Source organism: Notechis scutatus, chromosome 3 (assembly GCF_049901735.1).
Source record: "Notechis scutatus isolate UNSWTSFEM ecotype Mainland chromosome 3, rNotScu1.2, whole genome shotgun sequence".
Classification (NCBI taxonomy): Eukaryota; Metazoa; Chordata; class Lepidosauria; order Squamata; family Elapidae; genus Notechis; species Notechis scutatus.
In genome coordinates, this window is record NC_142011.1 from 185,044,609 (window position 1) to 185,105,556 (window position 60,948).

At 38.3% G+C, this 60,948-nt stretch overlaps 1 protein-coding gene and 1 long non-coding RNA gene across 6 annotated transcripts; one reads left to right on the forward strand and one right to left on the reverse strand.

The window, feature by feature from the left end:
• Positions 1 to 3,468: 3,468 nt before the first annotated feature.
• NIPAL2 (NIPA like domain containing 2) lies at positions 3,469 to 45,527 on the reverse strand. 5 transcript variants are annotated; one of them, XR_015748986.1, is made up of 12 exons: positions 45,299 to 45,526; positions 34,151 to 34,219; positions 32,624 to 32,795; positions 28,320 to 28,379; positions 24,556 to 24,677; positions 18,917 to 19,049; positions 17,541 to 17,637; positions 14,107 to 14,242; positions 10,376 to 10,464; positions 5,731 to 5,794; positions 3,942 to 4,036; positions 3,469 to 3,595 (listed from the first exon to the last, which is right to left on the reverse strand). XR_015748986.1 is itself a non-coding variant. In XM_026690488.2 (11 exons), exons 1-11 carry the CDS (start codon positions 45,392 to 45,394, stop codon positions 3,495 to 3,497), a joined length of 1,101 nt encoding a protein of 366 aa, XP_026546273.2. In that variant the 5' UTR covers positions 45,395 to 45,504; the 3' UTR covers positions 3,469 to 3,494. The 5 variants fall into 5 exon arrangements, 3 of the variants coding, with proteins under 3 accessions (XP_026546273.2, XP_087818160.1, XP_087818159.1); XR_015748987.1 differs by lacking the exon at positions 5,731 to 5,794 and having other exon boundaries at positions 3,942 to 3,996; positions 45,299 to 45,527; XM_026690488.2 differs by lacking the exon at positions 18,917 to 19,049 and having other exon boundaries at positions 45,299 to 45,504.
• Positions 45,528 to 45,569: 42 nt separating this feature from the next.
• Positions 45,570 to 54,965, forward strand: LOC113427944 (uncharacterized). Its single transcript, XR_015748988.1, has 2 exons — positions 45,570 to 45,699; positions 54,740 to 54,965. It is a non-coding gene; the product is annotated as an uncharacterized LOC113427944 (long non-coding RNA).
• The last annotated feature ends 5,983 nt before the right edge of the window (positions 54,966 to 60,948 follow it).

Below are 60,948 nucleotides of genomic sequence, written 5' to 3' on the forward strand. Positions count from 1 at the left end.
GTTCTGTAACACAGGCACTGGAAAAACACATGCTCTGTGGTTTCAGGAGCCTTGTCTCTCCAGGTAGGGAACCTTCCAGAGGTGGTATTCAGCCAGTTCTGGAGAAGCGGTAGCGGAAAATACCGGAAAATACCACCTTTGGTTGGCCCTGCCCCCATCTATTCGCTGCCTCCTGAATCCCAGCTGATCGGCTAGGTCTTCTTTCGTTGCCCTGCATAGGAGAATGGAGCTGGAAAGCAGTGGGGTGGGGAGGAAATGGGGATTTTACAATATCCTTCCCCTGGCACACCCACCATGCCACACCCACCAAGCCACACCACACCACACCACGCCCACAGAACCGGTAGTAAAAAAAAATTGAATACCACCACTGGAACCTTCCTATATCAGCCTTCAAGGACAGCTAAGGAGAAGAGCATGTCATTAGGTCCTCTGGTATCTAGATACTTTGAGATTACTTAAGTACACTATGGGGAGGTGGTGGAATATTATTGGATTCACTGGCAATTAAGGCTGGGAATCTGGCTAGATCTGATGGGCACTCTGTGTCTGCTACACCTTGTTGATGAATACTTTGGTCTGATCATATCCCATTCTGAGTAGAAGACTGGAGAAAAGTCCAAGGACAAGATTCTAGTTGCCATTGCCTGTTTGCATATGGACAAAAAAAAAATCATCACTCATAGTTAGTGCACCTAATGTGGCATGGCTAAAGGGGCAAAAAGGATAATCTGAGCCAATAATTGAGTATGGTTACCCACATTCTAGCTTTCACTTTTATGAGGCCTATCCCTAGTCTCAGGGTGGCATTAGAGACACATTTTGGGTCTTAACCAGCTGGTCTTAGATATTTGGATTGTACAAGTTCTAATTATGCAATTGGAGAAGAGCTCCAGCTGAACACCTTAAAGAAGAGCTATTGGGTTGGCCTTGAAGAATTTGAAAACTGCAGGTATATGGTGGCCACCTCTTGTCTAAAGGAATTTAAGGAGGGTTGATGAGCTTCTCTGTGCATTTTCAGCAATGCAGTCCCCATAGGCCAGGGGTCTTCAAACTTGACAGCTTTAAGACTTGTGGACTTCAACTCCCAGAATTCCTCCTCTAGTCATGTTAGCTCGGGAATTCTGGGAGTTGAAGTCCACAAGTCTTAAAGTTGTCAAGTTTGAAGACCCTTGCTGTAGGCTTTCCTACTGCCAGCAGAATGAAGGATGACTCCCAAATATTTAAAACAGGAGATCTGTTCAATCTTGTGCCCATCTAGGCTGCTTGAGCCGCTTAAAGCAACATCTGTCATCTGCCTGTATGCTGCACCTCAACTGATAAATCTAATTGAAACAATCTGTATCCATAAATACAATCAATTATGCATGAATTAGGTAGAAAAAATGTTCACAGGAAAAAAGCAGGAAACACAAAGAAAAACTTAGGGATGCTTATTTGTCAAAATTAGTCAAGGTACTAGGTTATCCTTTAACTGTTTTTGAACAAAGGTAATTTGGATCAAAAATGATAGCATCAAAACTGTAGCTGTACATTAACATAGGAAAGAGTGTTACATATTTGAATAATCTAACATGTTGTAACTTTCTCCTTTGGGAGAGGTTTAGCCATGAAAAAGATAAGAGGAATAATCAGCCACAGGTAAATTATGCCTGTAAATTAATGATTGTCAATTCTTCTGTTCCTTGTGAAAATAATTTCAGCAAGCAGGCTATTATCAGACAATAATCAACTTCTAATTTTTGCAGAGCAAGCTGCTTGACATAGCCATGGCCTCCCTCATTATCTGAGAGATTTATTGTATGGCATCAGTGCAAAGAGGTGAGTCAGTAACATTGAGTTGGCGATGCAACAGAGCACAGCTGAAGCCAATTTGGTGCCCTTCAGATGTGCTTGGATTCTGGACCAATTCCCAGCCCAAATTCTAGTTACTGAAACCCAACACATCTGAAGGCACCACTTTGGCCAAAGCACACAAAGCATAATTAGAGCAAATATCCAGACTTGGAGGATAACTTATTCAGACCTTTGAGCCATACTCCCAATTTATTGTGTGTGTGTGTGTACATGTCCATGCATTTATATACACAATTGGTCAGTTTTGTAAATGACAATCTATTGGTGCTAAAAGATTGCAGTATATTTGCAAACTGGGAAATAATTGAGAAAATGACTGAATAGTTGGCTTGACAGTGAATATGGTCTGCTGCAGTTTTAATGCTTGTGGGAAGTGGCACATGGCCTCTGCTTCGGTGATTAAGCCAAGCCCTAAATTCCTCTAAGTCCCATTAGGGGGGGGGAAAACTGAGTGTATTCGGCTTAGTTACCAACATCTGTATATTTACTTGCCAATTTTGAAGTTACAAAGTTCAGTTCCTGGAACAAGCATCAGCTGCTTGAGTTGAATCTACTTGCTGCTATAGTGTTTGTCCACCGCTGTTGATGAGCACATAATTGGAACAAAAATCACTACCAGGAAGAGCTGCAAATAGTTTTGCAAATTGCATGTTACACTTCAATAATGTAGGAGGCAAAAAAATGTTGTTGAAAGTCTTCCTTTTAAATACTAAATTCTAAATACTATAAGGCACGGATATCAAACTCATGTCCTAATGGTGTCATCATGTGATGTATTGTGACTTTCCGCCCCTTCGCTAAACCAGGCATGGGCGTGGCCAGTGTGTGATGCATCCGGCCTGTAGACCGGAAGTTTGTCAGCCTTGCTATAAGGCATTGTTCTTCAACCTTGGCCACTTGAAAATGTGTGGACTTCAACTCCCAGAATTCCCTAGCCAGTCATGCGGGCTGGAGAATTGTGGGAGTTAAAGTCCACACATCTTCAAGTGGCCAACTTTAGAGAACATTGTAAGGTAAACTAGAAAGCACTGAGGAGTAGGTCTGCTTTATTTCATTTGACATAACTTTTAAACTGTAATTAGCTGATGAATTGCACTGCAGCAGAAACATGTATTCTTGCCAACATAAGCTCGGACAAGATTTTGACTTACTCTTTTCCCATTACTTTCATGAAATGGCAGTCCACAAGACCTTTTGCACAACTCTAGCGATTGGAAACCCTGTGGCCAATTTGTCTAAGCCCAAGAATTGCAGACAATAAGGAGTATAATTAATGGCCTAAGGCAGGGCTGTCAAACTCCTGGCCCACAAGCTGGATGCGTCACGCGCTGGCCACACCCATGCTCGGGTTAACAAAGGGGGGGGAAAGTCCCGATATGTCACATGATGCCGCCGTGACAACGTGAGTTTGACAACCCTGATCTAAGGGATATACCCAATTCAAGTTTGACAGGCTGGTCTTGCAATCAGCATTGCTGGCTTGCACAGCAGTGTATGATAGTCAAGGGATTCTGGAAGATTATGAGAAAAACTCAGGAGCTGTGAGGATATAATCATCTGATACATAATTAGCAGAAGAGAGAAGTGTAGTGAATGCAAAACACATAAATGGAAGATTTAAAAAATATATTTTCTTTTTATTCTTTGGTTGGAGTCTTGAGAGAGATACTTTCTTTATATAAAGAACCATAAGATGGGTTATTTGAATCTGGCTGTATTGTGCTGCTTTTCTTCTTCCCTGTGGGATTAGAATAACAATAAAAATACTTGGAGCAAATATGATAAATCAAGTCTAACATGTTTAATTATAAATATATAACATGTTCCTTCTAAAAAGCTTCTCACTATAGGCTTCACTTTGTTTTGCTGTAATAGGGAATGGCAACGGGATGGAAATAATTCAAAATTTTGTTTTAAAAAATGCATTGGCAATACGAAAAGAAATTAAGTGAAAAGTAATTTTTATTAAAGATGATTTGAAGAGATATCTGATGTGGTTTTTCTCTTCAGCCCTCCTGCTAATGGTTGTTTTTCAGCTGTGCGAGTAGGAATGACAGACAAAATATTTCCAGACTCTGACTTACCAGGAATGTGTTCACAGTCTATATAAAATGTTGTCAAATGTTCCTTGCTTCTGTTCTGGGATATTATAGAAACGCCAATAAATGTCAGAGAACACCTGCAGAAGAGTGGTCAAACTTGTGACTTTCATGCAACAACAACCGGCTGTCTACCAGATGTTTTGGTCCACATCCCCCCACGAGTCTATTGGCCATGCTGGCTGGGAGTGATGGGACATGAAGCCCCAAATCAGTGGAGCTTATTATGGGCTTCTCTCTGTTGCTGAAAGATTTGGAAACCAAGTTTTTCTAGGCCACGTAGGGTAGAAACTAGGATAAGCTAACATTACCTCAAATAACAATGGAAGCCTTCAAACAACAATGGGCTGAATGCAGTTAATTTATGATACAACTCAAGTCATATCTGTTCTTCTCATACCACCAAAACAGGGCAAGACTGTTTTGTATAACTGAAGTACACTTGCTGTTGCTGGTAAGCTCAAAAAGCTCTTAAACCTTCTTTTCTCAGAGATGCACTTTTAAAAGGTGAACTACAAGTGGTCCTTTATTTATGACCAATAATTTAGTGACTGTTCAATTACAGCACGGGGGTCACACTTGCGGGATTACGTTGCCATCATGTGATATTTCGTGACGTTTTTCCCCTTCGTGGAGCTGGGGTGGCCATGGCCTGCCTGTGATGCATCTGGTCTGTGGGCGCCAGTTTGATAACCTGAGTTACAGCAAACCTCCTCAAAGCTACTTGTGATACTGTTTTAAAGTTCTGACAACTGTCCCTCTTATGGTCGTGTGATCACATTTTGGGTGCTTGGCAATCAGCCTGCATTTACAGCATCTGCAGTGACGTGACCACAATTTTTGGATTTTTTTTGGCCAGAAACTAGGGTTTGCCTCTGGTCTTCCCTGAAAAAAAGATTCCTCAGATATAATAGGTTTGCTTAAAGATATTAATGGCATTCAGTTGACCATCACAAAAAAGGTCACAACATTGGGTGCAGTTACATGGCAATCTACTTAACAACCATGAAGACTTAACAACCATAATTCAATTATGGTCATAAGCCGAGGACTACCTTCAACTGGTTAAGCTCATGGAGTTTCACCTCTGAGGAACACTGGATATGGTAAGAAGAGGCTCAAAGGTGGAAAAGTTGTTCTGAGTAGCTTTTATGTGATTTTTGGTTTTGTTTTACTATGATTTGTTTTGTGTTTTGGCTTTTTCTAAACCACAATTGCTGAATTGTTCTGGATTTGAGAAACATACTTTGCTGGATATTGTTCTGGAGCCCTTGCCCTTTGCTGTGAAATTCCAAGGGGCAAGTAGCCAGAGTCTCTTTTGAGAAGATCTTTTGGAATGAAACCTTCCTAGCTTCTACAGCAATATCTTTAGGAGGCTAAGATTTAAAAATGTGCATCTCCCTGGTAGTTCAGTAATTTGCTTTTTGCTTTATGTGTCATTATTAGTGATTTTAATATATTTTATTCACATTTATCTTTCCTGTTATTTATTAATGTATCCTAAATTGTTTATAATGCTTAGCTTGCCCAGTTTAATTGATGGATGAAAACTCCCATTCATACATGGTATTAAAACTGAACGAAATAAAACCCACATGTGATCCTTATTAAAGCTGTCCTCTAGCGTGAGAAGCTGTAATCAGAAAAGCCAAGCCCAGATTACCCTCTGTAACTATAGACTGACTTGAACCATTAAGTTGAATTTGTTGCATCTTTGTTCTTTCTCTTAACATAGTTAAGAACTTGAGTGTAATTTTGGAAGTAAATTACTTACCCAAACAGAGACATGAAACTACTCAGGAAGCCTGCACCTTGGAACTCGTGATAAAACATGGCTCCTTGGATTGAGACAAAACCCAAAACAGCATCACTTGAGTACAACCAGTTACATTTGAAAGCAATGACATTTCCTCTAGCTTTAATCAACAAAACAAATATATCTCTCTCTATTATCCATCATGATGGTGATGAAAAAATAACTTTGCAAACAATGCACACATTTGTATAACTTTTGCAGTGCCCTTGTCTGTCACATTTGCCATTTTACTCAGTTTCTCCATTAGCCGAATTCCAGAAACTTCCCTCTCAACCAACTGTTTGGTATTGTATCCGTTGGGTGTAAAACAAAACCTGAAGTAAAATCATAATCACACCTGTGGTCATGTGATTTTCATTTAACAACCACTTTGCTTAATTACTATTGCCAGTCCCAGTTGGGTTCACTAAATGTGATCACTTTGTATCTATTTCAGATCCCAAAAGGTACTTTCTGTCACTATTATACTTCTGTATTCATGCAGGAAATGTGTTATTTTTTCTTATTCCATCTAGAAATGAAAATTATGGGAATATCATCTGGAGAACGGTGTTTTCTACCGTAGAAGAGATGGTTGCAAGACTGTCCAGCTCAAAATTTTTCACAATATGTGAAGAATGCACATAATTTTCTATAATGGGGATTCAGAATAAGGAATAGAGAAAAGAACCAAAACAAGACAACAGTCAGATAAAAGAAAGTTGAGTCTGAGGAAGAAATATAATGTGAAAAAACATCTTAGACTTAATCCTCTCTAGTTCTCCATTTTGGCTAATGCAGGGCACAAATTGAACAGTGCAGATTAGGCCATAAAATCTATCTGTGTACTATCACAATTAGTAAAACTATCACACTATTGGTAAAAGTATCATTTTAAATATTAGTAAGCCAAAAACACAACCTTATTTCTACAGGTCTGTAACTGCTGATATAAGATAAATACAGTTTTAAAAAAACCTCTCCAAAATAACAAGGAATTTCAAATATGCCAGAAACTTCCAAACTCTCTTATTCATTAGAGCAGGGGTGTCCAACCTTGGCAACTTTAAGCCTGGAGGACTTCAACTCCCAGAATTCCCCAGCCAGCAAAGAATTCTGGGAGTTGAAGTCCTCCAGGCTTAAAGTTGCCAAGGTTGGACACCCCTGCATTAGAGCCTTACCTGGCAGTCACCTAGGTCCCTCCCCTCCACGCCACAAGATGGCAGCAAAGGAGTTAGGGGTTTCTACCTCTCTGGACCAAATCATTAAAAGACTTCCAGCTCATTCACACTTAGAATGCTGTACATTTAAAAAACAGTACAATAGCATTTTGAACTGATTTTAAAAACATGAAATAGACAATAAATTTAATAAACCGGTCTTTTTAAAAAAGAGATAATTAAAAGGAATATTCTCAGCTTGAGTAAGTGAGAATAAGGTTCTATCCTGACATTAAAAGTCCGATTGATTATATCTAATTCAATAAATTAAAAAATTTTTTAATTGCCGTGATACATTTTTGTACTGATTACACAAATCAGGAGCTTCCTAATGAGTTTATAATCATGCAATTTCTCTGCCTTGTTCACAGATTACTTGATACCCACTTAGAATCATTTGATGTTCTGCCTCAATTTGGTAGTGCAGTACCAATGCTAAATTTCAGATGACCAGTGTTATAGAATGCAGATGGAAGAATGCCCGAGCCAGAGCAATGACTATGGTTAAGTGAGAACATATGTTTGCTTTTGTGGCTTATGGGTGGGTGTTTTTTTTGTTATTTTTTTTGCTATTTATCAGTGGCACCCCTTAGGGAAGGTGTAAAAAAAAAAAAGAAGATATGGTCTCAACAGGATGAGTCTGCTCTTGTGGCCACAAGAGACATGTGGACTTTTCTCCCCCTGCCCCCCACACCTAATGCCACCATACTATTGCTATTTACAAGGCACAATGCAGCTAGCAAGGACACATGAAACAAATGAAGACTTTCCACGTGTTAGCTCTTCTGCAAAAAACCTCTTGTTATCAGCCATTCTTTGACAGTAATGATAACAATTTCCCAATAACAAATATGGCATGCATACACAATAGTTAAATTGCTTTAAAAAAATGATACTTTATGCAACTCAAATTCAGTGCGAATAAGAATATTTAGGAGTTGGCCCAGAAGCACAGAGAATCAAATTCTCCATTTGGTTACATCATTACAGCTGTTTGGGGGCAAATCTTTCCTCTGGATCAAGTAACAGAGAGCAATTTTAACCCAGCTGCTGAATCAATCTGGATTTTCAAACTTTTAAAGCTCCAAATAAGTAATCCATATAAAATAATGGAATTCCTGAATGGAAATCTCTTGAACAACCAATGACTGAACAAACCCCAGTGTGTGTTAAAAGGATAATAAAATTTAGTGTAAGAATAACTTTTTGGCTCACTGAAAACGTAGTATATTGGTCCCATTTTGCTCGCTTCTGTCTTTCCTCAGCACACAGTGCTTGGGAACTGGAGTCTCTTTTCAACATATCCACTTCACATCATCCAGGATAAATGTAAGTAACTTAAAATGACCTTGGATTCATTCTAATTTCTTCATCTTGGCCTTACAAGTATAGCATATTGAAATAGAATAGGGCTGCTTCAGTACATGGTTGGCTGGCAATTACTTTAGTGCTGAAATTACTTCAGCAGGTAAGAGAATGGGAAAACTACAATGTGTATTAGAAAAACATCCATTGTGTGTCAGTGCAAAATATTTGTAATAAACCAATAAAGCAAGACGGGGGAAACCATCAGTGCTGAGAAAATTATATTCAGATTTTTGTGGCCTATGAATCAATTGTCTTATCCAAAATGGATTTTCAGACATTAGACGTGTTCCAGAAACAAATAAGTCTTAAGGCACCAAAAATGGCAGAGATAAGTATAGTTTTTAATGGATGATGATGATTGTCATTTAAGAAATGCTTATGTTTAATTGCAATCACATCCTCCATGGGAATTGTTTATCATTAGGACAGGTGATAGAGAGAGAGATCCCAGGTCTTTGAGGGAACTCAGGCCATGAATACTGTGACAATGCACAAGGGGACATACTCAGGGGTGGGATGCTGGGGGTTTGCAGGGGCCCAGGAGAAACCCTAGCTAAGAGTCTGTGCAGTTCGGAGAATCCCCAAATCCCACTCCTAGCTGACTCCGCCCACCCCTCCCCTCCCCTCCCAGGAGTCCCCATGCGGCCCGTTTTGGATGCAGGTAAGTGTAGAGCACACGCGGAGGCTGGGGGAGGGTGAAAAAGAGGCTTCCCGGAAGTTCACAAAGGGAGCCTCCGGTGCCCAGGGAGGCTGTTTTTGCCCGAGGAAAGCCTCCTGAATCCGGATAGGGCAAAAATACCCCCCCACACCGTGGTGTAGGAAGCTGACTAGACCATGCCCACCATGGCCATGCCCACCCAGCAACTGGCAGAAAACCCTTTGCTAAAATTTTTGAAGCCCACCCCTGGACATACTGGAGCAAAACTCAATTTTACTTTTACCTTCCCAGGTTCTGTGTTGAAACAAGCCACCCTAGCGTAGAGATAGTGTTGAAGATAATTTTTATTTCTAGTGCAACAGTACCCCCAGTGTTCCAATCAGATTTCAGTCAATCATTTTGGGGGAAACTTTATGGTAAGAGCCCAACATCTTTTGAAACATGAGGTTTTCCATCTTCCCTTATTACTTTCTTTTTTAAATACTATTCATTAATTTGCTTTCATCAAAGTTAATGAGCAACCCTGGGAGCTGGGCCTGCTTTTATCAACCCTGTGCCTCTGCTTTCTCCTGATTGAATAAGCTTCTCCAACTTTTGCCCTTGATATTAATGAGGCGATAGCTCCCGCTCCCACTAAGCAATACATAGTATGATAGACTTGCGGGGCCGTCGCGTTGTGCAACAAGGTCACGTGGTGCAATAAGATTGGGACTGGGTTAGGGACTTCTGTCCTCACTGTGAGTTGTGTTGGGGGGTGGGGCACAAAGGGAGGCTCAGCCCATCTCATTGTACACATGTTGTACTCTGACAATAAAGGTAATAAAAAGTAATGCTTGGGAATTAAACGAGTTACAGTCCCAAAGTGCCTGGAGGACTTGAAATTGTGGGAAAGGATGCTATCTAAGAGTCCATGATTCCCAAAAACCCCAAGCACAAGGTCTCCCCTCTTAGTCTCACTGTCAACTAAAAAGATACTCCTTTGGTCTTTTTAGCTGCCAGAAAAAGGGAGTGAGGGAAAGCAAGGCATTCTTGAAATGCCTAGATAACCACCTCAGCAGCCCAAAATTGTCAGAGCATAAGAAGGTTATTGGAGAGCATGATGGATGACTCTTGGAGATGGATGTGTCCCATTGGAGAAGTCACATCCAGGGGGTGGGGGAAAGACCAGGGTCAAGGGGGAAATGTATGATGTAATTTAGTATCAGCTGCACCCAGCCACACGCCAACATGGCAATTTCTAATAAACCTATTTTCTTTTTCTGAGGTGTGGCTAGAGACTTTTGATTTGAATGAAGGTGGATTTGTTGGAGCCCTGACACTCACATTTGGTGGAAAAGGGGGAAACAAAGATTGATGCCTTTATCTGATCAACATTTACCTGCAAGGATAGAACTAAGAGTAGAGAGCACGTAGTTCAGTGGAATGACTTGTGCTGAACCGTAGATCTCCACTGCTTGATTCAAGAACCTGTAAGAAGAATGTCAATGTAACATAAATAAGAAATTAAAGCCCAAGATATAATTCCTACATTTTTAGGAATTTCAACACTTCTTCCCTAGCAAAAACATTGTATTTTGAAATAAACTCATCCTGTACTTCATATATTTAATTAAAAATAATAACAATGTGGCAGATGACAGCACCTAGCTGATCTTGCCTGATCTTGAAAAAGCCAATGCTTAGCATCTGGATAGAAGGCTACCTGGAAATGCCCCAAAATGTACATTAGATTGAGGAATGGGGGGGAAATGGATTACCAATAAATTTTTGTCTATGCAACCCTCAGATATAATTCAAGGGAGATTTTCATTTAGTAATGTTGATAAAAACCATCATAAGCTCTATTTCCCCCCACACCTATAGGGATATTTTATGTTATTAGGTATTGGGCATTGCCTGAATGTAAATGTTGAAACAGGTAGCCCTCTACTTACAACCACAATTGAATCTAACATTTCCATTGCTAAGCAAGAAGTTGTTAAGTGAGTTTTGCCACATTTTACAACCTTTCTTGCCATAGTTGTTAAGTAAATCACTGCAGTTGTTAAGTTAATAACACAATTGTTAAGTGAACCTGGCTTCCTCATTTACTTTGCTTGTCAGAAGTTGCAAAAAGATGACTCTGGGACGTTGCAACTGTTATAAATACATGCCATCATTTACAAATTTAAAATAAGAAAACTGAAAAGATCAAGTGCAGAGGTTGGACATCTTTTCAGCTGATTCTGTTCCACTATAAACAAAGTTATTAAGAAGGCCCAGCGAGATTGACTTGATAGACTTACAACTGATCCAGATCAGACAATTCCCTAGATCAACATTTATTTTGATGTTTCTGACCTCTTTGACTATGGTTTTTTTTTTTTTTTGTATCTATTCAAAAGTTACAGAATCTTCCAAGCAGCTGTTTGCATATTTGAAAATAAAGATAATTCACTCTTTCAAAGTATGGGAAGGCTATTAAAAAAAATCTCTAAATGCTTCCAGCTAGCAATTTCAACTGTGAGAAACAAAGTTACATAAAAGAGTTGATGTCAAAGCAAGATCTGGAAGAAAATATTTGCTACCACTGCCTGAAAATGTGTCAGGTCTGCAAAACAACTCACAGATCACTGCAAATAACTTGCTAAAAACTTTAGCTGATCCTAAAACAGCTGCTCACCACACAATATTGGTTTTAAAATTACGTGTATTGACTTGCAAAAGGAAACTGTTCCTCCAAACTCATCACAAAACTGTCTAAAATATGCAAAAGAAAAGTATAATAAGCATTACACATTTTAGAAGAAAGGCTTTGGGGTGATAAAACAAACACTGTTCAGCCACAACTATACAAGATAAATTTGGAGAAAAATCGGGAGATGAAATTAAAGGGGGAAAAAACCCTTTAACAACAGTTAAAGGGTTTTTGAATTGAGTGGCAGTCAGTGGCACAAGCAGTATTGTGCAGATGGAAGGAAAAAGGGATAAAACCAGAGGTAGTATTCAGCAGGTTCTGATCAGTTCTGGAGAACCAGTAGAGGAAATTTTGAATAGTTCAGAGAACTGGCAAATACCACCTCTGACTGGCCCCGCCCCCATCTATTCTCTGCCTCCCGAGTTCCAGCTGATCAGCTGGGTCTTCTTTGCTTTCCCTGCACAGGAGAACAGAGCTGGAAAGCAGGTTAGTGGGGTGTGGAGGGAATAGGATTTTGCAGTATCCTTCCCCTGGAGTGGGGTGGGAATGGAGATTTTGCAGTATCGTACCTCTGCCACGGCCACCAAGCCATGCCCACCAAGCCACGCAATGCCCACCAAGCCACACCCACAGAACTGGTAGTAAAAAAATTTGAATCCCACCACTGGATAAAACTAAATATTAACAGACCCTAGAAACTAACATATCCTCAGTGAAAAAATAGATCTGGAAAGAGATTGGACACTACAGTAAGCATATAGTTACAAGAAAGGATAACATTTTGGAATGGCCTTCATAGTCTTAGACCTGAATGTTACTGAACATCTGTGAAGAGACTTCAAAACATTTAGTACTTGCTGAAAAATATTTCTGAGATAGAAGAGCTCTGCAAGGAAGAATGAGAAAACATCTGAAAACTAGAATGGATTATATCTCTCTAATAACTAAAAAGCATTCTTATCAACCTACAGAAAACACATAGAAGCTGTTATTTCTGCCAGAGGTATTACAAAGCCCCAACCCCAAAGGTGTTCAATTCTCTGCATCATATTGTTTTGCTGTTTTTAATCTTTGTTCCCCTACACATTTATGCTATATATCACAATTTGCAGAAACCTTGTGTAACATGTAAATGTTGGGTCATCATTCCATTCCCACCCCACTCCAGGGGAAGGATACTGCAAAATCTCCATTCCCTCCCCACCCCACTAACCTGCTTTCCAGCTCCGTTCTCCTGTGTGGGGCAACCAAAGAAGACCCAGCCGATCAGCTGGGACTCGGGAGGCAGAGAATAGATGGGGGCGAGGCCAGTCAGAGTAAGGATTCATTGACCAATACAATTGATGTTGGATAAACCTTTGCATGCCATTGTACATTCTATTCTAATTTTACTAGAGTGAGTATTTATTAGATTTTTAAAGATAATGAAACACAGTATATTTCATTTTATAAGCGATGGCACCTCTTTCCTGACCACCAGGCATTTCAATTTTTAGGCTTCCAGATTGTTAAAATACTGTACAATAAAAGTGGTGGAAATCTACTACTGTATGTCTTAAGAAATATTCATCACAATTTGAATGCAAAAGTCCTCACCCTGCAGAAGACGATGTGCCATTGAATATACTAAAATATACTAAAATAGCCTTTTGATATCTTGTTAAAGTCCAGTTTCTAATCTGTTTTTTAACAGGAATTATTAGGAATTATTGTGAGGTTTTTTTTAGCAACAACTGAGCAGTCTGATGGATCCAAAATAATTTTTAAAAAACGTGCATGTTTATGGAATAGTCAAGATTTTCAAAGTTATTGCATTCCTCTGATTTTAGCTATTTTTCTAATGTCGCAAAAACAGAGGGTGCACCAAAATAAGTCTTGCATGAAGTTTGTCTACAAGGTGTTTTTCGTAATTTCCAGACTTGCAACCTTACAATAAAGTAGAGCTTACTTCTTCTGCATGTACTTCTTCTCTGGACTACTGCTCGAAGTTGATAGGAGGTCACTAGTTTGGGGAAGGCCTTTCTTCCTTGACCACATATAATTTCCTTCTAAAATAGTCTGAGCTAATTGACCCATACTTCTATATCTATATCTTAGGCCTAGGCCAATTAAAGAGCTACATCTTTATCTTAGCCCTAAATTTCTTTTCTGGCAATTTCATCAAATGTTCCTGAGTTCTAGAATTTATGAACAATAAAATCGTGATCTAAATTTTCTATGCTTACAGGAATTTATAATCTACATTCATATCTTCTCTTTGTTTGCCTTTCTGAAAGCCTCACAAATACAGGTTTCTCCCCAAACTCATAAATGCATCTGTGTCCACATTTGGCAGGACCTGACTGTTCTTTTACGTTACAATACCAAGTATTAAAAGAATATGGAAAAATGGAGAGAACAGTACATTAATTCTACGTTTTCTAAAAACTTACTTGACTTGAAATATACAAGTTGATGTCATTAGAATGAGCATAAGATAGAAAATAGGGTAAGTTAGCTGCATGTTTCCCTTCACAGAAAATGTCAGCATGGCTGCCACTGCTTTCACTGAAATGATGGTCAGAGATGCTGCAGAAAAATTAAGAGAAGCCGATTAAAACAGAACATTAATAAAAATAATTTTATCAATCAACCAATTGTGAAAAATTGGTAGGTTTGCTCATATAGTTCAAAACATAATAACTACCAATGGCCTTCTACTGAAAACATTTAAGAATTAATAACATGGAAATGGTAGTTTATTTATGAACAGTCTCTTTTATCTAAAGTAGATGAAAACTTACTATGGTGTTGCAGTAAGATGATTATCATACATCAATATATATAGCCAATTTTGAGCAATGGATCAATTGAACTTATTAAGAGTATTGTATTGGTACAGTATATAATGCCTGGATCAATAAATCTTTGGATTTTGAATCTATCGAATAAATAGGTTTTCTTTGTATGATCAGCATATAAGCACTAGTCTTTCTTTCCCATCTAATCACACCACTGAATTCATTTGAAAAACAAAATGATCTTTTGTCAGGACTTATAAAAGAAAACATAATCTCGTTCATTCCTAATTCTCTGCTTGTGGTGACAAACTTATCCAGCCTCCCCACAGCCATAAATTGCATCACTAATATATGCAATGTGTGCCTCTTCGTTAAGCCCACTTAGATACTAACTGAAAAATTGTACTTTTCCATAATACAGTACAACCGTTCTATGTGTGTATATAATTTGTGGTTGCACTTTTATTCACAAGGGCAATTTCAGATGTTTGGCACTGTTCTGAAACTCTTTTGTCCAACATGAGAACCAAGGTAAAATAACAGAGGGTAGACCTCAGCAAGTTAAAATGTTGGCATGTGGTTTGTGGAACGAGAGAGTCCACTGATGTAATTTTTTCCCAATAAAACTTGCCGCTTCCATTCTGCTTGCTGACAGATGTATTGCTAGAAGTGAAGATATTAAAACTGATGGTATTATCAGAGATGGTGAGACCATTTCCATTCCTATCAGGCCGAGGGAGCCCCTAAAAGCATCAAGTATTTAAATGCAGCAGTTATTTTTCTAGCTAATGTAGAACCAAAAGAGGATGGATTGGTTTGTGGACTCTGATAACAATTTCTACTTAGCTACAATGGCAGCAGCTGGAAAAAAGATGACATCACTTTGAAAGCAGAAAACTTTTCATTGTCCCTATTTTGCTTCTTGATTCTAACCATGTTATAAATCCCAGATTATGCATGAAACAAAGTGCTGTGCGATGAGTCATTTTGCAGAGCTGCATTACTCAAACCATCTACAGTTTTATCCAATCTCTTTTCTAATAAAAATATATTTAATCTTTTTTTTTTCTTCATGCCTATGAAGTACAGACCTTATTTAAGGCAAGTAGGTCAGATACAAAAGGCACTCTGATTTTCTCCCATCCTCCTTTACACAAGCAAATCAGTATACGTGGAGCGTGGAAGAGAACAGAAATAGAAAACCCTTTTTATAAGCTTTCCAAAACTATTTTTGTTACAAGCCGTTTTTGTTGCAAAATCATTTGCTGGTTCACTGTCATTGTGGATGGGATGGACGGATAGCTGATCAAAAGTTTATTATTTTTAAGATAATTAGATAAAGTTGTAAATATGAATTCATAGCAGTTTTAAGGCCAGATAAATAATGCCAGCTTTTTCCAGAGTGGTAACCTGTAGGAGGAGGGGCAGAACTGAACAATAGAGTTAAAAGAGAGATCAGCCTAGATTTCCTATGTAGCCACAAGGGGACTAAGTCCAATCACCTTGTCTAACTCCAAGCAATGCTAGCTATTAATTGAGAAGATTACCGTGCATAGGCTGCTTAGCAAAACATTTGTTGAACTGGATCTTTACATGTGGACCTGGTCTTTTGTGCCTGACATTATTCCTAGGACAGGACAGGACTGTAACTCTTATTATTGTCAGTCGGGATGGCCAGCAAAACCTCCTATTGCAAACGATGCAGTTGCAAGAGACTTAAATGTCTTCAGATACATCTGGAAATGCTTGTAAATAATGTAGCATCATACGGATTGTATGATACCTTAAAACCAAATTCAAAGAATCCAGATCCACCAGCATCACTAGCTTGTGATCTCTTACAAAACATACTGGAATGTTGTGTGAAACATAACCCATGGATTAAACTGAATGCAAGAGTATGACTGTAACATGCAGATATGTGAATGATGTAAAATTGTTGCCCAATATTGATCAAACTGAGCCAAAACAAGTACTCTCATGGGCTCTACAAGTGTTTCTTATCAGGGCAACCTGGTCTCCCCAAATATGGGGTGGAGCATACTGCTTCTGCTTCCTCCAAACTTGTGTTCTCCAAATGTATTAGAATAACAGAGCTGGAAGGGATCTTGAAGGTCTTCTAGTCCAACCCCTGCTTAGGCAGGAAACCCTACACCAGGGGTGTCAAACTCAAGGCCTGGGGGCTGGATCTGAAAACAGCACCCTGAAAACAGCAAAGGACCAGCCTGTGGTGTCTCTGCCTGTGAAAACGGAGCTCAGGAGAGCCATGTGCATACCTTTCAATAACTTCCCTAAGCAGTTTACAGAGCCAGGCTATTGCCCCCAACAATCTGGGTCCTCATTTTACCCACCTCGGAAGGATGGAAAGCTGAGTCAACCTTGAACCCGGTGGGACCTGAACTGCCAAACTGCTGGCAGCCGGTGATCCACAGAAGTAGCCTGCAGTACCACACTCCAACCATTGCGCCAACATGGCTCTACTTGTTGACTTATGACCACTAAAGGGTTAGTGATAGAGAATTCAGGATTAAGGACCAGAATTTCTGTAACTAAGCAAAGTGGTAGTTAAGTGAGCCATGCCTACTTTTATGATCAGTTTTAGGCATGGTTGTTAAGCAAATCACTGCAGTTTTTAAGCACATCAGGCCATCATTAAGTTTGACTTTGACTTAAATTTGACTTAAGTTTGACCCATTGACTTTGCTTATTGATATCTGGCTGGAACAGTAATCAGTGGTGACCCCAGGATGCTCCAACTGTCATAAATACATGCTGGTTGATCAGCGACCAAATTCTGATCCTATGACCTTCGGGGTGCTGCAAATACAAGGCTGGCTGTCAGATACTCTCTTCAGTGCCATTGTAACTTTGAACAATTGTTGTTAAGTTGAGGATAAGTGTATTTTTAAATGTTTTTAATATAAGAACCTCTATTCTAGCATGGAGGAGAAACAGCACAGGACCTTAGTTCTGGATCCATGCTAATTTATCACCAGCTACCAAAATGTGTGGAGTAAATACTGGTGTGAATATACTTAACAAACAAACAAACAAAAACAAACCACAAGCTTGAACCATGTTCTTACCTAGTAGTGCTACCATTGTTAACAAAACTACAATGTGCTTTGCTTCTTTTCTCTTGTAGAAATACAAAAGAATGCAGAAAGCTACTATTTCCACGATCTGAAAATAGAAAAAAAGATAACCAGCTTAAATCGTTAAAAAGGAAACGTTTTCAACAAAATCTTTAACACAATCTACTTTCCTCTTTTAAGATGAGTAAGAAGAGTAACATCCCCACATTTATCAAGCAATTATCTCCATAAACATTTCCAAAGGCAAAGATAAATTCCCATTTTTTCCTATGTTATCTTACCCTTTCACGTGCCTTGAAAGATTTAAACAAAGGAAGGAGAACTGGGGGAATGGGAGCTTTGCTGTAATAATCTGGCAAACAAAGGCATCCAACTTTAATAATACTGAGCCATAAATATACACAATCATCTTGGTTAGGAGAGGAAATAAAGAAAGCCAAATATAATCTAAGTGCAATGAGAGTACTCCTTTATAAGCAAGTTGTAGGCTCTGATTCTTAAACTATGGCCTATCTTATTCATCATTCATATTATTCAGCTACCTTCTTCTTAAGCTCTAAAAAACATAGAATAAACTTATAGTTCAGTTCAACACACCTGCAATGCATTTGTAACCATATGCTGGCTTTCAATCATTGCCTAGCCAACTACTTGTCAAAAGGTTGCATAAAAGAAAAATATACAGCAGGGTTTAATCGTATGCTAAGCAAAGGTTGCTTTGAAAGACATTTCACAGATGGGACTGCCTTAACACTACATATAACCTAGACCTGCAGTCTCACAGCTAACGGCAACACCCCAACTTGCATGACTTTCCTATTCAAAGTAGTTTTCATCTGGGCCATAGATTGCTCTGGAATTAGCTACTGAATTTCAGCCTTCACCAATTTGATCTCCTCCAGCTATATTGGTCTACAATTTCCACATGCATGACCATCCTGGCTGAAATGTAAGGTATTGGGTGACATATAAATCCAGAGGGCACCAGATTTGGGAAGATGGTTCTACAGAGTATCTTTATAGCATTAGTGTTGTAATTCTGGTGTAACACTTATAAGGCTATACACTTACAAAACTATTTTATGGAGTCCTTGATTAGAAAATTGGCTAATTCAGGCATGCACCATTTAGCATTAAGTCTGAACAGTTGGGTAAACAATTCTTTTAAGATCTCAGAAGCATATTTTCTTTCTGGCATGGCCTTGTGGGAGCGCCATCACTTGAGATTTTCAAGAAGAGATTGGACTGCCATTTGTCAGAAATGGTGTAGGGTCTCCCGCTTGGGTGGGAGGTTGGACTAGATGACCTACAAGGTCCCTTCCAACTCTGATTATCTGTTATCTGTTCTTGCCGCTTGATTCTTTTACCTGGAGATGCCTGGAAATGATTCTGGAAACACTTGTATCTAAAACAGGGCTCCAAGTTAAGATTCTTTTTCTTGGGCATTGTGCAAAGCAAGAAGAATACATAAGTGTTCATTAAATGTTTCCATGCTCTGACCTATGGCTCCAAACCATAGCCAATATTTATTTATTTATTTTGTCAAGCGATTATAAGATAACAGGTATAAGTATAAACATAGTTATGAATACATGAAATGGATACGAATAAGAAAAAAAAAGAAACAATAGGACAGGGACGGTAGACACATTTGTTAGCTTATACACACCCCCTACAGACCTCTTAGGAAAGAGGTGAGGTCAATAGTAGACAGTCTAAGGTTAAAGTTTTTGGGGTTTGGGGAAGAAAATCAATAAACTAATTGCCACTTCTTCTAATGGACAACTTGTTTACTTTTGATCCAGATGAGTTTCACATGTGTTCGGTCATAAATCTGTTCCGTTTCATTTTCCAGATTCAAAATATGGATGAAAATTTTGATTTAGATTTCCTGCTAAGGTATGTTTTTGGATATGTGTCTTTTGAGCCAAAAACTGCATTGAGAAAATCAGAGAAGTACATAATTCAAAGATAACTTAAGATGTGATAACTTAATGTGTGAAACACAAATCAAGCTGTGTGGGTAATGAAAACATCAACAGTGAACTGATGATATTACCTAGTTTGGTAATGAAATGTCTACAAGAAAACAGCCACACTCAGACAACACACAGTTCAATTCTGGGCTACCAATATTCTCCTCTGTCAGTAAATCATGTACTCTTCTCTTTAAAAGAAAGATTGATTAGGTTTATCAGCATCTTGAGATACTTCTTACTTTAGGGTTTTCAACATGTATTTTAATACTGGTGTTTAGAAAGGAGAAATCTGAATCAACTCAAGGGCTATAATCATTCACTATTCTACTTTTCATAAAAGAGCTGCTCCTTCTCTCTTCTTGTCCTTATCTCCAAAATTAAATATCTTCACTTCATTTACAATTGCATTTTGATGGTTTATATGGTTCTATGTGAGAGAGATTCATTTATAAACATTTGGTGCCACTTTAATACAAAACTCCATTTGTAGTATGACAAATGAGTGGGTAAGCAATCCCTATTTTTCTTTCGCCTCCCCAGTCTCAAGTAATTTTTCAGCTGAACTTCATAGTTTGTCCCAGAGGCAACAGAAATATAAATTATACTTGCAAAGCAATTTCCCCCATAGCAAGATAATAGACATGAAGGGAAAGCTTTTTTAAAAATTCTTTTAAACAAAGACTGATTTCATGTACACCTTTCAGCTCTTATAGATGTGAAAGACACCATTCTCACTGTTATTTCTTCTCAGAACCACTTTTTCTAAACAAATCATGCTCTCGCCTTCACAAACCACAGAGAAGATTGTTGTACAATATCCAATTGCTTTTTTATTTCATGGGTGGCCATATAAATCAGATAGATTGATGATAGATATAGATAGATGATAGATAGATAGATAGATAGATAGATAGATAGATAGATAGATAGATAGATAGATAGATAGATAGATAGATGATAGATAGATAGATGATAGATAGATAGATATGATGGATGGTCGAATAGATAGAGAAAAAGATTGCTGATAGACAGACAGACAGACAATAGATGATGGATAGATGGGTGGGTGGGTGGGTGGAGAGATGGATAAAGATTGTAGATATAGATAATAGATAGAAAGAGATAGACAGACAGACAGACACAGACAATAGAAAATAAATGAATGGATAGATACATAGTGAGATAAAGATTGCAGACAGATGAGAGAGAGAGAGAGACAGACAGACAGACAAGAGATGGTAAATGGATGGATGGATAGACAAAAGATACACAGAGAGATAAAGATTGCAGATAGATCGACAGACAGCTACTATATGATAGATAATAGATGATAGATGGATGGCTAGTTAGAGAGCTAAAAAGATACAGAGATAAAGATTGATCTCCATCTTTCTTCTATGCTATAGAGCAAGGGTCTTCAAACTTGGCAAGTTTAAGACTTGTGGACTTCAACTCCCAGAATTCCTGAGCTAACATGACTGGAGGAGATGTTCTGGGAGTTGAACTCCACAAGTTTTAAAGCGGTCAAGTTTGAAGACTCCTGATCTAGAGAGCACTGTTGGAAGCCACATAGTTTCTGTGGAGAGATATTTCTGCGGACTGGAGGGGGTGGGTGGTTTTGTATGCTGCCTGCATCCCGCAGATGGGACTTCGCTTTTTTTCACGGACCGGTTTCTGGCATGTCGCAGACTGGTGCTGGTCCACGGACTGGGGATTGGGGACTCTTGCTATAGCGGACAGAAACTTGCACTGCAGAAATTGCATTCTCGGCTATTCATTCCCATGTTTCATTATAAGGAGACGAGGGAGGTTCCTTTACCAGCCTCTCAAACTTTCTCTCCTAATTTTCATTTTGCTCAATAGCCCTGAAAGCTTTGCTCTTCTCCAAGTAACAATGGTTGAAAAAAGTTCCCTCTTTTACTTTTCTGCAGAAGGATGCAGAACATTTACACAACAGTTCCTATGATAAATGCCTTCAAATAATTTTGATTTGTATATTAAATACATAGGGTATAAATCAATAATTGGGCTTAAGCTGGACCACTATAATTTGGTATAGAGTAGACAATCTTTGTTCAGCTTCAACACTTGGAGTTTGTTATTCCTAATTCTAAGCGTAAACTTTCCTGGGTTGGTCTAAACTAAAGCAGTGGTAGCCAACCAGTGGGCTGAGGACGCGCGAGAAAATTTTGGTGGTCCACAGAGAAATGTCACCCCCAAAGCACTCCCCAGAGCAATTAATCCAGGCTGCATGGGAACACAAGGCTGCACCGCCCACATGGCCTATGGGAACACAAGGCTTGCGTCGCTTGCATTGCGAACAATACGAGGTTGTGAGGGGAGGGGGAAAGGGTGGAGGGGGGGGAACTTGCCCCATTCACCCACACGCCTCGCCTGACCATCAGGCTGCTTCTTTCTGCTTCTTTCTTCTGCTTTTGGTTGCATGCAAGGAAAGCAGCTAAGTCTTTATTTCTCTCCCCGAAACTCCACCAGAAATAAATCTTTGGGACCCTGCAAGGCATTCTACTCCAAGAGGCTGCACCGGCATGACAAATCTCACAAAGACTCATTTCTGGCAGAGTTTGGGGGAGAGAAAGAAAGACTTCTGCTGCTTCTGCTGCTTTCCTTAACATGAAACCAAAAGTCTCTCTCTCTCCCCCCACCTCCCGAAAACGGAGCTGGAGATGGTATCCTCCAATCTCAAATAAAGAATGATTGATTGGTAGGAAAATGGGCTGGGGAATTCTCCTGCAGACTTTTTTGGGGATTTTCCCAGGGTCCCTGGTCCGCGGGATTTAAAATTATGAATTTGGTAGTCCCGGAGGTCCAAAAGGTTGGTGACCCCTGGTCTAAAGGCTAGAAAAGTGAAAATTTTTGTCAAGGCACATTTTCACTTACAATTCTGAAGAAACACAAAGAGAACAGAACACTTTTGCTCCATGTTGCATAAAATATTTTAATCATATTACAGATTAGACGAATCTGCTTCCTCTCTCCTGTGGAAATGCTCTTTCTCCTTTCCAGATTTAACCAACATGCTACTCACCATGGTACATTTTCACTCACATTAATGTAATTCATAGAGCTCATCAAACCAGAACCTACAGTTGGCCTTGCTAGGAGTGTTGCAAATGTCTTTATCCACTTCATACTTGCACTAACATGCAGCTCCTGAAACTGCTCTTTTGTTCCCTTCTTGTGGACCTGGCATCTTACTTGAGCTTACCGAAAATCAGCCGGAGAGCTTCCACCCCCATTTTGAGATTGGAAACACATGGTAGCTATCGCATGAGTGATAAAATAAGCTTTTTTTTTCTTAAAAAAAATATAATTCTCAGCAAAATGCAAATGTAAAAAAACCTTATATTTGGGGATTCATCAGATGGAATGGGTTTGAACAGAATAGAGCTGGAAGGGACCCTGGAGGTGTTCTAGTCCAGCCCCCTGCTCAAGCAGGAGAACTTATACAATCTCAGACAAGTGACCGTCCAGTCTCTTCTTTAAAACCTCCAGTGATGGAGCGCCCAGGATTTCTGGAGGCAGGATTTCTGTTCCCCTGGTTAATTGTCCTCCCTGTTAGGAGGTTTCTGCTTAATTCCATGTTGCTTCTCTCTTTGGTTAGTTCCCAACCATTGTTTCTTGGCCTGCTCCCTGGTGCTTTGTGCTTCAATTGTCCGAAAAATCTTTCATTATTCTCAATCCTTGAGGATTTCAAATAACTAGTCACATGATTTGTCACTAGTCTGGCAAATTGCCATCTATGGAATATGAAACCTGAACCTACACAAAGATATAAATATTATTTTTGTTTCACTAACCTTTATCTGTCATTGTATCTTGGTGAAAATAGACTAGCTTTTTCTTTTTAAGCTGGATTGTTTCTCACAGAGAAGTACTCAACAATTCTTTTTATTGGACCCAAGGAATGTGCATAGAATAGCTGCCGAAGTGAGTAAACACAGGTCATCCATAACTTACAACCACAATTGAGCTGAAAATATATGTCGCTAAGTGAGATATTTGTTAAGTGAGTTCTGCCCCATTTTACGACCTTTCTTGCCACAATTGTTAATAAACCATTACAATGGTTAAGTTAGAAACATGGTTCTTAAGTGAGTCTGGGTTCCCCATTGACTTGCTTGTTAGAAAGTTGCACGACCCGAGGACATTGCAACTGTCATGAATATGACTCCGTTGCCAAGCATCTGAATTTTGATCATGTGACCATGGGAATACTGCAATGGTCATAGGTGTGAAAAGTGGTCCTAAGTCCCCTTTCTCGGTACCATTGTAACTTTGAACAGTCACTAAATGAACTGTTGTAAGATGAGGACTGCCTGTATCAACATCCTTATTCTAGAGAATGTGCTACCATAGTAACAGGTGGTAGTGAAATAATTAGGCTTTGTGGGTGTGGGAAATGTGCTGGAGGTTTAGAGAATGAACTGTATAACATGAGGGAAAGCTTTATTGTTTATGCTTGCTTGCTTGCTTACTGCGCAGTCGCAACTCTTTATCTAAATAGGCCAAGGTCAACAGGCAGATGTCTGCATCACCACCTGAAGATGCCCCATTGTTGTGTACATGACATTATACACAACTTCAATTGGATGAACAATTTGAACTATTGTGGGTGGGAATGTTACCATCACTTTGTATAAGTGTTTTTCGCATGCAATTCCTCAGATTCAGAATTGTTATGATGCTACCACTTGATTTCCAGTAAAAAATATCTTTTTTCTATATAATGGAGTCTAAGCATTTCTTTCTTGGACTTTGAATGGAGCAGCACCTGACACAGCTTTTGACTCCTCAACAAATTTATGCATCCAAAATGGCCCCATCCGCAATCAAAGGTCCTCAGGTGGGAGAGACAGAAATGGGAGAGGAGGGGAAACATGGTGAAATAATCAAGGGGAAAAAAGGCAAAACTGGCTTGAAGCCTGAACAGGAACAGACTACTGTACGGTGTAAAAATTGGTTACAGGTCATGCTTCTATATACTGAATTAAGAATTTTCTACTCACCATATAAATCAAGAACTGCCAACTAACTAAATCAGTCTGTATCGTCCTTGCTGTGACTTTTTGGATAATATGAGGCGCAAAAGTCACCAGTAGAAACATTCCAACAAGCATCACTGTTCCACCTTGAAACACATTTAAATAAACATTTTTTCTGTTATTGCATTTAAAACAACGCACAATAAAAAAAAAGATAATACACACCTGTCCAATAAATAATTGCACTGTTAAATTAATTTGCAACCCAAACAAAAAGATAAAACAAAATGAGATGTTAAATTGATACGAGCAACTTCAATATATCACATATACATTAATAACTCTTATATTTATTTATATTATATTTTATATTTATATTGATCTTGTTATATTTTCTGGTAAATGATTATTAAATCTATGTCAAAGGGAAATCCATTTAGATAATCATTTTATTTCTATACTATACATAGGACTCCCTTCCTGTTCTGACCAAGGCTTCCTGAGTTAGTAATTAAGCACACACTTAGTCCAAACAACTCTCTTTTTATTTCAAAGCTGGGAATTATGTTCATTCCCAGCTCGTATTGAGTCCCAAACAATCCCTCGAGATAAGCACCCACCTTTATCTCCTTTGAATTGCTGCCAACAACTAAAGTGCCAAATTAACTGTAAACAGCCAAACCAAATACAAAGTCCACACAGAGCTTCAAGGTTTAATCCAAACAGAGCGAACAGTGTTGCTTCCTGCAAGGTTCCTGTCCCTTTGCACCTTTATATCATGGGAGAGGCAATCACCTCCAAGCCTTACTCCCGAGTTGCCCCTTTTGTCTTAGCTGCTCTTGCCTTCTGGCAGCTTTGTGCATACACGCACTGGGAACAGGCTCCCCTTGTTCTTCTGCCTCACTGCTGTCAGATTCTGGAGGCTCCAGAGTCAGCACATAACTCCCAGATGGTCCTGGCCCCATCTCTGTATCGGATGCAGGACCCTTGTCCAAGTCCTCCCCAGACTCCCGGATTGGCCCATGTTCTACCCCACTGTCCGATTCTGCTGCCGTCTCCACAGGCTGCCGGCAGACCACAACACTTCCCAAATAATCTTGATTTTTTTTAAAAAAAAATGAGGAAATCATTATTATGTAGCAATTTTGTAAATGTTAATAGAAATGACCTAAAAGGTTTATTGTTTATTTTTTCAAGATTTTATTTGTAAACAAAATGTGAACATTAAATTAGGATTCTTTAAACAGAAAAATATCTTCTTTCTTTTGAATTTAAAACCCTGTGCTTCCAGAGTCAACCCATGGAAAATATCTGGGGTACAAAAGACTGCACAGAAATATTAATGGGATTATTTGAAAGGGGGAGAAAAATGCAGAGGCGTGGCAGAATTCTATAAAGTATTTATGTGCTTACGCAAATCCTCCTAATACTCATTCTCTTTGTCATGATATTGCTAATGTTAATGGAATGCAGCCACATCGTTAAAAACCTCTGTGGCAGAGATACTTACAGAAATAAATCAACACAGACTATGGCTTCAAACTATGAGAAGCACCTAAGAAGAACCTGATCAGCTGAAAAATAAATTCTCTGTACATCCCATTAATCAACTACGTATTCCAGGATTAGTGCAATCTAGTCTACAGTCTACAGAGACTATTCCATAGGCTGTATTATCTACTTCTTATTTGCATAGGAACTCAAAAATCAGCTTTCTCTAACATAGCATTGCCTGGGAGATTTGTAACACCAATATATCTGGAGAACACCAGCTTGTCCAAAGTCATTTCTTGCAATTTGTGGAAAAGGGGAATACTTCACAGAAGATGAGGTTTCCATGAAGATGGGAAATTTGGGCAGGAAAAAGCACCCAAAACTGTTTCATTTAAATAGGAAGAAGTGATGAGTAGTTGTGGCTTCTCAAAAGTAACACAAAAATTTCACATGCTGCACCTATTACTGTTCTTTTGACCTATGTTCTTGACATAATTACCAGTCAAGTTCATATGGTTCTACCATCTGGATCAACCACATCATAGTTATCTTTTCTTACTTGCTTCTGGGTCCCTGGAATTGACTCCAACCAAGATTACACTTGAAGTCACATCCTTAAAGGTTCAAAGGCACTAAAATATTTATCCTTCATGAGCCCCCTTCATGAAGTTTTTTTAAAATCAATTAATATATAAATTCTTGCCTGTTATTTTAAATGTACAGGTGTTAATACATGTCATGGATTTTATGGTTTAGATGCTTCTGATTTTATAATACTGTATGACGTGATCATCAATTGTAATATGTTATTGCATTAATTGCCATTTTATTCTATGTCTGTGCAATGCTTAATTATAACTGCATAATAAACAGAACAACTACTGTCAGGACTAATAACATTTATTTATAATCAACCTTGTTGAGTTTAATGAAAAGTTTCTCCAGAGACCCTGCTTTCCACCCTAGTCAAGCAGATGCTCCCAACATGGTCATAATCAGGACTAGGAAGTAATAAAATACTGTAGAGGTATCTAAAGTAGGTGGCCTGGACCAGAAGAAGCAAAGGCTGTCCTGGGGAGCTTCAATGCAATAAGGAAGTAAGTAGAACTGGACAAAATTTAAATTTAAATTAAACCTAATCTTATCAAACATTAAATAACCAAAGATGTAACTCTCTGTATGTTTAACGGTTTGGCTCTTCTCTTTGACAAGTTAGTATTTGACACCAACTTTTTGGAGAGGCTCTGAGGGACATGTTCACACTGTTCTTTAGGGTTAGCATTATCAATCAGAACACCCCTTGTGCCAGTTTCATCATGTTCTTCTTAACAACTTTTGTTGAAAAGGAAAAAGACTCAGCTACCAATGGGGAAACACAAAAGGGAGATGATATTATCTAGCATAATGGGACATTCAAAGGCAGAAGCAGCAATTGAACTTCCTATGCTTTCTTTGCAAGCATCCTAATATCAGTTATTTTCTTATAGTGAATCTGGACAATTTTACACACAGCCATTATGACTCATACTCTTTGGGCATCAACTATCCATGGTGGGTGTAAAATACACTATTTCTTGGTTTTGCTCAATTCACATAGGCATGCCTCTGTATTATTTATTGGGCAAAAAAATCTTGAACATATGCATACTTCCCAAGCCACATGAGCCATTCCTTTTAAAATAATTAGCTCACTTATCAGCAAAGTAGCGAAGACATAAAATGTATGAATAAATCATAAATTGTATATGTTTCACATATAGCTGACAGAAAATTCTCCATTTGTAATGGAGACCATCAGATGAAAACAGGATAACTTTTTTTGCACAATTAGCTTCTGAATCTGATCTTGGAGTTTGTTCCTAAGAAGGAAAATCAGTCAGAATGTCCCACTCAAGTAATATAAAACTACAAAAAGGATTATTGTAAATAAAGTTTGGGACTGTAAGTCATCTTTAATATCTTAAATTTGCAAATGACTGCTGTAATTTCAGTGCCAAAATAACATTGGACTGTTAACTTATCTAAAAGAATAAAGATGTTTGAAGGTAATAATTATTAATCAATTATACATTAATAAATTTATATTAATTAATATAAACTTGTTTGAGATGGTAAGAAAAGTTCAATATATTCAAAAGATTCAACAGCAAAATTTTATTAAAATACTTTTTGTATTATATTAATGTTTAAATTGTGCGGAATTACAGTGAAGGTGATGTATTTGCAAAGTTAATGTTTTCAAAATAAACAATACATCAATTAATAATTTGGCAATGATTGTTTATGGTACTTACCCAATATACTTTGAGAGCTAAAATGCTCTTTTAGGAATAAGACAGCTATAATGGCACCACCTGGGGAAGAAATGTTAATATTACGTAAGATTCTCTCTCTCTCTCTCTCTCTCTCTCTCTCTCTCTCTCTCTCTCTCTGTCTCTCTCTTCCTCCTCCCCTCCCTCCCTCCCTCCTTCTCCCTCTATCAATCTTTCCCTCTATAGTCAGTCTTGATAAGTTATTTTGAAAGTGCAATAAGCAAAGCTAAGTGGGTTAATGGAGAATTCTGGGACATCTAAAATAAGTACCCAGCATAGGTTGTCTAGGGGAAGGGTCAAAATTGTAAAGCTCTATCAACTAAATCTTTTCAGCATTTGGCTAATGCAAAAAGCATTCTGCTCTGCCTTAGCCATGGTAAATTGCTTACTGTTCAGAACTTTTAAGTTTGAAGAATTAGGACTACATCTATAAATTTTCTTAAGGATCTAGGACTCCTCCGTTGTTTAGGAGCAGCGCAATGGGAATCAAGATGTTGGCCATGGCAGCATAATCAAGGCCTCTCTGTACACTTGTTTGTCAATGCACATAAACAAGAAAGGTGCTGGGTTACCTCTCCCTTGCGGATGCCACTGTTTGGGAGATTACGAAGGTAGTTTTAGTTCGGATTTTTTTATGACTATAAGTTGCCAAAAGCCCCTTTGTAGCTGGTGGTATACAAATTGTAAATTAAAGAAAGAAAATTTAACTGCAGCATCTAAAGTGTTCCAACTACTCCTCTATTAGTTCACTGAACACTTGGGATTTAAGTCTGGGGAGTGGAAACCACCATGCAGTTTTACAGGATGGGGAGGCCTGTCAATGCATAAAAGTTCTAAATAACTTTTTCTTAATGCCTACAAGTTCACAATATTTTGGCATTCAAATCCCATGGGAAAACAACAACAAAATCTTGACAACCTTGTAAAAGATGGGCCATTTTAATTTTTCTTCAGTTTAGCTTTGGGGAATCTGTGCACGCTGCGTTACTGAGTTGTGTTTATAAGGATGTAGATTAGAAGATCATCAAAGTCAGGCATTCATTTGCAATTCTGACACGGTTAAATTAAAGAGAATAAAAACGAATAACCAGTACAGAGATTTTGCCTGTACAAAGCAATCATCAACTAAGAAACCGGTGAAAAGAATTAATTATGTCCACTCAGATGGCTTCTTCAGAAAAAAAAACACCTCGCCCTTTATCAAGCTCCTATTTTGATGCATTCCTCATCTTTGCATCTATAATTTAAAGTGAGTCATGCTGAGAGCACTGGATGAAAGTCAACTGGCTGTGCTTGCTAAGGCAACATTTTACATAGCATATTCATTCTCTTACACATTAATCTGTTCAGCACCAATCGCCATTTCTTTCTTTTCACCAGTTGCATATCACTATTGGGCTCATGTCTGGCCACAGATTCTAGTGTTGTAATAATATGACCTGTCTAATTCTGTGACTTACCTTCCTCTTCTACCCTAATTCTTGCAAATTATTCCAGCTACTGAAATTCAACTCCCTTTTAAATGTCCTGTAGTTGGTGACAAGCATCTGTTTGCTTATTACAACACTATTAGATATCTCATGATGATGTTGGCAACTCACAGCATTTGTGTTTATAAGCATTGGGTAAATACTTGATGTAATTATAATAAGCGCAGAGGTGATAAGCTCATTATGTAATATCTCCCTGCAGGTATTTAGCACACAAAGAAAAAAAAAATACTGCACTGTTATAGCAAACTATAGAAAAAAAAATATCCAGCATATTTTAGCACTTTATTTGTGTACTCTACAGCAGCCAAACTCTCAAATATTATCACTTGCATCTTCCTAGGATTCTACCACCTAATTTTTGTTTCAATCTGCCACAAGCTCTCATCAGGCTTTATATTAACTCTTTGGCAGTCTTTGGGAGATTATTTCTCATGATTTCTAGTAAGAAGACTTTACATTCAGGCAATCTGCTTATTTCAGCTGTTCCTTTCTGAAAAAAATATATCCAGCATATTTTATTTTGCCAATGATCCATAAAAATAGAAAACTGACTTGCTCTCAGGGGATTAAAAAGAGAAATAGCCACCTGCAAAAATGTGTGTGTTTTAGTAGGAATTCTCTTTCTCCGGGAAATATAATTCCCCCACCTTTAAGTAATTTAAACATAGTTGCTGTAAAGAGCTACCGAGTTCTATATGCAGATTAAAAATGTGATCCTTTTGGAGATGCACTTAAAATATATATCTACTTAGGTCATCACTTCATGTGAAACATTTAGGCTGACAGCTTTCGCAAGCAAAAAGTACTGGTATCCAAGCAACATTAAACTACAACAGAATGATCGAAAGGAGTGAATGTGGAGGGGAAACACTTCAGAATATAAATCACTATTCCCTCCAAGATCCACTCACATCACAATTTCAGTCTTGCATCTCAAATGGATCCCCTTAGCCTGCAGGAGTTGGGGAATGGACTGACTCCCAAATAGCGTCCGTATTGAAAACTATGTATTAGTGAGAAATAAGCTATGAAGAGCTTTTTTCTCAAAAACGACCAATCTATGTGGAACAATTTGTATTGTGCTTTTTAAGAGTGGTTTACAATGTGAAAATGCCTCAGCAATATACAGTGGTACAGTTCTGATGTAACTTATTAACTAGGCCCAAATCTTCTCTAAAGATGAAATGTCTCTAAAAATATCTCAAGTTTAACTGTTATAGAACAAAAATTAATTGATGTGAGTTATCAGCAAGGCTTATATGATCCTTAGATGAAACATACAAATATGCTGTGACTGAATAATATAGAATTCCAGATGGAAGTAAAGAATTTACTACAACAAAGTAATCAGTTATCTCTCCTCATGTACATTTCCCAAGAGGCAAAGGTGTATTTTCTGGGCTAGGCATAATAGTTTGCTTTTGGCATTATTTCAAAGAACATACATATTCTAAGATCCCATATAAGAAAATGTGTTTCCCCTATGGAACTAAGGGATAATGAAACAGATCAATGTGTCATTCAATGTAGCATCTATACACACATTCACCATTCTTACATGTTATCCCTTCTTCATCTGGAAGAACAAGTAATATCATATTTATATGATTTTTTCTTTTCACAAAACTCTAAATCTATAACTCAAATTGACCGGACAACCCATCAATAGATTATCTCACCTCCTTCAAACATCTGGATAGTCAGAAAGACTGACAAGTTTACAGCAAAAACCATCCAACTGAGAACTTCTTAACTAGATCAGTTTGGGGTCAACTGCCAAGGAGATTATTTTATTGGATTATTTTACTGAATATGCTTATGCATTCCATGGGTAATGGAATGTTTTCAGATATGTTATATTAATTTTACTCTATTTTGATGACATGTTATGATTTGATATGGCCATCTGATTAATCAGTAAACAATAAACTTAAACAATATAACCTAGATTATAACAAAATACTGTGTGGTGGCAATGAAAATTAGGCACCAACTAATGCAACATCTCCAATAGTTTGTTGGTTGACCATCTTGATGTCAGTTTGTTGGCCATCTTGATGTCATCCAATGTTTTATTTCATTTTAAATAAATGCACCTTGGCTGTAATAATGTATTTTGAAATTTAAGACGTTGGCGTTTAACTAGCATAAGCCCTTACAATCAGTAGCATCCTAAGATGTTTCAGCTTGCGTGGAACCAGTCACATGTACCAACCATGCACTGCTTCTGTTTTTTACTGTTTCAGAACAAAGACAGTATTCAGCTTGGCAGGAACAAGTTGACAACAGTAAGACATCTGCATGGAATTATTTTTTCTAAGACTGTCATTTGTCTGAAAAGTTCTGAGAACTGTCATGTGTATGAGAACATTAATAGCAAACTCGATTTTCAGTGCTAGACAAAATGAGACCAACTAGCATTCAGAAGAGGAGACTGCGATTTCTGAGCAGGACAGTTCTATGACATAGCCACATGCTTTCTAAAGAACCTTTGGTACCAATTTGGTACCATTTGTTTGGTACCAATGGAAGAGAATATTTCTAGCTCAGGGTTGAACTATGGGGTCCCTGTTACTATCTGAGGTTGGCTGTTTTCTTGTAAACATTTCATTACATAATTAGGTAATGTTATCAGTGCTAGAAAATCCCATTTCCTTCTAGAACTGATGATGTTATCCAGCTGGGTAATGGAATGTTTTCAAGAGGACAACCAAGCTCAGAAGTCAACAAGGGCCCCACAGTATTGTTTGGGTTCATTCTAACACACATAAAGTGAAGGATAAGAAGTCTCACCAATGACAGCCACACTTCCTAAAGGAGCAACAACCATAACTGGAGCAAATCCATAGGCTGCGAAGTTCCCAATTTCTCCAATTCCCATAAATATAATTCCACACCACCAGAGTTTGCTTCTGTAACAAGGTTTCTGAATGACTTGTTGGGTCAACCGAAGATGAGAATATTTCTGAAAGTAAGATATGAGGATGAAAGATATGAATTAATAGATTAATGGTAAGTGAGCATTAATATGGTACTACAAATATTTTCCACCTTTGTGAAATAATACAAAACTGTGGCAATTATATGAATCTTAAATAGGATTTCTAAATAAGAATTTATAGAATAAAAACATCAGGAATCAAGAGTCAGTATTCTGTGATACAAGTTTGTAATGCTTGGGTATTTTGGACTTTCACACAAAAATATTTCAGAAACCTTGAATATTTAAGGGGGTCTCACATCAATGCCAAGATAGGCATTTTGTTTTAAGAAACCAGAAAGGAAACTTCAGTCGTGTGTTTGTTGCTTGAATAAGGGGAACATGGAATGGCTAGAGAATATAAATAAAAGGATTTATCAAAAAAATAAATGGAATATTGGTTGTGTATGCCCATGAATATTAATTGAGAAATTATCTTGACCCAGTAGAAATTTCCATTAGCAACAACAGAGCTGTTTGCCTTTTCTCTTTCTCTCCAAAAGCCACTTCTAGGTTTTCAACTTTTTTGTAAGTCATTTCATTCCTAAGATTCGTATCTTGAAGGTGATATGTCTTTCATGCTTCGTAAGACTGGTGGCATAAATGTAATGCAGAAGCGTCTTTCAATTGTTAAATGGCTCAATTGGCAAGATAAATTGACCAAATTATTAAGTCATGGGGGAAACGAAAAATATAATTGAGACCTTTTATAAAAATTGACTACCTTTCATTGGTTCTCAGAATACAAATAATTGAGATTTGCTTTTACATAAAAGTGGTTCCTATGATTTATTTATTTCATTATATTTATGAATGTATAACTTCCCACTCCAAAAGTTGATATTAATACAGGATGTAATGCTATAAAACACACACATTAATTTCAAAAGATATATATAGCATTGCGTTCTAATATATGGGCTTAATTTTATTAAAAATGATTTTTATAAGCATTTCTTGTTCTTATGGTTATAGTTCTACATTGAGATGTTTTTGCCCATGTATTGCCCACATATGTTTTGCATTGCACTTATGCATATTTACATAAATCAGAAAGAAGTATGGGCCATGTTTTACAAATTATAAATAATATATGAATACATATAGTAACCACATTGCAACTATAATGTAGCTCAATACTACCTTATCTTAGAGCAACATCAACTAATACTAGACTTAGTCAATCTTAGTGAAATCAGTTACATTTAAGGTGCCACAGCAATTTTATCTATTATTTTAAAAGCCTGCTTTAAGTGCGACTAAATTCCAGTTTCATCTAAGGCCTCTGTCCCAATCTACATATAGTTCTATAGCTTGCAATACAATGAAGTTTTTCATACCTGCAGATTCAAGGAGATGCTGATAAAAATGTTTCCTGTGATTGCCAATAAGATGCCAAAGAGCAAAGTCTGAAAAATATACATATAATCAGTTAGACAGATATAATTTTCAAAATTTCTGGCATCTATTCCGATACAGGTAGTCCTCGACTTCCAACAGTTCATTTAGTGACCATTGAAAGTTACAAGGGCACTGAAAAAAAGTGACTTATGACCATTTTTCACACTTATGACCGTTGCAGCATTCCCATAGTCATGTGATTTATATTCAGATGCTTGACAACTCACTCACATTTATAATGGCTGCAGTGTCCTGGAGTCGTGGGAATCTCCTTTTGCAACCTTCAGACAAGCGAGGTCAGTGGGGAAACTAGATTCACTCAACAACAGTGTTACTAACTTAAGAACTGCAATGATTCACTTAACAAACGTGGTGAGAAAAGTCGTAAAATGGGGCACACTCACTTGACAAATTTCTCACTTAACAACGTAAATTTGGGGGCTCAATTGTAGTTGTAAGCCTTGTACTTCTATTCTCTTATAAAATCATTGGATTTTTAAATCTTTCTTAGATCACATTGTTCTATAAATTGACTTGAGAAGACTCACAAGTGACATCAAGTTTTAAACAAGCTCTGGGTTGGTACTAAAATATATGGGGGGGGGGGTGTCTGTCTGTCTATCTGTGTCTGTCTGTATTTGTCTGCCTGTCTTATCATAAAGCTTTATCTGTCCCTAAAGAAGACAGGACTTGGGTACAGAGTATTATTCCAAATAACAATTCCAAGAACTGTGTTTACTTTCTGGAAAAAAGTGTCAGAAGACACACGCCAGTAGGGAAAGGGTGTCCAAGGGTGTTTCCTGACCTTGTACATACTCATTTGGATAATAATCAAATAACAAATCTGTCTGAAAATCAGGCTGTAGCTATTGAAAAATCTTACAGACTGGAACTAGAATAAAAAGTTAGGGGGGGGGGGCGGAGCTGGCGTTGCGACAATACGGCATGCGATCTTGGAGGTTAGCATAACTTATTTATTTATTTATTTTTATTTGATTTGTCAATTGCTTACAAGATAATAGGTATATTATGAATACATGAAATGGGTACATATAAGAAAAATAAAAGAAACAATAGGACAGGGATGGTAGGCACGTTGGTGCGCTTATGCATGCCCCCTACAGACCTCTTAGGAAAGGGGTGAGGTCAATAGTAGACAGTCTGAGATCGCTGCCGATATCTTTGCTCCTGGACAGTCCAATCGGATCTAAACCGTCCCGAAGAGACGGTGAATGTAAAGAGCGTATCCTGTCGATCCCAGGGATACCGCAAAGTCCCTGGTAGATCCAGGAGAAGCTCTTCTTGCCAGCGGCAAAGAGGCAGCCATTAAAGCTGAAGTTGGGACAGCTCCGAAACAAAAGAGAACGGAAAGAGAAAGTGTGCTGGTTTGGTGAGAACTTTTTCTTTATTTTAAGATTTGAAAGGACACCCTAAGGAAAAGAAAGAATCTGTAAAAGTTTTGACAGAATTGATTAAGTGGCGATTTTAAACAGGAATGTCAAAGTAATATTATTTTTATTTTCTCATTGCTGGATTTTCTACACATGACTTTATATTTTGAAACTGGATTGGGTTTTTTTTCTTCTTTCACCTATTCTTTCTCTCCTTTTTGACTTTATAATATTCTAGGCTAGAGACTCCCTTTTAGTCATCTTTTTAAATATCTTTTTCCCTTTTTAATTAGTTTTTATTATATTTTGTTTGGAAAAGGAGGGGGAAAGTGAAAACAAAAGAAACTTTGTAACACTGCCAACTAGAGGCATGGAAATATTCTATTTCTTTTTTTTGACCAGACAAAGCTGAGAAAGAACTGAGACTTCTTTTCAAGGACATTGCTATTTGATAAGATAGAGGGAAGAGCATGGGAGAGTACTATTGCAGGTGCTCTTCTGGGTTTCTATCAATAGCTGGAGTCTGGTGTTGAAGCTTACAGGAAAAAAAAAGGTGATAAGACTCTGGAGAAGAGAGTTATAAATTTTAACAAAAGCCTTGGATAATCAAACAAGGTGCAGTGTGCTCTTTCTATTTTTTTTAAGCTGCGCTATTTCTTACTTTAACAAACGCCCTCCTTACTAGTTTACTTTTTGTAATAGCTATTTGGATTTTTGGCCTTTTGGAACTTGTTTTTGTATTTTTGTCTTTCTTTTTGTCTTTTGAAGTCAATTTTTTACATTTGCATTTTATTTTAAAGGAAAAGCTTTAGTATTAATGATTTCCTTCCTTTTCTTTTTAAGGGAGTAGTCTCTTTTCTTTTTTCTCTCTCCCTCCCTTGTATATTTTTTACCTTCTATATAGGTTTTTATTATTATTATTATTATTGTGGCTTTCTTTTTTTTCTTATGCATCCTTTTATACCCGAGACCTCTTAATTGGATTAAGGTGTTGAAGAACCTGAAGAACTTTTCTTTTCTCTTTTTAAATTTTTTACTTTTTACTTTTCCGCCTTTTTCAGGATTTAACAATTTTTTCTTTTGTGTGTGTGTTTATGGTCTTTTCTTCCATTTTTGAGTTTTTACTGCTATCTAGCCAATCAATTGGATTAAGGTGTACAAGAACCTGAAGAAATTTTTTTATTATTATTATTGCTACTATTTGGTTTCTTTTTTCCTATTATTTTTATTTGGAATTGCAATTGGTTATTTCACAAGTGGATTAAGGTCCAGAAGAACCTGAAGATTCTGAATTGTCCGAAATGAGTAGGAAACTAACAGCCCCTGATTCCTCAACTTCAACTTCTTCCTCTTCACCATCTAGAGGACAACGTTCAATACAGACAATGTTACAGCAAGAAAAAGAACAGGAAAAAGTGACCCTGCAGATGATTATGCAAGGAATTCAAAATATTCAAATAAGAACAGAGAATATTGAAAAGAGAACAGAGAACATTGAACAAAGAACAGGGAAAACTGACGAAAAGGTGGAGAACATTCAAAAAATGATGATGAAGTATGATGAGAGATTCCAAAAAATTGAAGAAGATAAACAAAACCTAGCTGAGATAATGATAGAAATTTTGGCTGAAGCTTTGGAAATAACTAAAGAGGAGATGATGGATGAAATAGATGAGGTTTATCGAGTCTTCACAAGATATGCAATGAAAAATAGCTTACCAGGAGAAGTTCACATCAGATTTACAAAGAAAGCCATTAAAACGCAAATATTGCAAGTGGCAAGAGAGAAAATATTGAAATATAAAGACAAGGAGATTGTGGTCCTGAAACAAGTACCCAGAAGAATGAGAGAGATGAGAAGAGAATACTGATTTCTGACCAAAATGCTACTTAAAAAAGAGGTGAATTATAGATGGCTGATTCCAGAAGGTTTAATGTTCACATGGCAAGAACAGAGACATAGAATTGACTCAGTTGAGAAAGCTGAATCATTTTACACAGAATTTTTTGGAGGGAAAGAGGAAGAGGCAGAAAAAGAAATCTCACTAATTGAATTCCAAGAGGACTGCCAAATGGCGACTGAAAAAGAAGAAGGTGCAGTAGGTGGAAAGGTGGAAGCCAAAGAACAACGTGAACCAAGATCTACGAGAGCTGCTAAACCTAACTACAAAATATAACCATGGAAGATAAAAAACTGATTACAATTAATATAAATGGACTTAACTCAGCTGTTAAAAGAAGGAAAACTTTCTATAAATTAGAGAAATTAAAATTTGATATAATCTGCCTCCAAGAAGTACATATCAAAAAGCAACATGAACAATTGTTGATACAGCCAAAATTAGGGAAAATATTTACTTCTTTGACACAATGCAAGAAAAAAGGAGTGGTTTTATACATTAAAGATATTATCCCAGTGAAATTGATCTATACTGATGATGATGGAAGAATACTAATGGTGGAAATAATAGACAATAATATGAAAACACTCCTGATTGCAATCTATGCCCTGAACGACAATCCAGAAGAATTTTATAAAAAATTACATATGAAAATAATTGAACTGGACTATGCTAATTTAATTATGATGGGAGATTTTAATGGAATTGTAGATAATAAACTGGACTATACAGCACAGAAAATAACAAAGCAAAACAGAAAGACTCTCCCTAAATCTTTTTTTAAAATGGTAGATGAAAGATACTTAAAAGATACATGGAGAGAAAGAAATGCTAAAACTAAACAATACACCTTCTACTCAAATAGACATTTATCATGGTCCAGAATAGATATGATATGGATGTCAACAGAATTGTTAGCTAATATTCAAGAAATAAATATTGAAACAAGTACTTGGGCAGATCACAATCCAATGACAATTAAATGGAAGGGACAAAGAAGAAGATCTAGATGGACGTTAAATAGTACTATATTAAAGGAAAAAGACTTCACACAGTGGATGGAGAAAGAACTGTCTTTCTTCTTTAGAGAAAACAAAAAAGAAGATACATCAATCTAGAACGTATGGGATACAATGAAGGCATATGCCAGAGGCTTGATAATAGACTATACAAGGAAAAGAAATACCATGAAAGACTAGCCTCTAAGGAATTAGAGGATGAGTATAAAGGACTCGAAAAAGAGCTACAGAAAATGCCACAGAAAAAGGACATTAAGTTAAAAATGGATATAATTAAACATAAAATGGGTCTAATAGAAAAATAAGAATTAGCACAGAAAATCAGAGGTGCTAAACAGAACTACTTTGAAGATGCAAATAAACCAGGTAGATGGTTAGCATATAAATTGAGAAAGGAGAAAGAATCAAGGAAAATATTGCAATTAATAGATGACCAAGGCCAAGTTTGCTATGGTAGTAAAGAGAAGAAGGAAATCATACGAGACTATTATGGGAAACTATACACACAAGAGAATATTGATGAGGAAAGAGTTAAACAGTATTTACAGAATGCTAATTTACCCCAGATACCTAAAGAGATTGAAACAATGTTAGAAAGCAATATAACGATGATGGAGTTAACTGAAGCACTCAAGAAGCAAAATAATGGAAAGGCACCAGGCCCAGATGGACTTCCGGCAGAATTTTATAAAACACTACAAGAATCGTTGACCTTTCATTGCTAGAAGTTATGAATGAAGTTATGTTAAAGAAGAAGATATCTAAATCATGGTCAGAAGCTTATATTACACTTGTCCCAAAAGAGGAGGCCAATCCATTACAAATCAAGAACTATAGACCTATTTCCTTACTAAACGCAGATTATAAAATTTTTGCTTCAATATTGGCAGAAAGACTTAAAAAATACTTAAACAATCTTATCCATCCTGATCAAAATGGATTTCTGCCAAAGAGACAAATTAAAGATAATATGAGAGTAATCTTGGACACTTTGGAATACTACGAGGCACATCCTGAAAAACAAATGGCTTTGATATTTCTAGATGCACAGAAGGCATTTGATAATGTGAATTGGTGATTCATGTTATTACAGCTGGAACAGATGGGCTTTGCTAAAAAATTTATTCAAGCAATAGAAGCTATATATCATAAGCAAACGGCAAAGGTAATGATAGAGGGAGAATTGACCGACTCTATTGATATAAGAAAAGGAACAAGGCAAGGGTGTCCACTGTCACCTTTGTTGTTTGTGTTAATCTTGGAAGTGCTAAACAGAAATATTAGAGAAGAAAAGGATATAAAAGGGATGAAAATTAAAAAGGAAGAATTTAAGTTGCAAGCATTCGCAGATGATCTGGTTTTCATTTTAGAAGACCCACTAGAAACAGCATTAAAATTGATAGAAAAGATAGAGGTATATGGGAAGGTGGCTGGTTTGAAAATAAATAAAGACAAAACAAAGATTTTGACAAAGAATATGTTATCAAGACAAAAGGAAGAACTGGCGGATGTATTGAAAATCCAGGTCACAAATAATATCAAGCACTTGGGGATACATTTGACAGCAAGATGCAGTGCACTAAAAGAGAATAACTATATTAAACTTAAGCAGCAGATAGCGCTAGATTTGGCGAAATGGGAAAATTTACAACTGTCATTAATAGGGAGAATATCAACAATCAAGATGAATATATTACCCAGAATTTTATATTTGTTCCAAACAATTCCAATTAGGCTTGGAAAAGATTACTTTGAAGATTTAAATAAAATTGTGTTAAAATATATATGGCAAGGTAAGAAAGCGGGAATAAAGTTAAAACTTTTGCAAGATGCTAGAATAAGAGGAGGGTTTGGTTTGCCTAATTGGGAGTTGTATTACCAAGTTACAAATTTGATGTGGGTTAAGGAATGGATAACATTAAGAAATACTAGATTGTTGACATTAGAAGGACATGATCTGTTGTTGGGGTGGCATGCTTTTCTATGGTATAAAGGAACTAAAACACAGGGGTATTTTAGAAGACATTATATATGGGAGTCTCTGTGGTTAAACTGGGAGAAGACTAAAAGACAATGTTATTTGAAAATTCCAGTCTGGCTATCGACTATTGAAGCATTTTCTTATCCTATAATATATAAAAAGGAACAAACAGTTAGATATGGTGAAATATTGAATGAAAAGGGTGAACTTAAATCTGTACAAAAATTAGAGGAACAAGGTATAAAGATGAATTGGTTTTCATATGCACAAATACATTCAAGGTATGATAAAGACTCTAAAACAGAAGGTTTCTATGATAAACTGACTGACTTAGATAAGATTTTGACAGGTACTGATGAAAAGGTGATTAAAAATTGTATGGATATTTATTAGAAATTAAACTAGAAGAACAAGTTAAAGAAACAATGATTGCTTGGGGGAAGAATTTTGGATATAGGATTGATCTAGAGAAATGGCAAAAATTGTGGTCTCAAAATTATAAAATGACAATGTCAACAGCATATAAAGAAAATTTGTATAAGATGTTTTACAGGTGGCATTTCCCCCCCGACAAGAATAGAAAGAATGTTCAAGAACAAATCTGAAAAATGTTGGAAATGTCATCAGACACCTGGCTCATATTACCATATGTGGTGAACTTGTGCGGATGCTAAAAAATACTGGACTAAAATCCAAACGTGGTTAGAAAAAATGACAAAAAAGCATATAGATTTGAAACCAGAGATATTTTTATTGGGAATTTTACCTGAAATATATAGTAAAGACTTGAAATACCTGATTGTAAATGTATTAACAGCGGCTAGGATTGTATTTGCTAAAAACTGGAAAAATGAGAAAATACCATCACAGGAGGAAATAATCATTAAGAAAATGTTGGAATGTGCTGAAATGAGTAGATTGACATTTGAAATCAGAGAACAAGATGATAAACAATTTTATAAAATTTGGGATCTATTCTATCAATGGTTAGACAATAAAACATGGTAATGAAATATGTAGATTCTTAGAAAATAATAAATATATAAAGATGTATTCTTTTCTTATTATATCTACAAAATGATTGTAGGATAGATATGAGATGATAATATGAACTGTCATAAAACAAATTAAGTAAAATATGATTATTTCGTAAAATGTGAATGAATAAAAGTATAGTCAAATGATTGATTAACAATATTAATGTATTTAATACTTGATTGAAAATATGAGAATATATGCAATGTAATTGTAATTGAAGACTACGAAATGGAAGCACAAAACAATTTGTAAACCAATCGGCACACTGTATGTATATATATGGAAGATGGCTTGATGTTTTTATGTTTTGTTTGTCTAAGTTCGTCTTAAAAACCAATAGATTTTTTTAAAAAAAAGTTAGTTAGTTTACTTTATTGTCATTGCAATGAAATCAAACACCATCTTTGAGGATGTTTTAAACTTTCTTAAGGCTATAAAGCTCTTCCAAAGAGGGAGAGGGCATCCAATGATCTTTTGGGCAATGACGTTAACCCTCTGGAGTGCTTTCCTATCTGCCACTGTACAATTGGCAAATCATACACAGGCGCAGTAAGTTAAGATAAGGGAAAGAGGTAAACAGGTAAAAATGGTTAATATGGAGTATAGTAGGGACACAGTGGCTCATTGGCTAAGATGCTGAGCTTGTTGATCAGAAAGGTCGGCAGTTCGAATCCCTAGCGCTGTGTAACGGAGTGAGCTCCCGTTACTTGTCCCAGCTTTTGCCAACCTAGCAGTTTGAAAGCATGTAAAAAATGCAAGCAGAAAAATGGGGACCACTTTGGTGGGAAGGTAACAGCGTTCCGTGCACCTTTGGCATTTAGTCATGCTGGCCATATGACCACAAAGATGACCTCGGACAGCACTGGCTCTTTGGCTTTGTAACGGAGATGAGCACCAACCCCTAGAGCCGGAAACAACTAGCACATATGTGCGAGGGGAACCTTTAGCTTTAGCTTTTATACAGTATAGATTGGTTTTTTTTTAATGTGCCTGAAGGCAGGGGTCTCCAGCCTCCAACCCATGGACTGGTACTGGTCTGCAGCATGTCAGGAACTGGGCTATGCAAACAAGTAAAGCCCCATCCATGGGGTGCAGGCAGTGCCCTCTGGTCCAGGGCAAAATCTTTCTTCATGCAACTGATCCCTGGTGCCCAAAAAGGCTGGAGGCCGCTGCCTAAAGTCCCCAGAAGACCAAGCAGCAAAATTCACAGTTACATTATTGTAGATAAAAACTTCTATAAATTGTTTTAAGAACTGCTTAACCTCTTCTGAAATAACACTGAATTTTCAAAAGAGAAAGATCGGCTCTTACTTCCATGATGCAAAACAGGAATAAGAATTGGATAAGGAATATGAACCATAATCATCAGATTCTGTTAACAGCACAAAAGATAAGTGGACATTGAACAGCCTTCTCTAGACCATCAGAAATATAGAATATAGAATAACACAGTTGGAAGGAACCTGGGAGGTCTTCTAGATCAGGGGGTCGCCAACCTTTTGGACCTCAGGGACCACCAAACTCATAATTTTAAATCCCGCGGACCTGGGAAAATCCCCCAAAAAGTCTGCAGGAAAATTCCTCATCCCGTTTTCCTACCGATCGATCATTCTTTATTTGTGATTGCAGGATACCGTCTCCAGCTCCATTCTCACGGGGACAGAGAGAGAGAGACTTTTGGTTTCATGCAAGGAAAGCAGCAGAAGCAGCAGAAGTCTTACTTTCTCTCCCCCAAACTCCACCAGAAATGAGTCTTTGTGAGACTTATCACACAGGCACAGCCTCTTGGAGCAGATGCCTTGCAGGGCCCCCAAAACTGGCGGAGTTTGGGGGAGAGAAAGAAAGACTTTTGCTGCTTTTCTTGTGTGCAGCCAAAAGCAGAAGAAGAAAGAAGTGGAAAGAAGCAGCCTGGTGGCCAGGTGAGGCATGTGAGGCAAGTTTACCCCCCTCCACCCTTTCCCCTCTCCCCTCACTACCTTGTGTTGTTCACAATGCAAGGGATGCAAGCCTTGTGTTCCTGTGGGCCAAGTGGGCAGCAAAGCCTTGTGTTCCTGCGCAGCCTGGATTAGTTGCTTTGGGGGGTGCTTTGGGGGTGACATTTCTCTGAGGACCACCAAAATTTTCTCGTGGACCACCAGTGATCTCCAGCCCACTAGTTGGCGACCACTGTTTTAGTCCAATCCCTGCTCTAGCAGGACACCCTATGCCATTTCAGACAAATGGAAATCCAATCTCTTCTTAAAACCCCCCACTGATGCAGCATCCACAAAATGACTGAATCTCAACAGATGCAGTAACAACAAACCCACCTCCCTCCATTCCGCACTTGAAGACAATCATTACAATGGAACATAATAAAAGTAATTTTTAAAACCATGCTTAAACTGGAATGTTAAAACAATAAACAGCAGAAGTTTACATTCAGTTCCCTAAAAGGTCTTTTCCAGTACTATGGAAGACTAAAGTTTGCTATGGAAGACATCTTGGAAAATTTAAATCCAGTTATAGTATTAGCAAGCATTAAAGATGTGTCTTATCCTTCATTAAAATGACAATTGTTCATTAACACCAAAGCTCATACTTAAAAAATAATGTTTAAAACCATGCTTAAACTGGAATGCTAAAACAATAAACAGATTTTCCCTGTGATGATTTACCCAGTTGTTGATTAAAAATTGACATTCTCCAATTCAAGGACCTCCCAAAAGAATTCACTGTTTACCTTTAGGATTTTCAGCAAATTTGGATTGAAAAGCATGTCAGTAAATTGTCATGTTATGTATCACTTTTAATTTGTTATTGATGTATGAATGTTGACTTTTTCTACAAAGGGTGATGCTTAATCCCCAATAGACAAGTTTAGCAACAGAAGCAAACTCCTTTCTATTCCTTTAATTATAATGGTGCCTGGATTCAAATTTGAAATTAAAACCCAGACATGTTCAAAATATGGGATGGGGAGGTGGAACGAAGAAGAGGATCTGATTGGTAAAAAAAATTATACTGTGTTTATTTGAGCACATAGCAATGGTCCTAAATCACAAAAGGAGAAAATGTGATCTGAAGAGATACGCCAGCGCAGTGTAAAATTACCCCCATTTTAATCCCCAGTCTAAGATTCCTGCAGTGCAGCAATGGGTAAGAACCTTATTTAGAAACGGAGAATCCTTCCAGGGAGCAGATTCTTGGTGTCCCCCCCATCCGTGCAGTTTCCAGCAGCTTTATAGCTTATCCTGACTTTCTTGGACCAGGGCGACTCTAGACCTGTTCCAAGCGGAGCGCATTTGGCTTAGACACTGTCCTCTGCCGAGGCTGTTCTCACCTTACTTGAAGAAACCTCGGAGGACTTTAATGGACCTTACTTCAGAGTAGATCCTAAGCCAGAGATCTCCAAACATGGCAACTTTAAGACTTGAGGACTTCAACTCCCAGAATTCTCCAGCCAGCGTAGCTGGCTGGAGAATTCTGGGAGTTGAAGTCCACAAGTCTTAAAGTTGCCAAGTTTGGGGACCCCTGTTCTAAGCAATCTTTCTCAACCTCGGCTACTTTAAGGCGGGTGGGCTTCAAAATATGGGATGGCTCCAGTCCAGTCTCCCAGATTTCTCCAGCCAGCAGGTTCCCCAGTATGCTGCCTGGGGAATTCTAGGAGTTGAAGTCCACCTCTCATAAAGTTGCTGGGGTTGAGAAACGCTCCTCCAAGCTAGTCCCTTAGAGAGGGCGAGAAGAAGCCGTCGGTACCAGCCTCTCTTCTCCTTACCTGTTCATTTGCAAAATACCAGCCTTGGGAAAGAAACTCGCGCCTGCTCGCCCTCCCTCCCAAAGTGGTGTTTTGGGGTAAGGGAGACGATCCCATAGTCTCTACTTCGCCTCCGCTTCTCCGGGCTCTTCCGCTACAGGAACGCCTCAAGCGACGCCGGGAGCCGAAGAAACCGGTTTTTAAGCCCAGGTGAACTTCCTGGGGCCGGAGCGCTTGGCGAAGGGAAGGGCTCTTGCCTCCGTGGGCCGGATGTTTTCACAACAGGTGTTTGTACATGGGGTGGGGTTGACCCAAAAGAGAATCAGGAACTGGAAGGGGCCGCGAATCGGGAAGAAAGCAGAAGAATGCCAGCAAAGCGAGGCGAGACGCTTTGCTGCAGCAGAAAATGTTTGTTTTGGCAGGTGAACTTTACTAATCTTTGAATAGCTACATAGGATAAACCTGTCTGACTTCTGATAAATAGGTAGGTACAGATACAAATTAACAGAGTTGGAAGGGACCTTTTGGTCATCTAGTCCAACTCCAGCCCCCTCAAGCAGACCCTACACCACTTTTGAGAGATGGCAGTCCAGTCTCTTCTTGAAGGCTTCCGGTGATGAAGCTCCCACCGCTTCTGAAGGCAAACTGTTCCATTAGTTGATTACTCTCACTGTCAGAAAATTTCTATTTCCAGGTTGAATTTCTCCTTGTTCAGTCTCCATCCATTATTCCTTGTCTGGCCTATAGGCGCTTTAGAAAATAGCTTGACCCCTTCCTCTCTGTGGCAGCCCCTCAAATATTGGAAGACTGCTATCATGTCTCCCCTGGTCCTTCTCTTCCCTAGATTAGCCAAGCCCAGTTCCTACAACTATTCATTGTATGTTTTAGCCTCCAGTCCCTTAATCGTCCTGGTTGCTCTTTTCTGCACTTTTTCTGGAGTCTCGACATCTTTTTTAGAATGTGGTGAACAAAATTGGATGCCGTACTCTAGGTGTGGTCTTACTAAGGCTTTATAGAGTGGTATTAGTACCCTCACTTGGTCTTGTCCTGCAAGCGTCTCCAAAAAAGATCCATGCTAGAAAGACCTTAAATGTAACCCTTTCCTGGTGGGTATTGCTGAAAGCAAGCTGCTGAAGGATTGGAGTGGTTCATTTCAGATAGCTGTAATGTGGTGGTCCCAAGGGGGTTATATGCTTTCCTGCCAGAGCCCTTTAAAAGGGAAGCAGTGCTGCAAACACAGGTTGGAAAAATGGGGACACCTTCAGATACAAATTGGTTCAACGTACGTGGCCTCTGGGAGTTAAAGCCTATGTGTCTTAAAATAGCCGAGGTTAGGAAATGTGTTCTAACCTGCAGCTGACATACTTCAAGTGCAGCTTTATGTATTCTGCTCTTCCACGAGCTTGCCATGGTACGGCACCGTATTTTGGAGCAAGTTGGGAGATTGGTCAACACAATGACGTGTTTGTGGGCACTGGGTGTTAAAGCAAGTGTGATGCGTCTGCATTGCAGTGATTTCTATCTTATATGGGATCTACATATGGGACCCCAACACTGCCTCAGCCACTCATTCAGAATTTGCCAGTGGTCAGATAGGCTGTGGAACTGCCTGCCCCAGTTCCTTACTCCTTCCTTTGGGGAATCTTTTGATGAACAGTATATTAGGGTCATATAAGTAAAGCAGAACCTCACATTCCTCTTAACATTCATTTCAGCAGCACTGTGATCATTCCTGTTTAGTATAATATGTTTTTATTATTACCTTTATTGTCAGAGTACAACATGTATACAACTCACTGTGAGGACAGAAGTCCCTAACTTAGACCCAATCTTATTACACTATGTGACCTTGTTGCACAACGCAACAGCCCTGCAAGTCTGTCATACTATGTTGACATGAAGTTATTTTCTGTTCAGAAGTCTGACAACCCACGGGTAGAAACTGTTCTTCAGCCTGTTGGTGTGGCTGGCTATGCTTCTTTATCTCCTACCCTGTGGGAGGAGAGTGAAGAATTGCTGACACAGTTATAGAAGATAGGGTGAGTTGTTCAAAGCCAGCCCACGGTTCATAAAACTACGATCAAATCAGGTCTTGGTGTCATATAATCCAAGAAGACTTGATACAATAGGAATCCCTGAATGGCTACATATGGAATTTCTTTAGACAGCATTGTCCATTGGCCTTTGGTCAAGGAAGATAGGAGCAGATGCTTAATAAATAGTGGTGGGCCTGCAGAATGGAAGAGGTAGTTCTGTCATTACGAAATTTGCTTTAATTAGAGAACAATTATAGGGAATAAGGTTTAGAGAAAAAATGCCAGTAATATTTAGAAAAGAATGCCATTTCTTTGAGGTGTTTTAATACTGCCCACATCCCATGGCCACAAAGTGGCTCCCCTTTGCTTACATTGGGGCACAGGGAGACCCTATTGCCAGGCAAAACTCTTTGATTGAATAATGAGATTGGCAGCCAATCTTTGCTCTCCTCCAGGCTCGGTTATTATTACTGGGCAAGAGTCCCAGAAACACAAGCCATCCAGCCATAATAATAGCGGCAGTCTCTTTTAATGCATCTCAGCTCATTGACTGTGAGAAAAAACTCATGGCTCCTTTGGCAGGAAGCACTTGTATTACTACTGAGAAATATTTATAACCATAATTAGAAGGGGAAGTAGGAGGAAAGAGAGCAAATGCAAGGAAATGCATCGATGTGGAATGATTTAAGCAGTAGAGCTATGCATGGGATAGCAAGGGCTTTCTCCCATGAATACCTGAATGCATGTAATAAATGCAAAAAAATGTGATGGCTGGAGAGTAGAATGGAAATTGGAGTAAACTTATTTTAAAAGTTGATTTTTTTTAAAAAAAGTAAAAGATGATTCAGAGCAAACCAAAAAAAGGACTCATTTAGACTCTGTCAATATATATCAATTTGAAATACCTGTTTGGTTAGATTCTTCATGGTTCATATTGTATTACTGCTGCAGAGGTTACAAATAGGAAAAGTAGAAAAATTCCTCACACAAATATTATAGCTATTTGCTGTCTAAACTGTGTAAAGCTGTGTCAAATTGCAAACCAATCAAGACAGCCTCATTTGTAAATGGAATCTATTTTGCATTACCTTACAAAAAGGTTTACAATCAATAAATGAGAAGAGACAGCAAAAATCCACAATAGTATCACAACAGCCATTTTTTTCCCATGTTTGTGTTCTCTGCATTTGTCCAACATATTTGAAACACATTCTCTTCATGTCTTGAATGATGAATCTATTGTGACAGAGATTAGGGTTGGTAATAAAATGAGGAAATTATAGATTTTTCACATTCTGAATAATGAAAAGCAATAAAACATCAAATGATGATTAAACCTGTAATCTGGATATATTTATCTGGGAGATGTCCCCATCAAATTAATTGGGGTACATTTATATATTTTATTTATTGTTTTTATAAATAACTCAAGACAGCGAACATACCTAATATTCCTTCCTCCTCCTATTTCCCTCCCAACAACACTCCTGTGGATTGAGTTGTGCTGAGAGATAGTGACCAGCCAAAGTCTCTCAGCCAACTTTGAGGCCTAAGGCGGGACTAGAACTCACAGTTTCTACCCTGGTGCTTTAACCACTAGACCAAGCTGGCTCTAAAATAAAATATAAAATTCTCCTGGGTAAAACCACAGTTCTGTGTAGAGTTGTATGGAGGTAACCTCCCACTGAACTTTGGGGTTTTTCCCCCCGTAATAGGCATGCAATCACTTTTTTCAAATGTGTATAGTACCTGTGAAGCTGAACAGTTATTATGTGGGTTTTATTATTCCTATAGTATACTACAACATCCAAAGTATACACCATGCATACTTCTTCACTTAAGAGCTCACCAAACATAGCTATGTAAAGTGAGCAGCTTGTTTACAATAAACCACTGTACTAGTAGGGACTCCATGCTATCAAATTAGAGAGAAATCAGTATTATAGTAAACAGAGGTCAAAGATCAAACCCACAATTTCATATAAAATTCCAGTCCATGTACACAAAATATTACAATTTTTAAAAGGTCCAACTCACAAGACCATCAACTATTCTTAAAGATAATCAAAACCAGGATGAAGTAAAGGAAGTGAAATTTAAATGTAATTTTAATCCAGAATTTAATGCAAGGAACAATCATATAATGGACCTCTTTTAAACCTTGACAGCTGACTGTCAAACAAGCTCTTTTGTTAAACAGCTAACTCTTTTCTTATTCAAACAATGTCTTTAGAATGTCAGTTGTGATAATATTAACATAACCCCAAACTTTTGATCTCCTTATCTGGTGATGTGAGATTGGGTTCTTGTTTGTTTGTTGGTATATATATATATATATATATGTGGGGAGAGCTACCAATTACATACGAGCTGTAATATTCTGTTTGGTCTTTTTCATCTATGAAAAATCAAGGGCAAATTGAGATGTAACTGCAAAGCCACTGTCATTTTGCTTGCTATGCTGTATGTCATACTGCAAGTAAAGGAATATAAATTATGATTCTTATGTACAGAACATGTCTTTGAACATTGAAACTAGATGTCAGAGAAAAGATTACGCTTAAAGGAAGATTTTTCACATCAACTTCTCTACATGGTAGACATGTTTATTAATAAACAAATTCTGGGGCTTTGATCTGATCTGAAATTATGCCAGTCCTAAACTCTGTCTTTACATAATGCAGCTGGCACAAATTACATAATTCATGCCATTTGTTTGATGATGTCATGGCATATAGGGCAACATCATACTTTCTTCTGTTTGCCTCTTGTTCACATATAACATGAAGCCTTAATGTATGATTTGTTTGTACTGGACTTAGCATTATGTTCAAATTCATAAGGTTTAAGGTTGGTTATAGGTCCACCAGGCAATATTAATTTGCTCGACAAAAGTGATTAAAAAAACCTGGAAAAGCATTATGTATGAATGTAGTCATTGGTTCATGAATTATGTTAAGATATCTGTTCAGTAAACATCCATGGCAGAGAAGAGATTTGAAATGCTTAATACAGTCTGGTGCAATTTTATTCTCTTTACTCTGATTCATTTTAAACAGGCACTATCTCTTAAATCATGAAATATTCAGAAAGAAAATCCATTGGAGCAGACCTACCTGACCTGTTTTGTATCCAGGACTATTCATGCAATCCTAAATTGTAGAATCGCACAATATAAACATTGCAAGGTACCTGGAAGACAACCTAGTTTATCTTTCTGCCCAGAGTGGAATCCCACTACTTACAGCATCCAAGAGATCATTTAAAACCCTTCAGTGAGGGAGATTCACCATTTCCTGAAGCAGGCTGGTCCCTTATTCAACTAGAACTAACAATCAACCAGTAAAATGGCTTGCCTTCAGAAGTTGTGTGTACTCCCATCACTGGAGGTTTTTAAGAAGAGACTGGACAGCCACCTGTCTGAAATGGTTTAGGGCCTCCTGCTTGAGCAAGGAGTTGGATTAGAAAGTCTCCAACTCTGATATTCTATGATATTCTGTGAACAACTCTCATTTGTTAGGAAGTTCATCCTGATGTCCAAACAAAACCTACTTCCTTGTAATTGAAATCCAATTTCTTTTCTGGAACAACTCTACAATTCTGCCCTGGCTTTTCCATGATGTCACTTCAGGTACTTGAACATGTTATCTTGTCTTCCAAAGTTTTCTTCTAAGTTAAATATACTCAGACCCTCAAACCATTCCTTCCAGGTCCCTTACCTTTCCTGGTTCTTCTTCTCTGGACATGGTCCACTTTGCTAATGATCTTTCTAAAACACAGTGCCCAGAATTGGACACAATACTCTAGGTGTGGTTTAAATAGTGCAGGACAGAGAGGAATGGTAATGTTTATTGATCTTGACTGCAGCTATAAAAAAAGTGGATGCCATTCTAGGCTGCATCATATTGTTGGCTCATGTTCAGTTTATGATACACTCGCATCCTGTTTGCATGTGCAGGAAGGTTCTATCCCACATCTGTTGCCTTTTTCCTACCCCAAGTAGCATTTAGCATTTGTTGCTGTTGAAATCCATCTTCCTGGTTTCTGCCAATGTTTCAGCTTGTCAAGATTCTTCTGACCCTGATGATGTCTTCTGAAGTCTTTGCCATCTCCCAATGTTCCTGTCATCTTCACGTTTGCATATCATATTTTCTAAATCCACATCCAAGTCATTTTTAAATATGTTGAACATAAGCCTTGCATAACAAATTCTTCTTAACTTTGTTACTTGCTATTCATTTTATCATTTTTTTTAGTTGCATGTTCCCATGAAAGTTCTGTGGACAAGTACAATGTTTGTTTTTCATACAAGAGTTTGTTTCAGCAGTAATCTGAAATGATATAGATTGGCCCCAGGTTTGGAAAGGCTGGCATTCGGCTCCAGATAATTTGACATTCTTGTTTGGTGCAGCAACCCCTGTGTTTGCTTTCCAGAAATCAGTACCAACAAATGCAGTTAATGGCATTTTTATAAAGGGAAGGATGGTTGATCATGGCAAATGATGGTCATGATTATAGCTCAAGCGTCTAGCAAAGCTTAGCAATATCTCACTGTAGAGATGTGTATGTAGTCCTTGACTTAGTTGGGACCAGAACTGTGGTTGCTAAACAAAGTGAGTCATGCCCAATTTTATGACATTTTTGCCACAGTTGTTAAATGAATCACTGCAGATGTTTAACGAGTCATGACCCCTTGTTAAGCAAATCTGGTTTCCCCCAGGAGCCAGCTGGGAAGGTCACAAATAGCAATCATATGACTCTGTCATAAATACATGCTGGTTGCCAAGCACCTGAATTTTTATTGTGGGGATGTTGTAACCATCATAAGTGCAAAAACTAGTCGTAAATCACTTTTTTCAGGGCCATTGTAATTTCAAGCAGTGGCTAAATGAATGGTTTTAAGTTGAATTCTCCCTATAGAAACTTGGTATGAGTACTGTATATCAGTGGTGGTATTCAGCTGGTTCGCACCAGATCAGGCGACCTGTAGCAAGAATTTGGCATGGGTCGCCAAACCGGTAGTAAGTTCTGGCTGGCCACGCCCCTGACCCGCTCACCGTCCCACCTGATGCTCGCTTCACCCCGTCCGCCTGACGTTCACCTCAGGTATTTCTTTCTTTTTTCCCCCCCTCCCGACAATCAGCTGTACATGCGATCAGCTGTGCCAGGATTCCCCTTGCTGAGGCCCAGGAAGGCAAAAAATGGCTCAGGCCTCCTCCTCCATTTTTTTGCCTTCCTGAGCCTCAGAGGAGCCTTATGGGAGCAAAAACGCCCCCCCCCCAGAGGCTCTTCTGAGGCCAGGAAGCTCTCAAAATGGAGCTTGGAGGGGTGCTGCATGCCTCTCCTATGCTCTGTTTTTTTTCTACCTGAGCTGTAGAGGAGCCTTATGGGAGCAAAAACGCCCCCCAGAGGCTCCCCTGAAGCCCAGAAGGCCCCCAAAATGGGTGGGGGGTGGCTGCAAAAATCCCACCACTGTTGTATATCCTATGCTGTGATCCTCTGCCATTCCTGTGCTGTGATCCTCTGCCATTGCTATTCCAACCTTCTAAAGTTCCTAGACAGGGCCTGCATCTTCTACTGCAAACATCTAATCTACAGAGCATATCTCTCTAAACAGAATCCTTGCTTGCAGAATACTGGGATGCTAAAAATAGCTTAGTTTTTGCAGAAGAAAGCCAGATACCAGGCATGCAAATATAAGCCATATTATCTACCCTGGTGGTTTTCCAACAAACTTCCCTCAGGGACCTTTCCTGCACTGATTTCTCTCCCCCCACCCCTTTACTAAGTCACCACCCATATGTTTGCCACTGAATTCCTGTGTGCTGCGAGGATTCTCAGATGTCCTCTACAATGAATCTCAATTTGCACAGTGCAAAAACCAGCCATGTTGTGTCCATCTCTTTGAAACACAAACCTGCACCTGGGTTTTACATAAATGCAAGGAACTGCGTGGGAAAGAAGGTATATTTGACATTGGGATATAGCAAACTGTTTGCCAGGCCAGAAATCAAGGGAAGAAAAGAAAACAGTATGAAGTCCTTACTTAACAAAAGGCTTTTAGAAAGGATTGCGTTCACCAGTTCTACAGTTCCTCCAAACAGCTCCTTGCAATAATCAAGTTGTAAGGATGGTACGTGTGTAATTGTCATCAATGATCGCAGCGGGTACACATGTTGTTAATTGTGCAAATCCCAACCAGCTGAGATCAGGGCCAGTTTAAGAATTTGGGGTCTAAAGCAACAGATGGTTTGGAAGACACCTCATCTTATCCCATCATCACATTCAGCTCTAGAGTAACATCGCAGATGGATTCCAGCCAAACAAGAGGTTGAAATTATGGAATCAAAATGGAATACCCACAGAGTCTGAACTAGAATTTAAAAATGTAGCTGGAAGAAACATATTGGGGATAAAATTTTAGAACTTCTAATTAAAAAAACATTTTTCTTTTTTTGAGAAAGAGAGGGTAGCGTAGCAAGAAAATAGTTTATTTTTTAAATCATTTGCCTTGTTTTCTGATTTTTACAGTTCTGTAAAACTCTTGTCACACCTGCCTTTAACCTTCTCTTTTACAAAGCAGAACAACAAAATCCACTACTGCTTCTAAAAACAGCACCTTAGGGAGCTCCTTCCTATTCTCTGTTTCCTGTCCCTTGGCCAATGAGGACCTGTCCTCTTCATCTATGGCTGTTCAGCTTTCAGAAGAATCTTTGGTGAAGAATCTTTTAGAACCAGTAAAGGAAAATGTTTGTATCTCCCTCACTAGCACTACTTCGGGTAATGAAATGTCTGCAAGAAAACAACTAAGCTCAGAAAGCACCAAGGATCCCTAATCTTTGGTTTAATCTAAGGCCAAAGGCTTCGTGTCCTCTACATCACTCTTTCTACACAATCCTGTATACACTATCAAGCATGGCAGTTGCTGATCATCCTGGGATTTGATGTTGGTGTGCACATCTGGAAGTCACCTAGGTTTGGAAACATTGAAATAAAAGGTTGTTTTCTAAAGGGAGACACTACCTGAATAGAAAAACACTCTTTGCTTAATTCAAAAGGACACATGCAGAGCACAAACACACTCATCCCACACAAGGTTTCGGTTAAAAATGTTACTGAAGCATTTTTGAAAATGATCGGTATATAAAATATATTTTCCCGAAATGTCATGTGAAATTTGCCTGCTTTCCATGGGGAGGTCAGGTTTTCTCGTGTTGTGAATTTGATTCTATGTTTAGAATATACGGGACATTCCTTATCAAATTTATTATGTTTTCAACATATTCTAGCAATTTGAAAGTTGAAAGGTCAGTGCCTCGTCATCAGGAACGGATCTTTCTTTTTGAAAATAACATTTTTGCCATGTGTATTAAAAGTTATTTTATATACAGAATTTAGAGATTGTCTTCTGTTTCTTTTCCTGCAGGGATCAATGCGCTGGAAAGAAAAGAAAAAAGCACCCCAACTTGAAATCAAGCTGTACTAGATGAAAGAAGCTGATTAATGATGGAAGAAATTTATGGGGATTTCAATCAGGGAAGCTTATGGGTGTAACACATGAAGATGACTTGACTTGGTGGTTGTGGATAATCTTGTTCCATGTCCACTTTTCACACATATGGAATAAATGGGATACACCCCTATTCAAAGTCCCCCAGGCTTTCTTCTGCTTTGTAATTTACTCTTAAAAGATTCTTGTTTCTAAGGGAGTATAATCCCACCGCACATGTATGGCACAGTGGGGGTTAGGCAGTGCCACTTTCCAGTTGATTGAAAATAGTTTGGGATGTCTGAACTGCATGCAGAATTCCCATCAATCCAGCTCAAAAACTTCTGGTTCCATAAAGAGGCAAAGTTGGGTGAATCCAGAAATACTTTATCACAGATTGTAAAATCACAATTATGAAGTATAGTGAATGTAGTTATGAAAGACAATTGTTTTCCTCATCAAAGAGTGGTGAATATTACGATCTGTACAGAGAATAGAGATTCAACAACCAGATCTTTAAGATCTGCTGATGTACCATGCAAGAACATATGCACAAAACTTCTAAAGCAGTGATTATAGAATTGCCCTATCAGTCTTTTTTCACCTTGGTGCCTTCCTATACTGGTTTGCACAAGTAATCCTCAATTTACAATCATTCATTTAATGACCATTCGAAGTTATAACAGCACTGAAAAAAGGGCATCGTGATCATTTTTCAGATGACGAACCTCATGGTCACATGATCAAAATTTGGATGCTTGGCAACTGGTATGTATTTATGATGGTTGTAGTTTCCCAAGGTCATACCTTTGTCACCTTTGTGACCATCTGACAAACAGAGTCTATGGCGAAGCCAGATTAACAACAGTGTTACTAATTTAACAACTGCAGTGATTCATTTAACAACTGTGATGAAAAATGTTATAAAAATGCATTTAACAATTGTCTTGCTTAGCAATGGAAATTTGGGGCTCAAATGTGTTGTAAATTGAGGTCTATCTGTAGTCTAAATGAGTGTGGGAAGGGTCTTTACATGAGAAATGAGAAGGAAGTTATTGTTTTATTATGTAGTTTTCTTCTGGAAATGGATACCAAACTGGATATCCACATTACTTAAAGCAGAGGTGGGCCATTTTTTGGTGGCCAGAGGCCACATTTCCCATTTGGAGGAAGTCTATGCGCCATCTTGAGTTGTGTAGTGATGTAAAATAGGCAGGGCTGTGCCTGAATTACGAGATTTTTTTTCAATGTTTTTGTGGGGAGGAAGATTTGAAACAAAATGAAAGCTATTTGGGGGGGGTTTCATTAGTTCTTTTTGCATGGCTTTCTCTGCAAAATATTGTAGATGAGTTCAGTGAGAGGAGGAGCAAGTGTGCAGTAGCAACCACAGTGGCGGTCCCTGAAAACATCTTGGTTGAATCCAGGGGTTGGCTTCAAAAATTTTAGCAATGGGTTCTCTACCTGGTTGCTGGGTGGATGTGGCCATGGTGGGTGTGGCCCAGTTGGCCTCCTGCACCACAGCGAGGGGGGGGCATTTTTGTCCTCCCTGGACTCTGGAGGCTTTCCTCCAGCCCCTAGAAGAGTGAAAACGGCCTCCCCGGGCTCCGGAGGCTCTCTGGAAGCAGGAAACGTGTTCATTTCGAGGCTTCCCGAACTTCTGGAAGGCCTGTTTTTTGCCCTCCCCGAGCCTCTGCGTGCATCCTGCACTTACCTGCATCCAAACAGGCCGCGTGGGGACTCCTAGGAGGGGAGGGGCAGAGTGGGTGAGGCCAGCCAGGAGTGGGATTTGGGGGTTCTCTGAACTGCCCAGAATCTTAGCTAGGGGCTGTCCCGAACCCCTGCGAACCCCCAGCAGTCCAGCCCTGGTTGAATCTCTATAGGTGCAAAGATCAATTCATGTAACTATAATACTGGCAGTAATTACTCCTCTGAACTAGAAAAATGCTTCTGTTAAATCAGAAGGCTACAACTTTTGGATGACAGAGGAGAAGCAAGGCATGTTGGGGAATCAAGGACTGTGGTGGGTGGATGTTACTGCAAAGAATACGGGCCTATTCCCCATGTGTTGACAGAACCTATCAACAATTAAAACAATGAAACATTTTCTGAAGGATGCCCATCTTTGCCTGTTATGGGGCCAGGGGAGGGATTTTGTAATTTTTGTAGAATCATAAACATACTTCATCAGAAGGGATCTTGGGGAACTCAAGGTTTATATACACAAGGATGCTATTTGCTACATTAATTTCAGCAGAAGGCTAAATTCCATACTGAAGGCTAAAGGAGAGTTAGCCAAAGTTAAATCGAATCCATTTAATTTCTGCGATTTACTCTCTGTATACATGTGCGTGTTTAAATATAAACTAAGAAATAGCTGCCATTTCGTAACAGTTGCTCCTATGCCAAATATGGTAATCTTGACATTGTAAAGCCCAGGGCTCCATGTGCTGTAATTTTACTACTAGGAGCAGAAATGCCTCTGGCTTCTGGTTGCTCTCCTGGAGTCCTGTCCACCACTCCTGGGCCTTGAAATGCCTTGCAGTCACAGATAATTGGCATGAATGTTACTCTATGCCTCTCCTTCTATAATGCATTGTTCCCTCCCCGCCATCCACAGATATTTTCCATGGCATCCTAGCTCTGCCAAAATATAAGAGATGATGTTACAGTTGTAAGAAAAAGGGGAGGGCGATAGTCTTTGAAGTGGCTTTTGATGAGATTCTGCTTGATGAGATTGTGCGTGACGCTAACCACAAAGGAAAACTAAACTCTTTATTGAAGAGAGAGAGAGAGAGAGAGAGATCTTAAGTCAGAAGCAGCAGGAACAGAAGGGTGTCATTAAAAACTTGAAGTGTTGGACCAAGTGCAAACAGAATAAAGGCTTTTGCTCTGTGTTTCAAATTGTTTAGAATTATTCATGGAGAATATCAATTCAAACTTCCCCACCCTCCAAGCCCACCCCCTTGAAAGCAAAGGTGCCTATCATTTTTTAAATTAACTATTGATTTTCTTACATGTCATCAGTTTTAAAAACCAACCCATCTTCTTCCAATCCAGCCTCTGTCAATATATATTCTACACATAGGCTGAACAAGTAAGGAAAGAGTACAGGCTTGTTTTATTCCTTTGTCAATCTGGAATGGGCCATGTTTCCATTTGGATTGTGTTTTTATGTCCTGTTTGTTTCTCATGAGATCACTGAGATGTTCTGTTTTTCCAAGACATTCCATAGCTTGGCATCATGAGCACAATCAAGGGCCTTGCTATGGTTAATGAAGTACATATTGCCTTCTTGTTGATGTTCTTTGCTTTCTCAATTACCCAGCATGCATCAGCAATCCTTCCTCTTAATTTTTGGCCTTTTCTAAATCCATTTGGATACTCGATATTGAATACTTTCACAGAGAACTGTAATCTACATTGGAAGATTCAAAGTATTCTTAGGATAGAATAGAATAGGATAGGATAGGATAGACTGGACTGGAATGGAATGGAATAGAATCATAGACTTGGAAGCAGAGGTGGTATTCAGCAGGTTCTGGAGAACCAGGTTCTGGAGTACCAGTTCTGGAGAACCAGTAGTGGAAATTTTGAGTAGTTTGGAGAACTGGCAAATACCACCTCTGACTGGCCCCACCCCCATCTATTCTCTGCCTCCCGAACCCCAGCTGATTGGCTGGGTCTTCTTTTGTTGTCCTGCACAGGAGAATGGAGCTGGAAAGCAGGTTAGTGGGGTGAGAAGGGAATGGAGATTTTACAGTATCCTTCCCCTGCCACACCCACCAAGCCACACCCACCAAGCCACACCACACCCACCAAGCCATGCCCACAGAACCGGTAGTAAAAAAATTTGAATCCCACCACTGGGTGGAAGGGACCCACATCCCAAGACATTATACCATCTCGAACAAACAGATGGTCAATCCTTTCTTGAAAATCTTCAGTGATGGAGCACCCACAACTTTGGAAGGCAAGCTGTTTCATTGATTAATTGTCAGGAAATTTCTCCTTCGTTCCAGGTTGGATCTCTCTTTAATGAGCTTCCACCTATTGTTTCTTGTCATACCCTACAGGGTAGGATAAAATTTATGTTTGTATTTTCTATAGAAGCCTACATACTGACAGTGTTGAAGTAATAAACACCCACGGTGTCACCCAAATAAATGTTCTATTCTTTGTAAGTTTTACTTTACACACACTTTCAGTTTTAAGTCTCATTTTTGCAAACAACCTATTTGACTACATTTGTTTGTGTTTAAAAGTGTGAATAGTTTTCTCATTTCCCCCCCAAGAAAGCTGGCTGGAGCAAAAGAATATGATTGCCCCCCACCACCTTGTTATATGTTAGACATAATTCAGAACACATATAAGAAATCTCTCGTTACCCAATTTTGACCATGCATAAGAGCCCTATTTAAACTGTAAATTGACAGCCCTTCTATACACGCTTCTATATGCAATATGATTTTTTTCCCCCCACAAAAGTCATATGGTGTGGAGCAGATGATTTTTTGCTACTAAAGAGGGGCTGAATTTTAAATAGCTCAGTGTCCTCTCTCTGCTACATAGAGCATGCCTTTTAATCCTTTTAAAAAAGATTTTACTAGAGTTCATTGTAAAATAAAATACAAATAGAAAACAAAAATCAGGAAAGTTAAAGAGAAAAGAAGAGAGGAAAGGAAGAGAAAGTAGTGACTACTGATTTTTTTTTTCAGCGCAGAAGAATACAAGAAAAAGGTTAAAGCCTCAACTTTTTGCTTTACATTTCTAAACATTTAAAGCCATTTCTATAATAACAAAATCATTCTAAAAACCAAATCTAAACTCAAAAGTTTCATTCCCCCCTCTCCAGTTTCGAGCACAAAGTCAAGAAGCAATTTCCAAGGGGAAACAAAACTAGATAGGTTCTTATCTTGAACTAAAGCAGTCTATTTTGCCATCTTCACCGGCTACATCCCTTTTACCATCTGTTCTTCGATGGTGGGAATTAATGTGTCTTTTTCCATCTTTGTCCATATCAGATTCTTGCTGCTGTCAACATATATAGTAACAAGGTTCCAAATTTTGTTTCAAGCTTTTTATCCATCAAACCTAAAAAGAAAACTTCTGGTTTCAGTTTTATGTGAGGGCACGCATTTTATCCTTGAATAAATGCCCAGCTACCTCTCAGATCTCAGAGCTGAGCAAACGGTCACCTGGAGACCCATGCCTTCTTGTTTTAATCACTGGCCCAGCTTCTGCCAAAACAGATCCAGCATTGGGTTGCTTTCTTTAACATTTGCCTCACTGATTCAAGCAACATTTCATAGAGAAACCAAACAGCCAAGGCTACTGTTACCAAGGAACGGTGCCAATGCACTCTTGGTATGTAATTTCCCCTTATATTTTCTACTGACATTTTCCTGATGCCTTGGCTTGGGAAGCCATTTTGTCCTCAGAAAAAAGGAGCAAGAACCACAGCCTCAATCAGAGCTTTGAGAATCAGAGAATCAGAGCTTTGAGAATCAGTGTCCAACAATGATTAACCAAAGGAGGCTTATATGACTTATTGATTAGGTTGAATGTAGTAATATGCACAAATATGTATTTAATGCAGAGGCTCACAATGGAACTTGGAAAGTCAATGTCCTGGTGGGAAAGAAATAAACCCTGCCCTACTCTAAAACTGACAAGGTACTTCAGGTCATGATATCTGTTTTTATTATTTGTAATATTTGCTACTTATAATGTTTGTTTCCATCTTAACTCTTTGTACCTATTTGTCTTTTCCTGATTTGGATTTAGTGGGGTTTTAGACAATCAGGATGGATTTGTAGTTTGTAGCCAGGAAATTCTCAGATATTTCCTTGCATTACACCATCTTTACTGTGTAATCTATACGCTCTGCTTCATTTGGAATCCAGCATTGAATTGATTGAGGTTTTTTCCCTACTCTTTATTTTGAAACCTGTGAGTCTGAAGGACTTTGGGTCATTATGTTTTTGCCTCAACTTCCATGTTTGTGAGTGTTGTGCTCATTCACTTGGTTCCCAAAACGGCTTCTCATAATTTTTGCCTCCTAGCTTTCTATCCTTGAATAAATTGCTTTGGAACTTGCTTTGTGAGATCAGTTTTTGTTGAAAATACACAGAATGAAGTTTTTTAGA

Coding starts and splice junctions, on each gene's coding strand:
- NIPAL2 (XM_026690488.2), bottom strand. CDS start 45,394: ATGGGATCGTCTCCCTTACCCCAAAACACCACTTTGGGAGGGAGGGCG. Junction 34,220..45,298: donor GGTATTTTGCAAATGAACAG/GTAAGGAGAAGA, acceptor TATATTTTTCAG/ACTTTGCTCTTTGGCATCTT. Junction 14,243..17,540: donor AACAATGGTAGCACTACTAG/GTAAGAACATGG, acceptor ATTTTTCTGCAG/CATCTCTGACCATCATTTCA.